Source organism: Pseudorasbora parva, chromosome 9 (genome assembly GCF_024679245.1).
Source record: "Pseudorasbora parva isolate DD20220531a chromosome 9, ASM2467924v1, whole genome shotgun sequence".
In the NCBI taxonomy this organism is placed as follows: domain Eukaryota; kingdom Metazoa; phylum Chordata; class Actinopteri; order Cypriniformes; family Gobionidae; genus Pseudorasbora; species Pseudorasbora parva.
In genome coordinates, this window is record NC_090180.1 from 42,525,188 (window position 1) to 42,576,148 (window position 50,961).

General features: G+C 37.4%; 2 protein-coding genes and 1 pseudogene across 2 annotated transcripts; all 3 read right to left on the minus strand.

Annotated features, from left to right (window-relative positions):
* Positions 1–9,440: 9,440 nt before the first annotated feature.
* LOC137089872 (C-type mannose receptor 2-like) lies at positions 9,441–20,796 on the minus strand. Its single transcript, XM_067453437.1, has 6 exons — positions 20,760–20,796; positions 20,320–20,682; positions 19,894–20,239; positions 13,572–13,711; positions 13,224–13,318; positions 9,441–9,611 (listed from the first exon to the last, which is right to left on the minus strand). The coding sequence occupies exons 1-6, from the start codon at positions 20,794–20,796 to the stop codon at positions 9,441–9,443; spliced, it is 1,152 nt and encodes a 383-aa protein (XP_067309538.1).
* Positions 20,797–26,192: 5,396 nt separating this feature from the next.
* Positions 26,193–35,151, minus strand: LOC137089874 (macrophage mannose receptor 1-like). Its single transcript, XM_067453438.1, has 7 exons — positions 35,115–35,151; positions 34,675–35,037; positions 34,255–34,584; positions 27,174–27,518; positions 26,765–27,088; positions 26,517–26,617; positions 26,193–26,327 (listed from the first exon to the last, which is right to left on the minus strand). The coding sequence occupies exons 1-7, from the start codon at positions 35,149–35,151 to the stop codon at positions 26,193–26,195; spliced, it is 1,635 nt and encodes a 544-aa protein (XP_067309539.1).
* A 3,895-nt stretch (positions 35,152–39,046) lies between these two features.
* LOC137089875 (macrophage mannose receptor 1-like) lies at positions 39,047–49,409 on the minus strand (annotated as a pseudogene).
* Between the last annotated feature and the right edge of the window lie 1,552 nt (positions 49,410–50,961).

Sequence of the window (50,961 nt, forward strand, 5' to 3'; positions counted from 1 at the left end):
GGCTCGAAATTATCCAGTAGGGTTTCTAGATATATAAGCGACTATTTTCTCGCAATTTCTTCAAGACATATAGGCTATAATATATAACATATAGCCTATATTACACATATGCCTCCTGAACTGGTTTATTTCAGTCACTTTTGGCATTTCATAACACGTACATAGGCCAGAATAGACCTACCATAGAGATGATATTGCATAACATCTAAGGTATTCCTTTCCCCCCTTTTTGTGTGTGCTTTGATTAGTCTAATACACATTGCCTATGTCTGATATTTTACAGGCACATTGAGCATCCTTTGCAACAAATCCATTTCCAGGTAGAGACTTTATCCTTGAATGATACAAGGCTATATGTGTTTCAGGAAGCGATCTGGATACTTGAGCCTCTTAGAGCTCACAATAATAAACCAGTATGGGTGGGAAACACTCTCTCTTTCTCTGTTTGGACTCTGTCCATCCATCTCCATCTGTTAGAAGAGTCATCTTGTCATCTTTTTTTGCCAATACTTGTTTTTCTTTTCCTGTATTTATTTGTAGCCTATACTTATTTCAAGGCAATGTTCTGGTCTGATCCGCTGAAACATCCATTTATGTGATGGGTAAACACATTTATTTTTGGCAAATTGTGCTGATTGTGTTTGCAGTGATTATGATTTCCAATCAGTTGTGTTTGCATAGCTTATTATATCAGTTCTATCTCCCAATCCTTTTAAACAATATCACATGAGCAATAGTGCTATTGGACTGCATGTGGCGCTAGGCTTCAGGTTGCTAAAATCAGTGAGGACAATATTGTATAAATGCAGCAACATTTCACATTTGAATACCTTTAGGTGTGGACACACAAAGTATAGTTCTTTATAGATTTCAATTACTTATCTCTTCCAATATGGATCCACAACATTGGACATCAAATCACACCAGACCATTTCTAAGAACTCTCACAGATACAGAACATTTTCTTTCTGTGTCTCGCTCCTCTTTCTGACAATTTTAAGGCAACAACATAATCACAATGAATCCTCTGAAGCTTTTCACCCAGTTATTGCCATGTCCTTTTCACAAGAGCTCTTCTTCTACAATACCTGATGGGTTTGGAGAACACCTGACACGAGATCAGTGACCATTCCTCCATACAGAATCTCTCCAGACCCTTCAGATTCCCAGCTCCATATTGGTGTCTTCTCTTCAGTTCACTCTTACTCATTTTCTATCGGGTTCAGGTCAGGGGACTTGGACGGTCATGGCAGAAGCTTCATTTTGTGCTCAGTGACACATTTTTGTGTTGATTTTGATGTTTGTTTTGAATCATTGTTCTGATGGAAAGTCCAACCACGGCCCATTATAAGATTTCTAGCAGAGGCCATCAGGTTTGGATTTTTTATCTGTCAGTTTTTCTAGAATCCATGATAACATGTATCTGAACAATCTAGGACAAACATTGGGGAGTATCTGGCCACTCAGTCTTTCCTCCTTGCCTTGCATTAGGAAGACATATAGACATATTTCGTTCCCCCCAGTTTTTTTTTATACATTTTTTTTTTTTAATGAAAGGATAAACCATTCATTGCTTTCTTTGCTCATATTTACTGAAGGTGCCAATATTAGTGGAGGGCACTGTATGAATTATTAACTGCTGATCATTGGTGCGTTCACGAATTAACTCAAAAAGTGCAAAGGCCATTGTATTTGATCCAGATTCACCCGCACAGAAAGAATATTATGTAAAATTAAACTCCAGTAAAAATTAAGATATGAAATTAAAACATTTCAAAAATGAAATGTGTTATTCTCAGTGATAAAAAAAAAAATGGCCGCAATTCACTGGAGGGACCCTGGGGACATATATCTTTAAATCCAGATATTCAGAAAATCAAACTAACTATAACAACTATAAGGCCTGATTGTGAGTACACAAATGGATGACATGACAGAATCAGAGACAGATCAAATGGGAAGTCCTCATTCATGGGCTGAATGAGGATGCAAACCAAAATACACTAAACATTCAATCGATTAACAGGGACGTGGGTTTAATGTTTACAGTCCCGGCGGAAGCACTTTATAACTGAAAAAAACGAAAAAACATGAGTCAGTGAACTGAGTGGGACCATCTTTAATAGTTGCTTTTCAGATCAAGGCCGTTTTAGTGGTGTTTGAGTGTGTTTGTCATTGGTTCTCTTGGGTTTTGTGAAATGGTGTGAAAGTGATGCACGTAAAAGACCAAAGGGCCAAAAAATCCTATAACAAGGTTTTTGAATGACGCATTATTTGAGTGGTTTTCAGCATAAAGTGCACTTATTGTTTTATTATGGGGGTGGTGATTTGTTTTTTGGGGATTTGTTTTGCTATGAATAACATGTATGGACAATGAAATGTCATATTTATGCATGTCAAATCTAAAAGATCAACTTTTGGTTGACTTCAAAGATACAATGTATCTTAAATTGAGAAGATGATCACATAATGCATTATAATGTGCTTAGTGGGGAAAAATGGGGGATGCAGCAAAAATATTATAATTAAAATTAATTCAATGTTGAAAAGCACAAAATAAGAAAATTAACCATAAGCATAAAAATACTTCCAGTGGAAGTATTTGTGTGTTTAATATATGCATTAGCTAAACTATCTAAAGCTAAAATATTGACTGAGTTCTGGATGTAAAATACTCCCAAAATATTGACTTCTTTAATGTGTTGCTGTATTTAAAGTCCCCCGTAGTCAATCATTTGATCCTTTAAAACAATTTTTTGATCACCAAACTTACATATTTAAACTTTTTTTCCTTGGGAAAAAAAATAAAAATAATCTTGATTGCAACTTTGCACTCTAGCCTCTATCAGTATATGCGGCTCTCTGAATATGCACATTAGCCAGTTTCCACTCACTCGCACCAGCTCAGGTATCCACTTGGTGACGTACGAAACACCAGCGATTTAAAACCGTATTGTTGATACTTTGGTACGCTGCAGTTTTAAAGAGAAAATACTCCTCAATGGTGTTGACTTATGAATTTGCAGTGCATGGTTTGTCTTAAAGCATATGAAAAACACCACATAGACAGATAAAAAACCTTAAAACCTTGATTTTCTCCATAGGGGGCTTGAATCATGTGAAATGAGGCCTAGATTTCCTAAAGGTTCCAAAGGGGTTCCAAAAGGCGGTTTTGGCTGATCCCATGGAAGTACCATTTTTGTTTCCCAAGAACCTTTCAGTGAACAGAAAGAACCATTTTCATCTTAGATTTTTTATTTTTGTCTCCTGCATTATAAGAAAACACTTTAAAAATCTATAGCATATTCAGCAGCTACTTATACTCAAAAGTGTAAGTAGCTGATACTGACTGCCTGCTTCACCCTGGATTTTCCATTACATCTGTCTGGAATAAGGAAAGGGGAGGCGTCTTTTGGATCCTGTCCTAAGCATTACATCACAAAACACATATATAACCCAGCAGCAGACATGACCGAGACGGAAAAGGTTCTGGCCTGGTGCCCAGAGAAAGCATGCTGTCTCTAAATGACCTCTTCCCTCGAACTTCCTGGAGTGGCCACATTCCCCTGTCTTTTCCCCTTACAGTGGAATTTAGTAAAGCAGACAGCAGTGTCTGCACTGCCATACATGAGCCAATTGTATCACAAGGAAAGAAGTATTTAGTCGTATTTGAGGAGAAATGTCATGGACCTTAGTCACAAATCCTTTTATGTCATCTAAATACTGTTACAAAATAAAGGATATTTTATTCTGCCAGTGCAACAGAAATAATCCAGAAATAAAAATCCTCTTCATTTTCTTCACTTGATTTTAAAGGAAAAAAAACAACAACAAAAAACCATACGCATAAGATTAAGTGATGATATAGGCTTATTGCTTCTGTTGAAGTCATAAGTCAACTAAGCAGTGACTGTCTTCTCCCACAAAGAATTGCAAATAACATAATTGAATCATGATTCTAAATCATTTTTCATGTTTTAAATTTAATCAACGACTTCAGGTGAAAATTTATTTTTCCAAATGATCACATCATTAGACGGATGGACAGACAGATAAATAGACTGACAAACAGAAAGGATTATATAAAACAATATGTCAGTGGATTAGAATATAACATACTATCTTTAATCAGTAATATTTACATTATAATGTCATTCACAATGGTAGAAGGATTTACACACAATTCCTTATTGAAGTTTTTAAATAAATATATAAACTATTTGAAGTCATTGTGAGTTGTATTTGAAGGATGTAAAAGATTTTCAGGGTTATACACTATAACAATACATCAAGGGTCAGACTATGACATCATTCCCATTCAGATATAGACAACTGATTCCATTGACGAAAGTGTTAATGAAGGACACCAGGTAGAGATGCATAAACAAGAATTAAGTGTAAATGCCCACCTCTCTCCATGACGTAAATCCTTAAGGATAGATGCGTGGGTTTGTTCATGGCTTATCAGTAGGAGTGAAGGTTTGTGAAGTGCCTCGGGAAGAGGACATGTAAAAACCATCACACAACAACAGCAATAAAACAACAACCACAGTTTACTCTTTTAGTATTAGGAGGCTTGCATGCAACATGTCAGAAACTCATTTCTAAGGCCTGTCCACTAAATTTGTTTGCTAGTGCTAACAAGCCTCCTGATGCTGTTTTATTGAATCATCACTGAAAAAAAGGTTTAATAGGATTTTGCTACTTGAAGGCTTTGTGGCATTCTTGTTGTCAGGACAACTAGATCTTTAAGTAGCTTAAGATGTTGTCATGTAGCTTGTTTTGAGTGTATGCTACACTCTTGGAAAAGGTTCACATGGGGAGAACCCTAAGATTGTTGACTCAATTATAAAAAAAACCCTTTACACCAGCAAGGTTCTAGCCCTTTTTAAAATAATTGCATAATACATTTATGTTTAACAGGTTATTTAATTTCTTTTCTAGTGATAAAATGATCATGGAAAACCCCTCTAAAAGTTTGGGAGGTCTCTGTCTGTACATGCACATGAAATTTAATGACATCCCATTCTTAATCTGTAGGGTTAATATGGAACTGGCCCACCATTTGCAGCTATAACAGCTTCAACTCTTCTGGGAAGGCTTTCCACAAGGATTAGGAGTGTGTGTATTGGTATTTTTGACCATTCTTCTATAAGCACATTTGTGAGGTCAGGCACTGATGTTGGACGAGAAGGCCTGGCTCGCAGTCTCCGCTTTAATTCATCCCAAAGGTGCTCTATCGGGTTGAGGTCAGGCCTCTGTGCAGGCCAGTCAAGTTACTCTACACCAAACTAGCTCATCCATGACTTTAAGGACCGACGCTTTGTGCACTGGTGCGCAGTCATGTTGGAACAGGAAGGGGCGATCCCCAAACTGTTCCCACAAAATTGGAAGCAAGAAATTGTCCAAAATGTAATGGTATGGTGAAGCAATAATAGCTCCTTTCACTGGAATTAAAGGGCCAAGCTCAACCCCTGAAAAACAATCCACACCATAATCCCCCTCCACCAAACTTTACACTATGCACAATGCAGTCAGCCAACTACGGTTCTCCTGTTAACCACCAAACCCAGACTCGTCCATCAGATTGCCAGACAGAGGAGCGTGATTTGCTATTCCAGAGAACATGTCTCCACTGCTCTAGAGTCCAGTGGCAGGGTGCTTTACACCACTGCATCCGAAAGTTTGCATTGCACTTGGCGATATAAGGCTTGGATGCAACTGCTCGGCCATGGAAACCTATTCCATGAAGCTCTCTACACACTGTTCTTGAGTTGGAGGTTTGGAGGTCTATTGATTCTGCAGAAAGTTGGCGACTTTTGCACACTGTGTGTCTCAGAATGCGTGGACCCTGCTTTGTTATAAATCAACTTATAATACCACTTACAGTTGACCTTGGAATATTTAGTAGTGAGGAAATTTCACAGATTGACTTATTGCACAGAAGGCAACCTATCACTGTACCACACTTGAATTCACTGAGCTCCTGAGAGCAATCCATTCTTTCACAAATGTTTGTAGAAGCGTCTGCATGCTTGATTTTATACACCAGTGGCCATGAAAGTTATTGGAACACCTGGATTCCATGATTTGGAGAGGTGTCCTAATACTTTTTGTCAATATAGTGCATCTTTCTTTTATTTGGATGTTTTCACTTGTCTATAGTGCAGCATGCTGCATTACAAAATGTTCTTGAATCATTTATTGTTGTAGTGCTATGTGCAGCTTCCCACATTCTCACCAAGATCAAAAGCACATGTAGCGCTAGATGAATGATTTTATTCAAAATAAACACATTACTCAGGGCAGAGATATTCTGACCTCAGAGAAGCATCATGTTGTGTTGATTTATTGCAGAATCTCCTGTGAATGTTGCTTAGCAACAGTGAGTCAGTGAACATGGCCCTGCCAATGGGTGATCAGGAGGAAAAAATGGATATCTTTAAATATTTAAAGGGGTGGTTCATTATGATTTCACATTTTTAACTTTAGTTAGTGTGTAATCCTGCTGTTTGAGCATAAACAACATCAGCAATGTTACGATGCTCAAAGTATAAAGTGAAGGGAGATCTTTTCTTTAACCTCAAAATCTACATAAACCCTGCCCCGAGAAAACGCAACAAACGGGATGAAGCCATGTTGAGAAGAGTTGTAGTATATTTGGGAGTCTGCTCAAGCTGTCGCATCATTTTTTTCTCATTTATTGCAATACAGTACATAACAAAAATGCTATAGCATGTTATAAAAATGTGGACTTTTTTTCTAAGAATTGCAAGTTATAAAGATTTGCGTGCTATAAAGTTATTTTTATTCTGTGGCGGAAACAAGCTTCCAAAGCCATTATATCTGTTATGCTAAAATTTGACTTTAACAATCTTAATATATATATTTTTAATTAACTGGCCTTCTGCTCCTCCCATGTGGTTTTCCTTCTCAGTCTGGTATGATGGGTGGTTCCAAAACATACATGACAATAAAAGTGTATGGCCCTGTCCCGTATGGCACCCTAAACCCTCGCAGTCTTCCTCTGAGTCCGCACATTCACTATGTGATGCCGCTTTGACTGCCGGGAAGAAGTCCCCCGTGTAGCTCGCAAACTTGCGGGCTCAACTGAAGTGCATAGCAGCCGCAAAGGGGGTTCTCACGAGCACCCTTCTTAAAGCTTAAATGATGAATGGGACATCCTATGGTCCTATGGACTTAACGGACATGTGCACGCAATGGCCATTGTAAGTCCACAAGACCGAAAGTGCATATGAAGTGCACCATTTAGGACAGGGCCTATGGTTGCAAAGATAAAAGGGGCATGTAAACTTATCCACTGGCTCATCTTACCCCACTGCCCTAGACCAGGGGTGCAATGTTCCTGGAGATCTACCTAACTGCAGAGTTCAGACCCAACCCTGATCCAACACACCTGTCTGTAATTTTAACAATTGATCCTGAGTCCTGAGGATCTGAAGCTGGTTCACTTGAGATTGATCAGAGCTGAACTTTACAATTAGCTAGATCTCCAGGAACAGGATTTATTACACCCCTGGTCTAGGGGAAGAAGATCTCCAGAAACAGGATAGGTTATAGATCTAGCTAAGTGAGAGTTTGAATTAATCCCTTTTCTTTGCAAAACACATTGACATTACAGAATTATACTGTAATACTTTTATAGAATTATACTTATTGTGAACAGTCCATCCATGTGTATGTTTTATTTAATTTTTGTCTCGCAATTGTTATCATTACAATTGGATTTTCGTCTGAAAAAAACTGATTTGTCTCTGTTAAGGTATGCAGGACTTTTCCAATCATTTTGTTTGGTTAAACCCGGATGTGCAAGCTCATGCTCGTCTGCCTCATTTTTTCTTACAAATCGAAATCCAAACAATGCATAAATCCCTGTCCTACATTTTTTTTGTCTTTTTCAGTAATCTGTTTAACTTGGATGTACATCGCAATATGGAGGGGAAGATCTGACACTACTTCTTTTTGCAACTTTAAAACTCACAGAGGCCGAACCAGAGGCCACTTCTGAGAACAAATGCAATCCTTTCCTGTATGAAAGATGTCATTAGGACACATCATGGCTCTGAGCTGATGCAAAAAGAAGAGTTCCCCTTATAAAAATTCATGCTCCTATAAAGTCATTAGCGTCTAAACACAGAAAGGTGATTCTGACTCCCACACCCAATGAGCCGGCGGAAATGCATCACAATTCACCCACTTAAAAAAGCATATCTTCTCACCTCCCCTGCACACAGACACACATGATCGTGCGCCACCACACTCCTACTAACACACACCCACAGCGCTGGCATCCTTCATTTGTCCAGTGAATCATTACACGTTTTGTAGTTTTCATGTCAGTAATAAAGTCAAATTCTCCAGTATAAAGTAGGCTATATAACAAGATCAGGCATTTTTCCCCCCTAATATTGTGTTGGTCCTCCTTTTGCTGCAAAAACAGCCCTGACCCATGAAGGCATGGACTCATGAAGGCATGGAAGGTGTGCTTTGGTATCTGGCACCAATATGTTAGCAGCAGATCCTTTAAAGTCCTGTAAGTTGTGAGATGGGGCCTCCATGGATCTGACTTGTTTGTTCAGTACATCCCACAGATGCTTGATTGGATTGAGATCTGGAGAATTTGGAGGCCAAGTCAACACCTCAAACTCATTGTTGTGCTCCTTAAACCATTCCTGAACCATTTTCCCTGAATGCATTATCCTGCTGAAAGAGGCCACAGCCACCAGGAAATACCGTTTTCATGAATAGGTGTGTGGTCTGCAACAATGCTTGAGTAGGTAATGTGTCAAAGTAACATCCACATGGATAGCGGGACCAATTCCATTGCAGAACATTGCCCAAAGCACCACACTGCCTCGTCCAGCTTGCCTTTTTCCCATTGTGCATTCTGGTGCCATGTGTTCTCCAGTTAAGCGACACACGCACACCCGGCCATCCATATGATGTAAAAGAAAATGTGATTCATCAGACCAGCCACCTTCTTCCATTGCACCACTGATCCTTCCTTGGACATCTTTTGATAGATACTGCTGACCACTGCAGACCGGGAAAACCCCACAAGAGCTGCAGTTTTGGAGATGCTCTGACCCAGTTGTCCAGCCATCATAATTTGGTCCTTGTCAAACTCACTATAATGCTTATGCTTGTATATTTTTTCTACTTCTAACACATCAACTTTGAGGACAAAATTTTAACTTGCTGCCTAATATACGCCAATCTCTAACAGGTACAGTGATGTAGAGACAATTAGTGTTATATATATATATATGATATGCTAGTAATAGGCATACTCCATAATGAAAAATGTTACATTTTAATTTTAAACACATACATACATTTTTATATACATGTATAAGTTGCCACAAGGTTTTTACACACTGTTGCTGGTAGTTTGACCCATTCCTCTGTGTTTATCTCCTCTAGAGCAGTGATGTTTTGGGACGCTGGGCAAAACAGATTTTCAACTCGCTCCAAAGATTTTCTATGGGGTTGAGATCTGGAGACTGACTAGGCCACTCCAGGAACTTGAAATGCTTCTTACGAAGCAACTCCTTCATTGCCCAGGCAGTGTGTTTGGAATCAATATCATGCTGAAAGACACAGCCACGTCTCATCTTTAATGCCCTTGCATTAAAAATACATATATGTATGTATGTATGGAAGGAGGTTTTTACCATAGACTGTAAAAAAAAAAGTGGACGTAGTGTCTGTGATGTCAACCATAGGATTCTGAAGTGCAATTTTGAAGAGTAAAGTAGAGACAAGCTGGCTGAAAAATTCACCGCCCTCACAGTTGTCATGAAGGGCAAAATTAGCCGTACCAGGCTGTAAATATGTATTTTTTTCTGCTGTAAAGTTGGGCGTTTTAACATGGGGCTCAATGAGATTCTGCTTCCTTCTGGAGCCTGTTCCTAGTGGCCAGTCAAGGAATTGCAGTTTAAGTCACTTCCGTTCTGGCTTCAAGAGAAACTGTGGGAGGTTGCCGCTTGGTTTTTACTCAATCTCACAATACATGGCCCCAATCATTCTTTCCTGCAAAGAAAATTTACACGGATCAGTCGTCCTGGTCCCTTTGCCAAAAAAACAGCCCAAAGCATGATGTTTCCATCCCCATGCTTCACAGTAGGTATGGTGCTCTTTGGATACAACTCAGCTTTCTTTCTCCTCTAAACATGACAACTTTAGTGTTTACCAAAAAGTTATATTTTGGTTTTATCTGACATTCTCCCAATCCTCTTCTGGATCATCCAAAGGGTCTCTAGCAAACTTCAGACGGGCCCGGACATGTACTGGCTTAAGCTGGGGGACGTGTCTGGCACTGCAGGATTTGAGTCCCTGGTGGCGTAGTTTGTTGCTGATAGTAACTTTGGTCCCAGCTCTTTGCAGGTAATTCACTAGGTCCCCACGGGGTGAGATCTTGTGTGGAGCCCCAGATCGAAGGAGATTATCAGTGGTCTTGTATGTCTTCGATTTTCTAATAATTGCTCCCACAGTTGATTTCTTCATACCAAGCTGCTTACCTATTGCAGATTCAGTTAGCTCAGCCTGGTGCAGGTCTACAATTTTTTTTCTGGTGTCCTTTGACAGCTTTTTGGTCTTGGCCATAGAGTTTGAAATCTGACTGTTTGAGGTTGTGGACAGGTGTCTTTTATACTGATAACGAGTTTGCAAGTGCCATTAATACAGGTAATGAGTGAAGGACAGGAAAGCCTCTTAATGAAGAAGTTACAGGTCTGTGCAAGCCAGAAATCTTGCTTTTTTGTAGGTGACCAAATACATATTTTCCACCAAAATTTGCAAATAAATTCTTTAAAAATCTGACAATGTGATTCTCATTTTCTCATTTTGTCTCTCATAGTTGAACTGTGTGTCTGTGTGTCTGTATATATATATATATATATATATATATATATATATATATATATATATAAATATATATATATATATACACACACACTGGGAGCATAATGAACACTGTATGTATATAAGTGTTCGTTATGCCCCGCTTTGGTTTTAATGACAGCAAGCCGCCAAGCTGGCATGGACAGAATAATTTGATACTGACGCCATAACCTTAATCTGTTTATCATTTTTGCAAATCCTAAAACTCTGCAGGTTTACCTGAATGAAAAAATGTAAGTAAAGCATCAATCAAATGTCCCCATTGTAGAATTGAATCTACTGCGCTATTATGGAGGAGGAGGTGGAAGCTTCAAAATCCCACATTTGTGAACACTTGGAAACCACACACGGTGTGACTTGACGCAGATGGTGGGCAGGGTTTGTTTTTTTTCTCCTCAGAATGTCGTATTATCTGCGTCACAGACATATATTTTCGATTAGGCCCACAGCTGATATGTTTTAAAATTGCATGAAATAGCTTTTAGATTATACACACGACAAACTAATACAAACATGCAATGATTGTATCTACTCAATAATACAACACCCTAAAGTTATTATTGTTGATATAGAGCACTAATATGATATTGTGACTCTAGCCATTGGCAATTCCAGCTGTAGCTAATTGTTTTCCAGATGATTTGCAGTGCATATGATCCCTTATTAGTGCTCACTTTTAATAGGTAAAAACATGTACCCTAAAGCGTTTAAGTGTTTAACCTACGATTTCAATAAAATCAATAACTGAGCAATCATTTTATTAAAGTTAAAGACCTCATCAAAAGCCTTTTTTTCTCTTGTGTTGACATTTTCTACCAAAGCTGTAAAAAATATATGACACTTTTAAGGGCACTAAAATGAATTGGATAATGTTAAAACATAGGCCTACTTTGACAATGAAATATGTGTGATTGCTTGTAGGAGATTTTTACTGGAGAAAATACACAGATATTTTGGAATAGTTGTCAATGAGAAAGATTGGACTCTGCAGTTTTTTTTAAAGACACGCAGACTTTTAAGATGTATCTTTATTGCGCTTATTTATCTTGTATGCGTCATTGTTTTTCTGACCTGAATATGTTTTTTTTTTTTTCTTTTTTTAATTTATCAACTAAAATGTAATCCATTTAGTTATTTTATAACAATTATGCTTTAACTGTGCAGAACTGCTGGAACATCATGCAGAGCGTGAATTCGGCAGTGAGTATAGACTACTCAAAATCTGTGTTATAGCGCCCTCTGCTGATTGAAACAAGTATCGACCACTAGGCTACTTTTACTAGGCTTTACTGTTCTATGGCATAAATAGTAAGAGAAGCCTATGCGGTTCCGAATTCAGCAACTAATTCTAAATGCAATTATGTAGGACGGATGTGAATTAGGAGGGAGAAAAAGGTAAGTGTAATCATAATTTATTGTATTATTAAAATAGTAAATTATTTGCTTCAGAAAAAGATAAATAGGCATAAAACTAAATGTTCCTTTAATATGTATTATTAATACGGTTTTCTAAAAACAAACAAACAAACAAACAAAAGACAACCCAAAATGTACCGTACATTGAGTAAATAGAGGGCATGCACGTGACACCGTCTGCCGGAGTGACAGCGGTTATGACCACTGAGTGGCAAAAAGACTGAGATTGGTTCGATTCCTCGCTGCATGTCAGTATCCAGGATGGGTCACTGGATCTGTGGTAAGTTGTAAGGAACACCATATTGAGACCAACCTTTAGTTTACTGATAACCGGTTGTTTTACTCTCGTACTGCACACGCGTGCCAAAACACATCCAGCTCTGATGTGAAGAAGAAACTTCAGAGATCTAAACTTGTTTTGTAAAATAATATTCTAATTCGAGCCAAAGCAACTGAGAGAATCCAGTCATGCAGCAGCTCTTCTACCACTGTTCCGGCGGGAAAGTGATGTCAATGCATATGCTACCCTCTGTTATTTAATGAATGGCACATCATCTATTAATGATAAGAAATGATTGCAATTGTATTTTACAAATTCATTCAATAAAATGATAAAATAACTTTTAAGTATCGCAGGTTTCATTTGCTCTGTTTTCCCCCAGTGTTTCTCGCTTTGTGATCCATCGTATTTTGATAGCATCCCCAAACCCAATTTGGTTGAATTTCTTGTTGATCTGAAGAAGAAATACGAAAAGACTAAAATGGAATAACTTTTTGACAAATATATTATTATATTTCATAATGTGATTTTGATTTTGATATTGATGACGTTAAAATATTTGGCTTAAAAGCATTTGAGAGTTCACTGAAAAATTCACTTTTACCTTAGCTAACATGTCCGATCTTATTCCAGGGTCCTCGAGGTCCAGTTGTCCACCAGGATTCACTTTCATTCTCAATACCGCACTTTTGCCTTCACCTAAGCACACAGGTACAAACAAACATGCATACGAGCATCAAAGAAAAGATCTCATTTTTCCATGCTGTTTTGCTAAACATGCAGAGATACTCACTTTGGCTACAGTAAAATGGATAATACCATGTGCAATCCCTTTTGACCAGTTTCCAGAGAAGAGTGTTAATTGCGAGACACTTCTGAGTCGGGGTTTGGTCACTTTCCGTAATGTTTTGTGAGTCAGAATTCATATTAACCCCCCCAAGCCATGATATGCCATAGTTAAAAAGAGGAGTAGAAGCCTTTATTTTGTCTAGATCCTCCTCACTGTACACAAAAGGCAGATCTGTATATTTCAGTCTGCAGTAGCTCTGAGCGTCTGTCCAAGTCATTTCTTTAGATACGGAATAGATCTGTCTAGGAAGAAGAGAGTAACCACCAAAAAGACCTGTAAGAGAGAATAGGAGTCAAAACACGGAATCACAGAGTAAACTCATTTACAAAACTCTAGAGTACATTTAAATCCATTGCACAATCCATGACATATCTATGGTCCACTTATAAAAATACAAAAAACAATTACCTGAGAAGAAAAACAGCAGTGTGGTTATCACATTCATGTCTGTAGCGTGTCGAAGCTCACGTCCTCTTGTGTTTGATGTTTGATGGCATCTGAACCAAGCATGTGTGATGATTGTATGTTGCAGAAAAAGGCTGACACATGTCAGCATCATGTCGTTTTTGAATAAGACACAGTGTCCTTCACAGACATCTGCTAAACAAAAATACCCTATTTGTTTCTTCCATACCTACCATGCAATTGAGACTATGCAGATATATGTTCAGATGTATATTTTTGTTAAAATAAATGTTCTCTTATATGTTAGTTGGTTAGTTGATTTTTTTTTTTTTTATCGCCATAGGGAGAGTATGCTGCATATTCACACAGACATTTCAAATTTCACAATTGGCATACACAAACATAATTTAAAACTAATTTAGAATTTAAGATAAGATGACCAGACCAGCTGGCCATCAGTCAACACTAGAAGAGGAATTTAAAAATCTAATTGCATGGGGAACAAAAGATAGTTTGGACCTGTTTTTCATGCAGACGTTCATAAGCATAATGTTAGGGTTGCCTCTTATCATGCACAATACTGTTGGCTTTATTCAGGAGTCTTTGTATATGCTCTCTATACTTGTCAATGTGATACCCAACAGTTTGCTTGACATTGTCACCACCGCCCGCAATGAGTATGATTATGTACATGATTCAAGTTCAACCTGGTGTGGTTTAAGGTATAATGTTTTTGTAGTTTGAAACAGACAAAGGTTGTACAGTAAATCTGATCTTTTAGACATACTATGGTAGTTAGATAGTTGATCTGTGTTAGATAGCTTTTGTTTAGATATCTGAACTGTGCCCGTTTGCATCTTTATCGGAATTCCATTGAATTTACTATCTATCTATCTATCTATCTATCTATCTATCTATCTATCTGTCTATCTGTCTGTCTGTCTGTCTGTCTATCTATGTATCTATCTATCTATCTATCTATCTATCTATCTATCTATCTATCTATCTATCTATCTATCTATCTATCTATCTATCTATCTATCTATCTATCTATGTCTGTCTGTCTGTCTGTCTGTCTCTGTCTACCTACCAACCAACTAACCAACCAAACAACCAATCTAACTAATTTACTATCTATCTATCTATCTATCTATCTATCTATCTATCTATCTATCTATCTATCTATCTATCTATCTATCTATCTATCTATCTGTCTGTCTGTCTGTCTGTCTGTCTGTCTGTCTGTCTGTCTATCTATCTATCTATCTATCTATCTATCTATCTATCTATCTATCTATCTATCTATCTATCTATCTATGTCTGTCTGTCTGTCTGTCTGTCTGTCTCTGTCTACCTACCAACCAACTAACCAACCAAACAACCAATCTAATTACTTTAGTTTACAGTTTTTCTCAGTCGCTTTGGTACATTTCTCGAATCAAACTCATAATTTGCAAAACAGTAAGTGCATTTCTCAAAACAATTTGTACAAATAGCAAAACCTGCAAAAGCCACTCTCTTACTCAAAATCTGTAGTTCATCTCTCAAAAGTAAATATCTGTGTCAATGAACATGTCATTGCCATCAGAATGTCAAGTCCTTGTGACATTGTGTACGGATAAGACAGTCAAAATGTTTAGTCATGTTGTCAATATAACAGTTTGCTCTGGAGGGATGTTCTGATGGAAATCATGGAAACTATGGCTAAAGTTTTGATGACAATTATTGTCAATTGTAAGTTTTATATATATATATATATATATATATATATATATATATATATATATATATATATATATATATATATATATATATATGCTAGCTGATGTTTCATGAGAAGCACCTTCGTTAGAAAAGGTCAAGATTCACCTGGGAGCAATTGACCAATTCAGGACAGATTTAGAAAAAAGTCTAATGGAAATATAGAAAGTATAGAAATATGCTTGACATATTATGATAACTTGTTCAACCATTTTGCATGTAAAGACTTATGCTATGAGCTTTTGCCTAAATGTTGTGGGGGTGAGACTATTCAACAAAGACATTATAATACATTTTGTATTATAATACATTTTGATCAACATGACATAAGCAACTGATAATGTAGGAAACAACAGAGAATTGTACATAATCATTGGCTTGGATGTACCAAAGCATGGTACCAAATATGTACCAAATGAGAAACTGCTTTTTTAATGTCAACAAGTGACACAATGATGTGAGAATTGAACTGGTAGTTTTGAGAATTTCAATTCTGATCTGAGAAATGTACCAAAGCGACTGAGAAAAACTGTAATATATTCTATAAGAAGGTTTTTGTGTGAGTTCAGTGACTACAGGGAGTGTCAGGATCGTCATGCGCAGGTAGCTTTGAATAGGTCACACAGTTCTTCACAGAGTTTTGTAAACAAAATAGTTTTACAAGTCAAACATGGAAATCAGCACACCTAAAAGAAAGCCTTCACATAGACAGATACATAATTATTGCTCATTTCAGTTTTATTTTCCTCCTTTTATCCTGTTTATTTTGCTGCCACTTTCAGCCTTATGCTCTTCAGCTTTTCACTGATCTAGAAGACCAGCAAACAAGAATCAAATCAAGTTTGGAAGATTATGCATGTCTTAATTTACCTCACATATTTGAACACTTTTCTCAACACACCAATGTATCAGGAGTTACAACACCAGCGACAGCGAAAGTCATATACCACTTAGTCATGCAGATTCATGCTTTACAGAATTGCACTGCAAAAAATGCTCTTTTTAGTAAGTATTTCTTTATTTGTTCCCAGTCCAAATATCTAAATATTCTTAAATCAAGATGCATTTACTAGATAAGTACAATAACATAAGAGATTTTTTAAGGGAAAATATCAAAATGAGTTTTTGCTTAAAACAAGCAAAATTATATGCCAGTGGGGTGAGACAAATAATCTCTGTTTGGGATGGAAACAAGAAACAAGATTTCAGTCAGAAACAAGATTATTTTTCTCACCCCATTGGCAGATCATTATGCCTGTTTTAAGCAAAAACTAAAAAATAAAAAATAAAATTTTATTTTATTTTCAACAAAACAACACTGTAAAAAATTATTTAGAAAAAAAGTTACCCGGTTGCCTTACAATTTTGTGTTCATTGAAGTTAAAATGTTGAGTTAATACAATTAATTTTTTTTGAGATGCGACAACATTTATTAAAATATTATTAAAAGATTTTGTAAGCATATTGGGTAATTGTGTTTTTTTTTTGTGATGACGCAGTGAAATATGCCAAATAGTGCTATTTTCATGATTTATCAATTTTTTTTATGTGGTTCAGATACAATAATATTTTGAGTTTCTATTTAATAAACAAATTTCCTTCATTGTATCAACTCAAATGTTTAATTTCAGTAAACTCAAAATTTTAAGGCAACCAGGTTACTTACTTTTTTAAGTTAAACCAACAAAAAACAATTTTTTTTTTACAGTAAAGAAAAAATATCTTATGTCATTTTACTTATATAGTAAATGCATCTTGATTTAAGAATTGTTACATATTTAGACTAGAAACAAGACAAAAATATTATGTAAGAAGAGCATTTTTTTTCCTGTATGGGACCTGTTTCCTTGTGTTTGCCTTTATTTTTGAGTCACTCTGGATAAAAGCATCTGCAAAATAAACTTAAAAGTTTAATGCATATACAAATTACATTCAGAATGGCAGTTTGTAGTGATATTTACATGAATATTTAAAAGTGAAAACACATAAAATATACCAGCAGCAAGCAGCAATTACAGTGCAGTATTTTATGGCCAGTTGTTGTCATTAAATTCATCTAATATAATGCTTCAAATCATTACAAAGATACAGGATGCATTCAATATCGTATACTTTCTTGAGTAGCGCAGTCTATTGTTAACACGCTGTCCTTAAAGGGACAGTTCACCTCTAAAATGATTTTAATAAACATTTTTTTTTTTAAATACAGTAGCTTTTAATGAATGTTCTATATTGAAGGATATGTAGTTTTAATTTTAGCCTACATTTATTGATTCAAATTCATACTCAAATGCTACTGTACATCAATATATATATTCCTCATTCGTGCCTGTGCGGATTGGTTGAATGAGGCATCTACATTATGTATATCGCGCCGGTTTTTCTTCACATACTTCATCCTGATGCCATGTGTATACCAGGTAAGTGAAACATGTACCCGGCCATTCAAGTGATGTAAAAGAAAATGTGATTCATCAGACCAGGCCACCTTCTTCCATTGCTTCGTGTTCCTGTTTGGTGGTGGACAGGGGTCAGCATGGGCGCCCAGTCACTTAGCCATCACAATTTGGCCCTTGTCAAACTCACTCTAATTCTTACACTTGTAGCTCATACTTTTACTTAAAATACTTTGAGTACATTTTAAATGATTGATGGCAAAAGCACATAAAGCCCCGAGGCTTTTTTCCCCGTAGAAATGGTTCATTACTCTGCACTTTGTTAAAAACGGTGTAATTTGTGGCCAACTATTGTCATTTAGTCACATGGTGTTACGTCTCAGCCGAACAAAGCTTAGGACAATATAGATAACATGCTTTTACAAAGCTGTGCTTCAGTGTGAAGCTTCACAAGATTTGGTATCAGACACTACATTGATTGTATTTTCTTCTTAACGGTACACTGCTCTCCTGATGAAACACCTCTTCATCTTCTTCCTTTTTCCATCTTATTTTGCTGTCACTGTTCAGCCCCATTCTCTTGAGCTTTTCACTGATCTGGAACACCAGGAAAAAAATATTTTTTATTATTATTATGCCAGACCTTAGGCAACAACAAATATATCTGCAAGCAGCCATTAAGGGGCCATGACCAAAGAAGGCACGATAAGTCATGCCACCATGGCTGGGAGCATCAGACCAATTGCAACAATGAGCAAATGAAGACATTAACATTTCAGGCAAAGAAAAAAACAAAACAAAACAATCACTATTATAACAGTATATATATATATATATATATATATATATATATATATATATATATATATATATATATATATATATATATATATATATATATATATATATATATACCAAACTTTGTATGTGATATTATTCTACTGTTATAACAGTAGAATAATATCACATACAAAGTTTGGTGTCACTATGCTAAAGCATTCATTACAATAGGTTATTTAATCAAAAGTTAACACTTTTTGAAATTCCATAACTGACCACTGGCTCCTGACACTGCCCCAAATCTGAAGTACCTTCAGGGCATAGTTCCAAAGACACATACACATTTTCGTAATGATACACCAATGTGTTCATAAAATATAGCATTTTATGACAACATTCAAATTGGTCGATGTGATTGTATTGTTTGACTTAGTTATGCAGAACTTTAAGGCTTAATATAATTTAAACGAATGAGTAATAAAAAATTCACCCCTAACAGTTGTCATGAAGGACAAAATGATTAGTATAGACCAAAACCACAATTTGTACCAGGCTGTGTTTTTTTTGCTGTAAAGTTGGGAATTTTAACATGAGGCTCAATTCGATTCTGCTCCCTTCTGGAGCCTGTCTCTACCGGCCAGTCGATTAATTACAGTTTAAGTCACTTCCGCATTGGCTTCCAGAGAAACTGGGGGAGGTTGCTGCTTGGTGCCTACACACATTCAGTGCTTGGTCCCTAATAATTAAGACCGGATGTAAAGTAATGTATAACACATTTACTTTTCATTCAGTACATACTCAGCAAATTGTGTTGCTGCACCTGAATCTTGAAATTGAACAGATACAACTGGCAGATACAAACCTTATTTAGAATGGCAGACTGTATTGAAGGATCATTCAAAGGGCATTCTCCATTACAGGACAATTTCAGTCTGACAGTTTTCAGTTTTCTAATGCTCTTGTCCTCTAGAGAAATACATAGATAAAGTCACCCTCAACATAGAAGATGTTCCAGTTGTTTGTAAAATCTGTTTCAAGAGTGATCTATAATTCTCTTGTTTGAATCACTTGATTCTGTTAACTGTGGAAACTCACCACCATAGCAGATAAAAGGTTGCTGTAGATCACAGCTGTATTGAGCCCATTTCCCAGAGTCGGTTGTTAACATGCCGACACAGTCACCAGATCCTGGATGATCTGATGGCTGACCTGCTGCCCAGTTTCTAAAGAAGAGACTCCATTTGTCAGACCATTCCCAAGAGTCCAGGAACAGACCAATCCAAACCCACGAAGTTGATGGAATAATACTCTTTATTTTATTCTGTTCCTCAGAGTTGTGGATGGTGGGCAGGTCTGTGTGATACTGTCTGCAGTAGCTCTGAGCATCTGTCCAGTTCTTCCAAATTTGTACCCTGATGTATTCATATTCTATTGAAAAATAGAAATAAAGAATGAGTCTCAACCAAAGATAAACTGAATATTAACAAAGATAACAACTTAAAACTCACCACTGTAGCAAACAAAGTGTAATACTGATGAGCATGGATAACTATACCAAACTCCAAAGGCAAAATAGCCACATGTTTTATTACTGCTCGGTTCTCCTTTTGTCCAGGCACTGTACTGTGTGTGTGTGTTTTCTCCATTAGACCAAGCCCAGCGATTCTCTGTCCCTCTCTTCAGTCCAATCCACACTGATCCACTGTATCCAGCATCCACTATATTCACCAGCCTGTTGACATCAGCCATGGTGTCTACAGTAGCCAGGTCAGTGTACTTCTCTCTGCAGTAACTCTGAGCCTCTGGCCACGACATTCTCACATTTATATAATGGTACTGACGAGAAAGAGCAGAACTGCTCCAGAAGAGCCCTGTTAAAATCAACATGTTAAAACATCTATATGTGTACACATCATCATAAACACAGATTACAAATGACCTCACCAACCTGACAGCAGCAGCAGAACAAACAGACTCCCGTCCATCACTGCTCACACAGATCCTCTCTGCTCTGTGTGTACTGCTGTTCTAGGAAAATAAGAGGAACTGAAAGATGATTAAACAAGTAATTGATAAGGTGGGTGGTGAATGCATACAGAACACTGTACATCTATTGTACACATGCTTTGAAAGGGGATTAAAACATTTCCTTATTTAAACATAGACAGCTGACTTTGCAAGTTTGAAGCTGGTAACTGGAAGGTTGCTGCCTTGATCTCCATAGACAAGTAAAGCCAAGCATGTCATTTTGTAACATGACTTAAAATGCACTTACATTTACATTTACATGCACAAATGTGAAAAGAGAATCTGATGATTTTATAATGTATCTTATATAAATATAATTGCAATTAAAATTTTAAACCAGACGTTAATATTTGTTTATTTTTCTGTGAAATGTTACACAGAAACTACTTCTGCTGTCAGCTCCATTGGATGGTTGTCAAGTAGGGAGTTTAAGTGATTTAAACAGTTCTTAGTTTATTTTGAGTTGGACATAAGTGTCTTTAGTAATCTCGACTAATAATAATTCAGCAATTGCTCTGACTTATGAGGTTTTTCTTTGATTCAGTAGAAAGAACGTCTCGGTTACGTATGTGACCCTCGTTCCCTGAGGAGGAAACGGAGACGTAACATCAGTGACTGACGAATGGGGGTTTTGCTTAGAAGCCAATCATCTTCCAGATCTAGAAAATGCCCAATGGCAGTGCCAATGTTACCGTTTCAATGAGGATTATGATGTCCTACTCATTTGTAGCCTATTATTAAAAATTCATGTTTTAGGCTAAGTTATTTCCCCTGCTGAGGACAAAATCCAAGTTGGGCAAAATCTCACACATTCAATTTATCAAAATAAAAAATAATTAATTAATAAAAAAATATTCCGCTTAATTTAATTTTTCTTTTGTAATGGTGACAAAGGTATGCCTACACTGTAAAATTTTTTGGTTGTTTTTTGTTGGTTTAACTTAAAAAAGTAAGTAACCTGGTTGCCTTAAAATTGTGAGTTTATTGAAATTAAAACTTTGAGTTGATACAATGAAGGAAATTTGTTTAATAAATAGAAACTCAAAATATTATTGTATCTGAACCACATAAGAAATGTGATAAATCATGAAAATAGCACAATTTGGCATGTTTCACTGCGTCATCAGAAATAAAACACACAAAATTACCCAATATGCTTACAAAATCATATTTTAATAAAGGTTGTTGAATCTCAAAAAAATTTCATTGTATTGACTCGAATTTAATTTCAATGAACTCAAAATTTTAAGGCAACCAGGTAACCTTTTTTCTAAATCATTTTTTTTACAGTGTACATATCTGTTGTTGTATATTATTTACATGTATTTTCGAATTCGAATATACAATTTGCTGTAGGCTATTAATAAAAAAAATCATAGGATAGAAACCAACCACACACACACACACACACACACACACACACACACACACACACACACACACACACACACACACACACACACACACACATATATCCTATGTATATCCTATATATCTAACTAGCCGTAACTGACAAAATTAAAAAAAAACTTTGTCATTGTTACAATTCCGGTCAAATCTTGCACTGCAAACATCACTAACAGCTTTAAGTTCTCAATGTTATATTAGTTGTCCAGATGGCTGACCTCATAACCAGTAGCTCTCTTTTTAGGTTCTAAAATGTCATTGGAGCGTGAAATGCTGCTCTTTGTGTATACTCTCAAACAGGTGTTGTTGTTCTGCACGCTAGGGAAAGTAAATGTGGCATACCTCACTGCATCGCTATATCATCGATATCGCGATATGACACTTTTTTATCATGTAAAAGTTTATACTGGTATTATCGTGGACAGTATGATATGGCACACCCCTATGTTCAAGAGAGGAAAACCAACCTAGTGAAGGAGTCACAGAAATCATGGGAAATCAGGTGTGTTCTGATTAGGGAGGTATACAAAATATGCAGAGTTTGGGAGCAACATGATGCTCTAATGATTCATTACTTTGCTCTTCTCAAACTGGTGTAATTTGTGGCCATCTGGTGGTCAAAGAATGAATAACACCTAACAGATTTTGAGTCTTCCACCTACTAATTTTCCAAACATCATTTTCACTTCAGTGGTCCCAAGTTGTTCCCCTTTATTCTTTCTCGTTTTCCATATTGACAACTTTGCTGTTCCCAACAATAATTTAACAAACATGTCATCCTTCTCATTGAATACCTTCACTTAACACGCTATTCTGAAAATATAATATATCAGAAAAATCTTCATTTAAATTCTTTAAACAAATCCTTAAGAAAATTACAAAAACCTTGTAATGTTCCAAATTTAAAAATAAATGTTAAAGTCTAAGTCTAAGTCTTATTGTTCCCCACATAATCTTTATTTGATATTGATTCAAAACAGTCCAGCTGAGGTGAATCAAAAGACAGAATTGAGTCCGTATTTTCTTCCACTCTCTCTTCAGGTACAACTGGAGACACTCTGATATTTGGAAATTTCTCTTCTGTATCTCTTAAGTCAATTGACCAACTTCTTTCAATGTACACTCTGTTCACACTTGGTAAAACATTCCAGATCTCCTCTATCAGATTAGAAACAAGACTTTCAGATTTCAGTCCTGTCATTTCCTTAAGGATTTCAACAGGCTTCCATCCATCCTCATTCAAGAGGTGTCTCATTTTCACAACACACTGACGCTTTAAAACTGAAGATACGCTTATTGCCGACAAAAGCCTTGTTTGGATCATCGGATTAAAAAGTAATGGTTCTTCCATTGTCCATTGTCCTGTATCTTCAATCCACTTTAAAAACTTTTTGCCCTGCCTGAAACATTGACTTATAGAAGGGAGTGATCTCTGACAGGCTCACCTTCCCCAAGTCCATTATAAACAAAAGTTTATCCAACCCGAGCCCACCTGCGTTCTTCCAAATAAGTCTTGCAGTATGGACCCAAGCTAGGTCTTTTTGATATAAAAGTCTTTGTGCTGGTTGTATCCTGTAAGCCATCAACCGACTTCTCACATCGACCAGCCCTTGACCTCCTTTGTGGATAGGTAAATAAAGTGCTGCAGCACGGATTCAGTGTGCCCAGTGAAAACAATTCACGATTGTCCTTTGTATTTTACAAATTAACTCAACTAGAGGCTCCATAACTGTCATTTTATGCCACAATGTCAAAGCCATCAAGTTGTTAATGACCAAGACTCTCCCTCTGTATGACAATTGTGGTAATAGCCATTTCCAATAAGACAATCGGGCTGACACCTTCTCAAGCAATCCCTCCCAGTTTCTCATCTGAAATTGCTCATTACCCAACACACCCAATGCTTTTATCCGCTCTCTACCCCAATGAAGACCACATGGTGGTTTTGGAGGTCCTACTTCTTCCCATTTCCCAATAATATATCCCTCACTTTCCCCCCAATTCACTCTGGCTGAGGATGCTTTTTCATATTTTCCGATAATGTTTGTTAAAACAAAAAATGACCTTTTATAAACACAGGGACATCATCAGCATATGCTGATAAGAATACTTTAAATGTACTCTTTAAGTCAGGAATTAAATTTACAGTGCACGCTTCATAATGAAAAAAGCAGTCGGAGCTTCCTGTGCATTACACGTTTACAGTTATTTTCTTAACTGACACAAAAAAGGTTAAATTACCAGATTATATAACTGTCCAGAAAGTGGACAGCCTTGTCTGATACCCCTGGACAACCGTGCACTCAAACCCCCTCCAGCTTTGATCATTACGAAAGCATTAGAATACAACAACTAAGATTTACAATTTTCACCAAAACCGAAATCTTTTAAAACAGAGAAAAAATACTAATGATCAACTTGATCAAAAGCTTTCTCTTGATCAAGTAAAATAACTCATAAATTAAAACTATTACTTTGATAAAAATCAATCACATGCAATAAAAACAAATGATCCATAATTGATCTATCAGTTATACAATAGGACTGGTCTCTATGCACTAATACATGTAGATATTTCTTAAGCCTGTTTGCCAGCACCTTTTAAAGTATTTTGTAATCCGAGCAAAGCAACGACACTGGTTTTTTAATAGTCCAAATTGTCCTTTTTCAGGAATTAATGGTTGAACTGCTCTGCAACAGTAATTTCTTTCTTTTGATACAATCTATCATCAGTTCATTAAAATCTTATCCAGTAAGCCTGATAAAACTCCACAGGTACACCATCCACCCCTGGGGATTTTCCAGTAGATAATTGTCCCATTGCATCTAAGCTCTTGCAAAGTTATTTGTTCATCCAGTGATTTTCTTTGTTTATCTCTCAACTGAGGCAAGTCCACAATACTTTCAGAGTCAAAACTCTGAGTACAATATAATTTAGAATAAAAATCTATTGTCATTTTTCTTATTTCAAGAGGGTTAGAAGTTAGACTTCCATTAGGACATCTAATATGGCATAACTGTTTTTGTAAAAAAAAAAAAAAAAAATGCACTAGGAGCATCAATATATTTAATTGAACAAATTCTTGATCTTATAAGGCCCCCTTTTACTTTCTCTTGCAAAAAAAAACTCCAAATTTTCTTTTTTCTTATTTAATCTTGGCATCATTCATTTGGCATCTTTTTAACCTGAACCTCTCCTTTTTACACAAGGCTTCATAGCTAACAATTTTCTGCATTGAGACCACTGACCATATGAACTTCTGGACGTCTACGTACATCCAGAAAAAAAATCTGCCACCTCAACACTTTTTACAAACGTCAAATCTAAAAAAATCATTAATCTCTTTCACAAAATAGGTTTCATCCTTATTCTGTGACCCAAACTCAGAAATTAGATTAGATTAAACTTTATTGTCATTACACAAGTACATGGCAACGAAATGCAGTTTAGGTCTAAACAGAAGTGCAATAGCATCAAGTGCAGGATACGATGGGTGGATAAGTGCAGTACATGAATATGTGCTGAATATTTATTGATGGCTTTTACGTGTGTAAAAGTGTGTAAAAGGGTGACACAGATAACAAGATACAGCTGACAGAACTAAACTAACAAGGGGACTGAACAGTGGCGGGAAACTAAGAACAAAGAAACATGTGACTAAACTAAACACAGGAAGTATATAGGAGAAACAAAGACAGACCAAACATGTAACAGGTAAATGGTATATATATATATATATATATATATATATATATATATATATATATATATATATATATATATATATATATATATATATATATATATATATATAATGTTGAACTAGATAATTCTAACTTTTTCCCAATTCCTTAAAATAATCTACTTTAACTTTAAAAAAAACAACAACAACTTTATATTCTTTGAGTCTGTTTTGAATTTTAATATAAAGGCATGACTGAAAGACTACTTCTTATTACATTTATTATTGGAACTTTTAGTACGTTTGATCTCCCGATGAAACACCTCTCCACCTTCCCTCTTTCTCCAGCTTATTTTGCTGTCACTTTTTAGCCCCCTGCTCTTCAGCTTTTCACTTATCTTGAGAAAACCAGTCAAAAGAAAAGAGAAAAAAGAAAAGGGTCAAACCTATTATTAGAAACAATGTGATATGAGAGGTACTTGCTCTCAAGAACATAATGCTCTAGGATGTTGTAGGTGGTTGTCATGGTGCTGATATGCATTCAAAATTTGACACTGAATCTGAACAGCTTTTAGGCAGAGACAAACCTCATTCAGAATGGCAGTCTGTAGTGAAGGTTCGTTCAGTGTGCATTCTCCATTACAGGACAATTTCAGTCTGACGATCTGCTTTTTAATTAGCGTGTCAGCTAGAGAAATGAATAGTTCACCATCAACACAGTAGATATATAAATAAATGAAAACATGCTATGGTAGTTGTTTGTGATGTCTGTTTCAGGAATGATCTAGAAATCTTTTGTTTGAATCACTTGATTCTGTTAACTGTGGAAACTCACCTCCATAGCAGATAAAAGGACGCTTTAGATCACAGCTGTATTGAGCCCATTTCCCAGAGTCGGTTGTTGATATGCCGACACAGTCACCAGATCCTGAACTCTGGGATGGTTGATCTGCTGCCCAGTTTCTGAAGAAGCGGCTCCATTTGTCAGACCATTCCCAAGAGTCCCGGAACAGACCAATCCAGAGCGATTCTTGATTACTGATCAGATTCTGCTGCTCTGCGCTGCTGATACTCACCAAGTCCGTGTGGTGTTGTCTGCAGTAACTCTGAGCATCTCTCCATGTCATAGCAGTCTCAGTGATGATAAAACCAGAGCTATCTGTTCAGAAACACAGACAAAGACCAGCCCTTAGTCCAGGAACAGCTAAAGTGTCGGGGAAAATGAACCAGATTTGAGAACTCACCATTGAAACACACAAATGGGAGAACGGTGCTGCAGCTCTCATCATACCAGCTTCCATTGAAACTCCTCACACACTCCCCATCTCCATTTGGTTCTCCTGGACCCCAGACGCTGTACTGGAACTGTGTGCCAATAGACCAGACCCAGCGATACTCTGTCCCACTGTGGAGACCTATCCATACTGAACCACTGTATCCAGCATCCACTGTATTTACCAGCAAACTCGCGTCACTCATGGTGTCAGCAGTGGCCAGATCAGTGAATCTCGCTCTGCAGTAACTCTGAGCATCTTGCCATGTCATGCTTTCATTCATAAACTGGTACTGGTATGTAGAAGACGAGGGCCCTTTAGAAGGGAAATTAAAGGATTGTAAATATAAGAGATAAAATATACAATCATGATTTTACATTTAAATTTAATCATTTAGCAGTCGCTTTTATCCAAAGCGATTTACAAAAAGAGGAGAGCAATAGAAGCAACGAAACAAACAACGGCAACAACCTGCAAAGGCTGTAAGAAGTCTCAGTTAATCGAACACAGTACACAATTAACGCCCCCACCCCAAACAATCAAGTAGTACATTTTAATTGGATAGTTAAGTGCTAGTCTTTATTAAAAATGCTATTCTTGATTAAAAGCAAATTGACCTTAATCACAGAACATATTTATAAGCTGAAACTGAGCCAATTCAGTTTCTAGTAGACTGAATATTACTAGTCTAATAAAAAAGCTGTCCTTAGAAATACCTGGAACTGAACTTACATGTTAGGGAGATGTATTTATCCAATATGGGAGGGAGACATTCAAGATATTATTTTTATCCAACCTGATCTCACAGGGAAACATACCTATGTTCTGAGGTGGGGTTTTGTATGAATTTGTACAATGATCATCATCAGTCGATCATCAATTGAACAAAATCGTATTATTAGAAAAAAAACTTAGAATGAAGATCCGACCCTAAACAATGCTAATGCTAATGCAGTGGAGTTGGAGGTGGTAGTGGGATATGAAGTGCTCCTCAAAAGGCTTGCATCTCAAATAGCCTCTGACAACCAAGTCCAGCTCCTGGCCTTCATGTGTGGTTTAGCATCTAAACCTTGCAGAACCGTTTGCACTGACAGGAGAAGGGGCAAAGGCGAGTCACAGGTGCTTTAAAACTTTTGCTTCAGGCAGATGGGGTTTGTCAATCTGGGAAGATAGCCCGTCTAAGAGAAAAACAAAACCTCAGCTGACTTGCTGCTATACCCATCCATGGGTAAGGCTTTGAGGGTCAAACCTGAGGTTAAATCTGGAGTTGGAGCCCCGAAGTGAGGTCAGGGCTGCTTACAGCCCTGATGGATTACATCATCACTGATGATCTTCAGCAAGTGTGTGACACTTGAAAGACAGCAGTTATAAACAAGAAGCTACAGAGGTAGCAGCTAGACATTGGAGACACCCAAGGTCAAAGCATTGTCATCAGTTAAATTTTATTCTGACCTGACACCCAGCCAGATTGGGCGGGTTCCTGCCCAATTGGGCGGTTTTGAAATTGATTGTGCGGGTAAAAATGGGTTTGGGCGGGTGGACAAAATTTGGGCTTGTTTGGGGTCAGTTTGGCGGTTTTCAAACATCTAAATTTTATAGTTTAATGGGTTAATAACAAACTCAAATGTGCATGTACTCCATAAAATCAGTCATCATGACACACACAGGCCCAGCGTAGATCAGCTGGCAGGTGTTGACGTCGCCAACAAGCACGTACTATCAGCCAATCAGCGATTAGCAGGGAGACGCGCTCATTCACGACAGGTTTTTAGCACGAAATTTTAGCTGGATATTCAAGATATCGCTATGCAAAAGTGACCTGTGACTTGAAGATTCTTATGATGAATGACTCAAATATACTGTATGACTCCTGTCCATCAGGTGCACACTGGCCTGACATGCAACTTAAACCTGACTGCGTTCTACTCGTCCTGACCAAGCCTGCAGTCTCCCTCTCAGATACTGAAGCTTTCGCGCCTCGATCGCCCCCCGGTGACCGGTCCCAGTATAGCCGCCCCTCTGTGTTTTCTAATGTACGCGAGGCAAACTAAATGATAAAATTACACTTCAAATATTTTTTCCCCAAAGTTAGTTTATGTCTCTGAAGGCAGTTATCATCACGATGATTTCATTTCAAGTGTTTGTTTTTAAAATAAGTTTAGTTTTAGTTAGTTATCTGATGCTTTAAAAACAGGGGTTGTGACGTCATGATTGACAGCTGAGATTGACGTCTTCTCTGAGTGAAGTTGTCACTGAGGAACTAACAGACTTTTTTCTGAATTTTTGGGTGCAGATTGGAGCTTTAGCTTTAATTTCTACATTTCCATAACTGTTTATTTCACACCAACATAATTAATTGTTCTGCATCTGCGAGAGTGTGGGCGGGCTTTTGATATCGCAGCTGTACATCCTGCTCTACTTCCTGCGCTCTACTGCGCAACTCCGGTCCCGAAATCGCTACTGCGCAGACTCGGTCCCAAGATGTCAGCGCCGTGTAGGCCGCCTGAAAGCTTCAAATCTGGCAAGCGGAAACGGATGATGTCGAGTGGTCCATATTTTTTACGGTCTATGGTCCCGACAGCTGCTGAAAGAGGTTTGAATCAACGATTAATCAATTTGTTCTGCATTATGTTCTATAAATATGTACTTCAGGAAATACATATACTGTAGTTCTGTCTAAAGAAGCACAACACAAAGATAAATGTGTTCTTGTTAATTTTTGGTTGTAGGATTATCATACAGTATGTATCAGTGAATGACACATTTTGGCTGTGGTGTGTGTGCATTAATGTGTGTGTAATGCCTGCTAATTACGTTATTTATTTCAATAAATTATATTGGGCACTTTTTGCGCTTAAATTAATTTAATCTTACTGTTGACATTTGAAAATGATATTCTATGTGTCATCATCGGTTAATTTCAAGATTTTGACTTGTTTTTTTTGCTTGGAAGATTTTCCACTTGGAAATTTCAGTCATACATGACTGTATTTTAATGTATTTGCTGCCGTTTTGATCCGTTTTCCTGAGGAAATGATTATTTATTTAATTATTTATTGTTGTCATTATTATTTAGTTTTAAGGAAATAAATTGGTGCTAATCAATCTTGACTGACATGGCAATACAATTATATCACATTATTTTATTAGTAAAAATGTTGGGCCTTTTTTTTTTCTTGGATTTGGTGGGTTTTAGTGAGCTTTTGGGCTGGAAATCATCAACCCAATCTGGCAACACTGCACCCAACGCTGTATAGTGTCAAGTGTACACACAGCTATAGATCACATGTGGTCTGTATTCACTGCTCCTAATGTGTGTGCACTAACATCGATGGGTTAAATGCAGAGGACGAATCCTGAGTATGGGTTTCAAGCACACCCAGAACAGTGGGCTGACTGATTGGGGGTGAGGTGGCCACATTTTCCTGCCGGTATTGAGAATTCAACCTGCAATCTTTGGGTTACAAGTCAAATTCTCTACCATTACAACGTTTTGTGACTAAGGACATTTCTGTGGGGGCAGGGCTCTTATAGGGAGCCTCTGCGATTGCGATTTATAAGCTTGTGACATATTACAGTTTTTCCTCAATTGTGTACACACAAATTCTGGTACTTAAGACAAAATGACCACAGCATGTAACTCATTCACCAACCCCCTGAACTAATTCTGCTAAACTACAAGCACAGTTCCTGCTTTACACTCAAATTGCAGGTCTAAAACACACTTTTTTCAAAACACTACACAAAATTCTTTGCTTTTGGCACAATTTTCATGTAGAAAATATCTTGTTTTCACAAGGAACACTGCCATTCAAATATGCACACTGACTCATCCCAAGGGCAAACACCCGTCACGTAACAATTAGCAATCAGAGCTTTAGCATTAAAGGGCAACAGGTGAGCTCTTCTGTTTTGGAGCAATGGATGCCAACATTGGAAACAGAGCAGAGCCAGAGGAGTGAGAGTAAAAGGAGGAGGACGGGGAGGATAAGGACGAGGACGAGGAAGACCAAGGACCGTAATCTCTGATGAGATCCGAGCCACTTTGGTTGATCATGTGGTCAACCATGGTCTAACAATGAGGGAGGTTGGGCAAAGAGTACAGCCACATTTGAGCGGGTACACTGTAGCATCCATCATCCGGACTTTCCGAAATGAGAATAGGTAAGAAATCTACTCTCACTAGAAAATTGCAGTACTGCATATCAATACAGTACTCAATGAGTACAGTAGTACAGTATTGCCTGTGGACTGTTCTGTAGGACTGTAAAAATACTGTAAAGTATGTTTCAAGTATTTAGGAAATGTATACCTACTTTGTATTTGTATTTTACTATTTGTTTGGCAGAACTGAAAGATTACCAACACAAGGTGGTCGGGAACGTGTTCTGTCTCCTGAACAGGAAACTGAAATCATGAACATGGTCCTCCTAGTAAAGAACGCCATAATATTATGGCGAATACAAAGAAAAATAATAGAAAACAATGACATGTTTCAAAATATTGATAGGGTAAGCTTATCAACACTGGACCGTGTCTTGCGCAGAAATCATCTCCGGATGAAGCCATTTGTCTACAGGGTGCCATTTGAACGCAATTCAGAAAGAGTCAAAGAATTGCGATATAACTGTGCAAGTGAGTCCCACAATTGATGCATATCTCAACACTGTAAATTATACATATTTCAATATTGTAATAATCATAATGATTTTGCTTCACAATAGTGACCACTACATGTCTATTTCTGATATTGTCATGTATGTTTCAGAGAGTCCTTGAACTAGAGGTGGCTGCAGTGGAGCACCAGTTCATCTTCATTGATGAGGTTGGGTTCAACCTCACAAAAAGACTAAAGAGGGGAAGGAATATCATCGGCCAGCGTGCCATTGTTGAAGTCCCTGGCCAGCGCGGAGGGAACATCACAATGTGTGCAGCGATTACCCACCACGGCGTCTACAATCACCATGCTACCCTTGGCCCCTACAACACCACCCTTCTGATCACATTCCTTGACACCCTACACAACACACTCATCAGGTAGATGGCCCAGAGCCGCTCAGGTACGTTGTCATTTGGGACAACGTAAGTTTCCACAGGGCTGCTCTGGTTCGTAACTGGTTCACTGCCCACCCATGCTTTTTAGTTGTTCATCTCAGAGTCCTGCATGGGTTCAACCGACAGCAAATTTTGCTGAAACGGGTGAAAAACATCCAACTGTGTCGGATGCGGGTCGGGTTGGGCAAGGGGGAAACACGGGTCTAACACGGGTTTAAAACAGTCACGTGCGAACGTAAAAATGTATGCATATTTTTAGGAACACATCTATAAAAATATGTCTTGCCTGTATTTCAAGTTAATCAAATAATTTTTAAATAACATCAGGTTATTTGTGCTCGCGCCATAGCGCACCCTCCCAGGATTCTCTGACTTTCAAAAAAATCACACAAGGCTTCAAGGGGGGTCGCACACCGGACTCAAAGCTCACCGCCGGACACGCACATTATATATGCCACGCGTGAGCTCAGTTAATCCACTTCTGACAGAAGAGCTGCACGATGTGTGCATCTTGTAGCACAGGGTGAAATCAGTACATTGGCGCTCTGAGGCGCTGCAGGATTTTGAACAACTTCCTGAGTCGCCGCGGACAGGCGCTGAATGCCGCCGCCGGTGTGTGTACACTCATTGAAAATAATGTGTTCAAATTTTAAAGACGTGGCGCGGTGCTGTATTTACTTTTGTATGACCTGCCAATAAATGTGTAGGCCTATATAATGTTATGTGCTAAACTGATTTTATTTCGGGTGCGGGTCAGGTGCGGATTTTAATTAGTGCTCCGTGTCGGAAAACGGGTCGGACAAAAAATCGGACCCGTGCAGGACTCGTTTATCTCCCTCCATATTCTCCATTACTCAATCCTATTGAGGAATTTTTTTCTGCCTGGAGATGGAAAGTGTATGACCGAAATCCACAAATGCGTGTACCTCTTCTCCAAGCTATGGAGGACGCATGTGGAGATATAGCAGCTGATCCTTTTCGTGGCTAGAATCGCCATGCTAGGCGATATTTCCCCCGCTGCTTAGCCACAAAACATTGCTTGTGATGTGGATGAGTTGCTGTGGCCAGACCGCAACAGAAGAGAGGATGCAGCATAGTTTTTTTTATATTTATTTTTTACTGTAACTGTATACAGTAAATTCTTCTGTTTTGTATGTAGTGTATGTGCAACTTTGTGCTGTTTTGGAATGGGATGCACACTGTGTACATTGTTTTTGCAGGAAAAATACAATGTTACCGTGTATTTGTGTGTTCTGAGTATAAAAACAATATTATCAAATATTTTACAACACACTTATGTTTGTACTGTCTGTAGAAAGTGTAACACTGAACCAAAAAAAAGGCCTAAGTCATTATGATGAATGGAGAAGTGTTTTACATTCATCATAGTGTTATACATTGAGCACATCAGTGTTCAGCTGGTTCTTATAAATGTCTATACATATGATGGTTTGTATGTGTCATTTGAAAACAAAATCCCATTTTGAAAAGAAATAACATTGTTTTGAATATAAAGTTTCATTTTGCAGGAGAATTGAGGGGTTTTGCCCATTGTGTGTTTTATTTTTGGATTTGTGTGTAGAGTTCTGACAATATGAAGCATGCTTTCAGAAAATGTGTGTAAACAATTGAGAAAAACTGTAAATACTGGAGAACAGGTGAAATAAAAATGCAATAAATGCTATATAATATAATGCATACATCAAAGCTCCTCTCTAAAGAATAGCTACATTTTCTCATGAGATTAGGTTGTTTGGGAATAGTCACAGCTTCATCGCACACTTTCTGTATATATTAGCCTATAATATATCTGCAATTTGAAATGGAAAAAAGAGTTTTGAGTATTAGGTTTTTTGAATGAATACATTTTGAAAAGTATAAGCATACTGTTGTGCTTAAACACGCTCATTTTTAAATACAGTAATGCACATTACTTCTATACCAAATATGAAATATGTCATTCTGTTTAACGTGATCTAAATTGTTAGATGCTCACATCCATGGCAGATAAAAGGATACTTCAGATCACAGCTTTCAGGAGCCCATTTCCCAGAATTAGTTCCTGACATGCCGACACAGTCACCAGATCCCAGGGATGGTGGACCTGCTGCCCAGTTTCTAAATAAGAGGCTCCATTTGTCAGACCATTCCCAAGAGTCCAGGAACAGACCAAACCACATGTAATATCCAGGTAAAAGAATCTTAGTTAACTGATTATTTTCATCAGCGTTGTGGATGGTGGGCAGATCTGTGTAATACTGTCTGCAATAGCTCTGAGCGTCACTCCAGTTTTTAGCGATCTTTACCAAGATGTATCCTATATTTTCTATTTAGAGATGCAAAAAAATAATCAGTTCATAGCTCTTCTTTCCTAGATAAATCGCTTATTATTAAATTGAAAAGAACAGGAACTCACCCTTGTAGCACGTAAAATATCGGCCATAGCTACATCCCATATCATACCAGTACCCGTAAAAATAAGCAACACAATATGTATTCTCATTTGGCTCTCCTGAAGCCCAGTTAGAGTATGGAGAAGATATGTTTTCTCCATTAGACCAAGCCAAGCGTTTCTGTGTCCCTCTCTTCAGTCCAATCCACACTGATCCACTGTATCCAGCATCCACTATATTCACCAGCCTGTTGACATCAGCCATGGTGTCTACAGTAGCCAGGTCAGTGTACTTCTCTCTGCAGTAACTCTGAGCCTCTGGCCACGACATTCTCACATTTATATAATGGTACTGACGAGAGAGAGCAGAACTGCTCCAGAAGAGCCCTGTTAAAATCAACATGTTAAAACATCTATATGTGTACACATCATCATAAACACAGATTACAAATGACCACACCAACCTGACAGCAGCAGCAGAACAAACAGACTCCCGTCCATCACTGCTCACACAGATCCTATCTGGATCACTGTCACAGTTCTGTAAGCAGGGAATTGAGATGGTATAATGCAAATTTATTGTGACTTCACATACTTCATGTTAAGAAACGCAATGGGTTTGCACAAATATTAGAAATTACCAACCCATTTGGTTTAGATTCATTCTGTTTTAACTATCTCTGCATTTTATTTTTCAACTTTTAATTATTTAACCAATTACATCAAGTTTTGTAAAGTTACTATTTTAAATTTTTTCTAAGTCTTAAACTGGTCCATATAGTTTTTGAAAGACCATGTAGAGCCTTTGATGGAACTGGTACTTTCTCAGTCTAGTAAATCTAATCTGATGGAACATATACAGGATTAAATGCAGATTTTATCCGGCTACTTTCAGTATTGTAATTGATCATTTTCTGGGAATCTAGCTCATGACTGCTGTTGTAAGTGACATGCTCTTTCGACTTTTTGAAAACTTTTTGAGTTGCTGTACTTGAATGTTGTTGGTTCTTTTGACAAATTTCTGGTGATGTTTCTAATTCGTAAGTCATTTTGGATAAAAGTATCTGCCTAATGAATAATGAATAATAGATGCCTGAGACAAATGTGTGCCACATTTTACTTCATTTAAAAAAAAACCCTCCAGAGTCTGACCCACCTGAATACACCAAATTACAATTTACACTTTTGGCCTCATGCAGCTCTAACACAAAAAATATATGGAAATTTTTGTGATGACAAGATGCAAGTAATTTTCATATTCAAATAGCTAATTTACATTGAAGATGTTTCTGCACATAGCATCTTAGCGATGGACAAAACATTTCATCATGCAAAAAACATTATCTTGAAGTTATCTATATATTTTAACACAAAATGGTAACATAAAAAAATATTTGAACTATTAATGCCATTACATTTATTATTATTATTATTATTATTATTATTATTATTACTATTATTTAGAATCGTTTTTTTTAGATCTTGGCCATGAATGTACTCTGGAAAACAAATGTAATTGGCTATATTAAAAAATATTTTAAACATTTTAAACATTCTTCATCACCAACTCCTACTCTTATTTAATTTTAACATTTTAATTGGTAAACATGTAAAATTTGTAAAACAAAAACAAAAACCAACAACATTGAAAACATTGCTAAAAACTGGTGACATGCAAATGCACAAAACATACAGTAGGCTAACAACTCTATAAACTTAACAGATAGTGTATTTAACATTTTTACAGTTGAAGTGTTAAACAATCGTTCATTCAATTTTAAGTCAAATTGAAATGTGAAGTTGTATTAAGTGACACTGGGATATTAAGTTAAATCCAGGAAAGTATAATGCTATTTCATAGCTAATTCCAACAATATTTCTTTACAGCATTAACATGACCGTAAATTACTGTCAAATATAGAATGATCATTTCTTACCTCAATTTCCTTGTTTGTCGTTGTTGTAAATCCTTTATATTTCTACACAGAGACAAACAACTGCTAATGTCACCTCAGGAGGGTTATAGACTGCGATGCGATGTCACAGTGCTGGTTATTTCGGAGAACCCTGCCCTTACAAGACAGGTAAAACAAAACACTCCATCTTTGGTTGCTTTACATGTTTTTTTGTTTTTGTTTGCAGAACAGAATAAACTGCAGTGTGAACCAGACCTTTTGTCATTTAGTGTAACAAACCATTGACCTTTGACCTATGACCTATGTTTATTAGATGTTTTGGTACATATGCTTCCAGATACCAATGAGAGTGCAGTACTCCCTACACTATTTAACTTTCCTTAAAATTTCCTATTTAGCTTTCCTTCATATTAGCCTGGAACAGAAAGTGAACCATTATAGAAACTTCTGACATGGAGTCTGACCCACCAGAACACAACAAATTACACTTCTATTAACATTTTAGCATGCTTTTTTACCTGGTGAACATTGTTGCATAAAATGCACATGTAACAGTATATAGGATGTTGATTTTTGGGACAAGACATGAGTAATTTTCATATTCAAATAGCTTATTTTAATTTCTGGACCATGTGTGCATCACACTGCTTGTTGAAGCTGATACTAGTCCTATACATTCTTAAATATAAGGTGCCAAAAGGAGGTTTTCACAGCCATACAAGATCTATTTTGAGTTCTCCAAATAAATTTTAAGTAAACAGATCTAAATATAATTTTTTTTTGTCTTAGTGTGAAGAACATTTTAATAATCTAAATTCTAAAGAACCTTTTGCGCAATGGAAATGTTTCATGACATGTTAAAGTTTCTACATGGAACATTCAATGCCACTAAAGAACCTTTATTTTAAAGGTGTGTACTAGTCTAATATATGCTGAAAACTTCTAGTTCCATTTCAGTCGTTCACGTTCAACGTATATCGGACGTCACCGACAAATTGCATTCCTGTATTCTGCCGCGTCTTCCCTGTGTGCTTCAGCACTAAAAGAGAGGTTTCCTCACAAAACAGCAACACGGGTGACGCTGGGTCTTTTTTAAGATGTCACTTCACCCATGCGTTTCTGGATGCGGTCATTCCCTGTCGCACACTGACGATCACAAACACTGCATCACGTGCCTGGGCTTAGAGCATGAGTGTTTGTGGATAGTTAATGTGCCCACTGCGGGAACATGACTATCTCAGCGCTTAGGTCGAGACTCACCTTCCTTTGGGAGGGTGGAGTCCCCCTAGCCATACCTCGATCTAGTGCTATTCCTGCCCTGCAGATTATACCTACTTCGACGCAACTGGCAGTGCTCCGGCTGACGAGTAGATGTTGATCGCTACATCGAAGGTAGAGGTCCAGTCCTCGGAGGATGAAGACTCGGCTGTACTGCCTCCCTCTGGGAGAGTGGGAATGGTAAAGTCGGACCCCGAGTTCATGGCTATGCTTTTCCGGGCTACCGAAAAGGTCGGGCTTGAGTGGAACCCTCCAACACATCACAAACCTTCTAGGTTGGATGATTTATATCTTTGGGTGGGTCATGCTGGTTCTCAGTGTCCCACCGCGGTAATAATAAAAGCTTACTTGGTTGTGGAAGACACCTTTTAGTGCCAGAAAAAGACCTGGTGGCTTCTCACTCCTCACTACCCTTGACGGTGGGCAAGCCAGGGGGTATGAGGGTGCTCCCGTGCTCCCGGCTCCTGTCCAAGGCCTGTAAGTTCTCTTCCAGTCTGACTGCGAAGGCTTACAGGTCTTGTGGCCAGGCTGTGTCCACCTTGCATGCCATGGCGATGCTTCAGGTGCACCAGGCCCAGGCACTCATGGACATGCACGGCCAAGAGCTCCTCCGGGAGCTCCGGATGGCTCCGGAAGAAAGTCATCGCCCGTTCTTGTGGTCCGCTCAACCTCGGTTCCTGGACTCCCTCGTTTCAATGGCTGGGTTGTTCAGCGACGCGGTCAAGAGCTTTGCCCTCGAATTCTCGGCTGCCCAGAAGCAGACGGAGGCCCCCCGACACAACCTGCCCCGGGGGTCCACTGCTGCCTTCACCCCACCACCAGTGGCAGTGCCTTCGCCTGCTCGTTGCCTAAGATATCTGCCCGCCGCCGCCTCCGCTCCCATCCCAGCCCAGCAGCAGCCTCCACCCGGGCATAGGCATGGAGCCAGCCATGGGCAGAACGTCCACCCGCTCAGGCTGCTGCCAAGCCAGGTGGCAAGCACCGTCATGAGACCCTAAGACGGGCCACCCAGAGATGAAGGAGACAGCTCTTCAGGAGATGACTGCAGCACCTCCTTCCCCCGGAGGAGGTCCGAGGGAGAAGTTTGTGTTCCAATTTGATTTCTATTCCGCCACTGGCCCCAGTGCCAGTGGTACCCAAAACTTCACAAAAAGTGCAGTTTCCAAAAATCTCTGGGTGCCAAGAGAGCGTGCTTGGCAGTGTTAGACACTCTCATGCCCAGCCAGGTCAGTGTACTTCTCCCTGCAGTAACTTTGAGCCTCTGGCCATGACATTCTCACATTTATAAATTGGTAGTGATGAGTGAGAGCAGAACTGCTCCAGAAGAGCCCTGTTAAAATCAACATGTTAAAACATCTATATGTGTACACATCATCATAAACACATATTACAAATGACCACACCAACCTGACAGCAGCAGCATCACAAACAGACTCCCGTCCATCACTGCTCACACAGATCCTCTCTGCTCTGTGTGTACTGCTGTTATAGGAATATAAGAGGAACTGAAAGATGATAAAAAAATTATTGATAAGAGGGGTGGTGAATGAATGTTGTACACATGCTTTGAGAGGGGATTTTCTTATTTAAACAGAGACAGCGTTGACTTTGCAAAGTTTGGAGCTGGTAACTGGAAGGTTGCTGCCTTGATCTCCATAGACATGCCTAAAAAGAAGCACATTTTAGCATACTTTTAAACTTCAAGGGGTCATATAATGCCATTTTTGTACAAATGGCATCATATGATTATTGTTAATATGATTATTTAGTGTCTAAATTAAAACTTTATAAAAAAATTGAATGACTAATTCTATTTTCTAATACTATTTAGTATGGATAGCATGCGAATCTGGACATATCTGTGGACGGTATGATCAGCAGTCAGTATGATATATATATATATATATATATATATATATATATATATATATAAAATGTATAGGCCTATTATAAGAGGTATTATTACTAATATTGACAAGTGCATGCAAGAATGACTCTCCATTCATTTAGTGTGGCGGTCAATTGTGAATAATAATATATAATGTAGTGATAATATCAATCAATCAATCAACTTTATTTATATAGAGCTTTTACAATCACGATTGTGTCAAAGCAGCTTCACAGTGTCAAACAGGATAATATTGCAACAAAATTAAATTTGGCTGTACAGTTGTACTGGAGAAAACAGTGATGTTATCAGCTTATTTTAATTTATCATAGAGCGACAATGTTGGCAGATCAGTATTATAGTTTATAGAATTAAATAAAACCTAATTCATAAATTTTATTAGTATAATTAGTTGAATCACTTTAATCATAATTTTAGTGTCCCCAACTGAGCAAGCCAAGCCAAAGGCGACAGTGGCAAGGAACCAAAACTCCATCAGGGCACGATGGAGAAAAATAAACCTTGAGAGAAACCAGACTCAGTCGGGGTGCCAGTTCTCCTCTGGCCTATTAACACACCGTGTATGATTATTATTCTGGCAACCTTACAGGTCGGAAATCATATAAGATTGGAATATTCAAAATTTCAGGGTATCACGGAAGAGACGGATTTATTTAGGATGGGGCGTCGATTACACAAGAGTATGAATACATGAAAGATCAGAATTATTGCGCCGGAGACAGGTTTTTTTAGCATGACGTTCCGGTGAGGCAAATTCGGAGGAGACACCAATTGACACGGCTCAGCAGACACTCCAGGATGCGTTGGTCATGTCCAGGCAGGTCCACCATCCGATCCGGACAGGGCCCAGATCCGGGATAAACCTCGGGATAAACAGAGAGACTAACATTAGCGTAGATGCCACTCTTTTTATGATGTAACGAGTACATCAGGTGTTATGGGAAGTGTTCCCGGTTCCGGCTGACCTAGTTAATGCAGCCTAACAATCAGGCAATTGATTTGAATAATGAAAGTTAAAAATGTTCTATGTGTATGCCATAGTAAAGAGATGTGTTTTTAGTCTAGATTTAAACTGACAGAGTGTGTCTGCTTCCCGAACAATGCTAGAAAGACTATTCCAGAGTTTAGGAGCTAAATAGGAAAAGGATCGACCGCCTGCAGTTGATTTAGATATTCTAGGTATTATCAACTGGCCAGAGTTTTGAGACTGCAATAGACGTGATGGAGTATAATGTGTTAAAAGCTCGCTTAAGTACCGGGGAGCTAAACCATTTAGTGCTTTGTAAGTAATAAGCAAGAATTTAAAATGTATGCAATGTTTAATAGGGAGCCAGTGCAGTGTTGACAGAACTGGACTAATATGATCATACTTCCTGGTTCTAGTAAGAACTCGAGCTGCTGCATTTTGGATTAGCTGGAGTTTGTTTATTAAGCGAGCAGGGCAACCACCCAGTAGAGCATTACAATAATCTAGCCTTGAGCTCATGAACGCATGTACTAACTGTTCAGCATTTTGCATTGAAAGCATTTGCCGTAATTTAGATATATTTTTAAGATGATAGAATGCGGTTTTACAGATGCTAGAAACGTGGCTTTCAAATGAAAGATTGGTATCAAAGAGCACACCCAGGTTCCTTACTGACGACGAGGGCTTGACAAAGCAGTCATCAAGTGTTAGACAGTATTCTCGGTTACTACTTGTGGAGCTTTTCTGTCCAATAATTAAAAATTCAGTTTTATCTGAATTAAGTTGCAGGAAATTACCATTCATCCAATTTTTTATATCAGCTATGCATTCCGTTAATCTTGTGAATTGGTACGTTTCGTCAGGGCGTGAGGATATATAGAGCTGAGTATCGTCAGCATAACAATGAAAACTAACGCCATGCTTCCTAATGATATCTCCCAGTGGTAGCATATACAGGGTGAAGAGCAGCGGTCCTAACACTGAGCCTTGCGGTACCCCATGAACTTGTGATCGGTGTGACATCTCTTCATTTACTGCTACAAACTGATAACGGTTAGATAAGTACGATTTAAACCATGCCAAAGCAGTTCCACTAATGCCAACATAATTTTCGATTCTATTCAGAAGAATATTGTGGTCGATAGTATCGAATGCAGCGCTAAGATCGAGTAACACTAATAGAGAGATACAGCCACGATCAGATGATAAGAGTAAATCATTTGTAACTCTAATTAGAGCAGTCTCAGTACTATGATACGGTCTAAATCCTGACTGGAAATCCTCACATATACCATTTCTTTCTAAAAAAGAACATAATTGTGAAGACAGTCTTTTCTAGTATTTTTGGTAGAAACGGTAGATTCGAGATTGGCCTGTAATTGACTAATTCTTTAGGATCAAGTTGCGGTTTTTTAATAAGTGGTTTAATTATAGCCAACTTAAAAGTTTTCGGTACATATCCTAATGTCAAAGATGAATTAATGATATTAAGCAGAGGATCTATGACCTCTGGAAGCATCTCTTTTAGTAGCCTAGTCGGTATAGGGTCAAGCATACATGTTGTTGATTTTGTGATTTTACAAGTTTAGCCAATTCTTCTCCTCCTATAGTAGTGAATGAGTGTAATTTTTCCTCAGTGACACTACAATGCTCTGTCTGAAGTGATACAGTAATAGACGGCTGCATAGTTATAATTTTATTCCTAATATTATCAATCTTACTAGTAAAGAAGTTCATAAAGTCATTACTGCTGTTTTGTTTACAAACATCAGAAGTTGAAGCTTTATTTTTTGATAATTTAGCCACTGTATCGAATAAATACTTAGGGTTGTGTTTGTTTTCTTCTAAAAGAGTTGAGAAATAAGCAGATCTAGCAGTTTTTATGGCCTTTTTTATATGCCATCATGCTCTCTTTCCACAAATTGCGAAAAACCTCCAGTTTTGTTTTCTTCCAGCTGCGCTCCATTTTTCTGGCTGCTGTTTTAAGGGCCCGTGTGTGCTAATAATGTATAATAATAACAATGTTGCAATGTTGTAAATTTGGATCTCACAGTACCACAACTTAATTTGCTGACATATTTTTGTATTTGCAGTAAATTTGTTCAATTTCTGTATAGGCGACAAAACTTTTGTCTTGGCAAAATTTGACCTTTCTGTCTTGATTAAATGATAAATATTTTTTCTATGAAAATTATTTATTTCAGTGCATTAAACATCATTTGGGAGGGTTTTAACTTTTCATATGAGCTATTTCTAACACCATTTAATTAATTAAAAGTCAGGTTAATATTAGGTATTTCTAGAAAATAGATAAGCGACAAGACTTTTGTCAGGGACTGTAGAATAAATCGGTTGAATCAAAGATTCAATGACCTGTTCATAAACAATTGCCTCATTCTCTGCCGCATTCATCAGCCATTTCAACGAATTGACTCAATGACTCATTAAGACCTGGTGGTTTAGTTTAATGTTTAAACGTTCTTTCCAACATTTCTTATTTGTATATTCAAAAATATTTAAAACAATCTCATAACATTTTTTAATGCAATTGTTATGTAGTATTTTTTGTAGTGTAAATTATACAGCCCAATAGCATCTTATTCTATTTTAATTTATAGATCAAATTTAAGAATATAAACTGAAAGCTGAAGCATAACCTATATTTAATAAGATTATGGAAAAATGCCCTTTATAAAAGGTGAAAATATCAAACATATGCAGATTTAAATCCGTCAAAGCTGATTGAGCATTGTTGAGAATATTATATTATAATAATAATTACATATTATAATATATATTATAATTTCAGACTTTATATAAAGTGTAATAATTGCAACATGATGCTTTTTTCTCTTCTTAAACCAATGTAATTTGTAGCCATCTAGTGGTCAAAGGACGAATAACACCTAACTAGAGTGACTTAGAATAAAGATGACTGAATATATATATATTATAGATGGCCTAAGAATAATATCAATAATAGTAAAACTGACAACGGCAGCAACAACAAAAAACATAGCACACAGTGTATGAGCATATATGGGAATAAATCTTTATTGACTTATTATCTATTATTTATGTTATTATTTTTTAAGAATGCAGAGAGAGAGAGAGAGAGAGAGAGAGAGAGAGAGAGAATGTTTACTCCTCCAAAGCTGATGTATGAATGATAGTTGAATTCCTAATCTTTAGTTTTACTAAGTGAATTTATTTTAATACATATTAAAGCTAATAGCATTAAATAGCATATTAAAGGTACTTGAATTTTTCAAGTTTAAATTATGTATTTCCGCTATCTCCTCACCTGAAAATAGAAATTATATGTAGAGATTTCTGCTAAACAAATTTCCTTCAGATTCGTTACAAAAAACATATATCATCATACTTTCACCCCTTATTTCTGCAAAATAGAACCAAAATTCTGTATAATTTTAATGAAAAAATATCAGCTTTCAAAACCATGGTAGAATCTACTTTTACGAAAAAAAACAACAATTTTATATTCTTTAAGTCTGTTTTGAATTTTGAAATAAAGGCATGAATAAAAGACTACTTCTTATTACATTTATTATTGGAACTTTTAGTACGTTTGATCTCCCGATGAAACACCTCTCCACCTTCCCTCTTTCTCCAGCTTATTTTGCTGTCACTTTTTAGCCCCCTGCTCTTCAGCTTTTCACTTATCTTGAGAAAACCAGTCAAAAGAAAAGAGAAAAAAGAAAAGGGTCAAACCTATTATTAGAAACAATGTGATATGAGAGGTACTTGCTCTCAAGAACATAATGCTCTAGGATGTTGTAGGTGGTTGTCATGGTGCTGATATGCATTCAAAATTTGACACTGAATCTGAACAGCTTTTAGGCAGAGACAAACCTCATTCAGAATGGCAGTCTGTAGTGAAGGATCATTCAGTGTGCATTCTCCATTACAGGACAATTTCAGTCTGACGCTCTGCTTTTTAATTAACGTGTCAGCTAGAGAAATGAATAGTTTATCATCAACACAGTAGATATATAAATAAATGAAAACATGCTATGGTAGTTGTTTGTGATGTCTGTTTCAGGAATGATCTAGAAATCTTTTGTTTGAATCACTTGATTCTGTTAACTGTGGAAACTCACCTCCATAGCAGATAAAAGGACGCTTTAGATCACAGCTGTATTGAGCCCATTTCCCAGAGTCGGTTGTTGATATGCCGACACAGTCACCCGATCCTGAACTCTGGGATGGTTGATCTGCTGCCCAGTTTCTGAAGAAGCGGCTCCATTTGTCAGACCATTCCCAAGAGTCCTGGAACAGACCAATCCAGAGCGATTCTTGATCACTGATCAGATTCTGCTGCTCTGCGCTGCTGATACTCACCAAGTCCGTGTGGTGTTGTCTGCAGTAACTCTGAGCATCTCTCCATGTCATAGCAGTCTGAGTGATGATAAAACCAGAGCTATCTGTTCAGAAACACAGACAAAGACCAGCCCTTAGTCCAGGAACAGCTAAAGTGTCGAGGGAAAATAAACCAGATTTGAGGACTCACCATTGAAACACACAAATGGGAGAACGGTGCTGCAGCTCTCATCGTACCAGCTTCCATTAAAACTCCTCACACACTCCCCGTCTCAATTTGGTTCTCCTGGACCCCAGACGCTGTACTGGAACTGTGTGCCCATAGACCAGACCCAGCGATACTCTGTCCCACTGTGGAGACCTATCCATACTGAACCACTGTGTCCAGCATCCACTGTATTTACCAGCAAACTCGCGTCACTCATGGTGTCAGCAGTGGCCAGATCAGTGAATCTCGCTCTGCAGTAACTCTGAGCATCTTGCCATGTCATGCTTTCATTCATAAAGTGGTACTGGTTCTTGGAAAGCTTTTGCACTTTAGGAGGAAATGACAGGATTGTAAATATAATAGACAGACCTTAAACATTCCGTTTATCCCGCCCCTCAGATTGAGCCCTGTCTATGGTGAGTTTCCAGACCAAACATCTTGATGTGGGTCTGACTTGTCAGGCTTAGGTTATGAGGGTTGGCCTACAAAACTATATCATTACTGTAGCACTCTATTGCTAATATATAGAGTGCTAATATATTGCTAATATATTTTAAGATGTACAATAAATGTAAAAATATATTGAGCTTGTGGTAACCATAGACCATTATTACCACTATTTCAGGCATTAAACCAAAATCCCAGAGCAGTGGGCAGCCCGATTGGAGGTGAGGTGCCTACATTTGTCAGCTAGTATTGAGATTTGAACCTGCAACCTTTGAGTTACTTACAAGTCCAATTCTCATAGGCACAACTGTCCCGTTTGTGAGTGAGGACATTTCTGCGAGGGTGGTGCACTTATAGGGAGTCTCTGAACTCCTGTGTTCCTTTTAAAACAGACTGTTTAAGATAGGTCACTGTGATGTAGGGCTGGGCATTGTCACATGCTACTTCGATTCATAAGCTTGTAATATGTTAAATACTGGAGAACATGTTAAGTAAAATTGTAATGAATGTTATATAATACAGTGCATACATTTATGAAAAAGCTCTGTAAAGCTTTAGATTACGGCCCGGAAAGTACTGCATAATTAAAGCGAATTTACAGCATAATTTTTGGTAATTATGAAAACAATTTGTAATATTTGGGTAATAAAGGGGTAACTATCAGGAAAATTAACAAATGATTTATACTGTAAGTATTTTTTAAATTAAGGGGTAGCCTAATTATCCGCGTAGTTACAGGTTAAGTATGAATCTGCGGGCTGTAAATCAAAGTGGCTCTTGTTCCCCTCTTGTTTCATGTACTAGTTACAGGGTAAGTACAATAAAAACACAAATATAATCTGGTATCACTCGGAATCCTTTATTTAAAAAATTATCCATACAATCCCAATGGATGAATCAATGTCTTCTGAAGTTAAACGATGAGTATTTGTGAGAAAATGTTTTTAATTTTTTTTTTAAACTGTAGACTATCGCTTTCGACCAGCTGTCATCTGCTTGTGTATGCGAGGGTTGAGTTTACGCTTGACGTAACTTGAAGCGTGACATGCGCGCGCCGAAAGACTCTGGTCATGCGGATGTCGGATGCTGTCATTTTTCATTTTTTTTAATGCCCACAACAGTATACAAATAATAACATATGATAATAGCAATTAGAAACAAAAAACACTAAAAGACAAGAGACTTCTTCCATTCTTCCATGTGTTTCAGATGAAACGTGCATGAGAAAGTCATGAAAGCTTGAAGCGTCTCATGCACGTGCTGGTAACAGCTGATCGGATACGAAAAGATGATTAAATTATGGCAGCATTTCTTGGTGTACAAATTTTTTCTTTTAATAAATAATAATAAAAAATTCAAAAGACGTGGGATTCCTCTTATGTTGGGTGCTGCCCCTCTAAGGATGTTGTTTCGGTTGGCTCATGTGATTGCCTAGGAAGAGGCGCAGCAAAACAAACTGAACTGAATGAGAGCTGAGCTGAGCTAGAAAGCCATGTTGATCTCAAAATGCAGATTTGACCTCTTAATTGCAGAAAAAACTATCTAGCAATACATTCCCAGCGTGGTGAGTATGTTTAGTTGTTTAAGTTTATGATGGTTTGTTTATCACTATGTAGATCGCTTTTAGCGCCTAAAGTTATACAATAAAAGTCAAAAACAATATCCAGATTAATGTTATCATTTCATGGGTAACTGTCATGCCCTCACAATCATCAGTCACTGCCACGCCCACTCGTTCCCCATCACCGGCATTCTGATCACCTGTGCACCATCACCAGCTACACTACATAAGCACTCCTCACCTTCACACTCACTGTCTGGTCTTTCACCGATCCACCCGTGACTACCTGTCCTTCATCAAAGCCCTCACCTGTACCATCTTCGTCTTCATCGTCATGATCATCTTCGTCTTCACCACCATCATTGTCTCTTCACCTTCTTCATCCGTCGTCCGAGTGTCACCCACCTTCTAAGTATTCACCTGTGTTTGAAACCTCTGTTAATAAACCTTGCACTAATCCCTCTGTGTCTGACAGTAACATCTTAAGATCCATCAATGGAAATAACACAAAAGAATCAGAGGGATAGAGGAAAAAAAGAAAAAAAAGAGAAAGGGACAAAACGTGCCTCTTTCTGTCAGGATGTTATCATTTGAAAAGTTTATTAAGTGTCAAATCTATTTTGAATTAAGTTGTTTTTCAAATAAATATTTCTGAGTGATATATTTGTATGTGTTTTTATTGTATTTACCCTATAAATACATGAAACAAGAGGAGAACAAGAACCACTTTAATTTACAGCCCACAGAATCATACTTACCCCGTAACTACACAGATAATTAATCCTTAATTAAAAAATACTTACAGTATAAATAATTTGTTAATTTTCCTGATACTTACCCCTTTATTCCCCAAATATTACATATTGTTCCCTTACACCTACAAATGCTTACTTATAGGTACACCATAATTACCAAAAGTTATGTTTAAGGTCTGTCTATAAAAGTTATAATTAAATTTACTTTAATTATGCAGTACTTTCCGAGCCGTGATCTAAAGCGTTGCCAAAAGCTCCACTCAGTTATTTTTTCTGACTGACTAACAAGTTTATGAACATTTAATGGCTTTTCTGAAGTAAATCTAATGTTTACAATGGTAATAGTATAATGAGAGCACAAATAAGCCGGTAAGCTCATGGTGAACAATGAAGAACTTGAATAAACAATGTCACATAACACAAGATTTATTGTGCATTGTACTTTTTTATAGCAGTTTTCACAAGAGTAAACCAAATGGAAATGTGGAAACTTACATTTATGGCAGATAAAAAGTTGCTTTAGATCACAGCTTTCAGGAGCCCATTTTCCAGAATTGGTTCTTGATATGCCGACACAGTCACCAGATTCTGAAATCAGGTATGGTTGACCTGCTGCCCAGTTTCTAAAGAAGAGGCTCCATTTGTCAGACCATTCCCAAGAGTCCAGGAACAGACCAATCCAGATGTAATATCCAGGTAAAAGAATCTTAGTTCATTTTTTATTTTCCTCAGAGTTGTGGATGGTGGGCAGATCTGTGTAATACTGTCTGCAGTAGCTCTGAGCATCTGTCCAGTTCATGGTGCTCTTTACCAAGATGTATGTATCAGTTTCTATCGAGAGGCAAAAGAAAAATCAGTTTCTCAGTTAAACTGCATTTTTTTTTTAAACGGGGAACTCACCATTGTAGCATGTAAAATATCGGACATCTCTACATCCCATATTATACCAGAACCCGTCATTAGAAGATACACAATATGTATTCCTATTCGGCTTTCCTGGAGCCCAGTTAGAGTATGGAGAAGATATGTTTTCTCCATTAGACCAAGCCAACCATTTCTCTGTCCCTCTCTTCAGTCCAATCCACACCGATCCACTGTATCCAGCATCCACTATATTCACCAGCCTGTTGACATCAGCCATGGTGTCTACAGTAGCCAGGTCAGTGTACTTCTCTCTGCAGTAACTCTGAGCCTCTGGCCACGACATTCTCACATTTATATAATGGTACTGACGAGAAAGAGCAGAACTGCTCCAGAAGAGCCCTGTTAAGATCAACATGTTAAAACATCTATATGTGTACACATCATCATAAACACAGATTACAAATGACCACACCAACCTGACAGCAGCAGCAGAACAAACAGACTCCCGTCCATCACTGCTCACACAGATCCTCTCTGGATCACTGTCACAGTTCTGTAAGCAGGGAATTCCGATCGTACAATGCAAATGTATTGTGACTTCACATGCTTCACGTCAAGATATACCTCTTAAATAAGGTTAATTAAACATTACAACTAAAACATTTGATTTGTATTCATTACTTTTTCTTCTAACTCTTAAACTATTAATTATTGTACTAATAACATTAAGTCTAGTAAAGGCTCTATTAAAAAAAAAAACTAAAACAAGCATAGTCTAAAACTGGTCCATACAGTTTTTGAAGACAGTGTAGAGCAGTACAGGTTACCAGTAAGTTGTCCAGAGCTGCGTTTCCTAAAAGCATCATAAGCCTAAGTTGATCGTAGAGACCGTTGGGCAATTGTTCTACGATCAACTTAAGCTTAAGATGTTTTTGGCAAACGCAGCCCAATTTTGTGACAGCGAATCTTTAAAAAGTACACAGATGCCTGAAGTCTGACCCACCTGAACGCACCAAATTACAATTTTACACTTTTTGAAGATGTTTCTGCACATAGCATCTTATCGATGGACAAAATATTTGCATATGCGCAAAAAAACATAATATTGAAGACACTACAGTTAAACCACATATTCTAAACATAAACAACTATTTTAACTATTTATGCCATTATATTTATATTTTCATCATTATTATTACTATTACCATTATTAATATAATTTACATCTGTTGTTTAGGGGAAACCAAGAAGTGTATTTTTTTTTTTTTTTTTTAACACCGCTCGTTTAAAATGTGTGTAACAAAGAGAAAAAGAAGAGAACATTTTTAGATCTTGGGCATGAATGCACTCTGGAAATCAAATGTAATTGTTTATAATGTTTAACAATTTTTTTTAAAGCCATTCTCCATCACCAACCCCTACTCCTATCCCCCCCCACACACATTTTTATTCAGATTGGTAATTACTGTAGATTTGTGAACATTGCAAAAACAGGAAACATGCAACTACACAAGGTTAACCACTCTATAAACTTAACAGATAGTGTATTTAACAATTTAAACAATTGTTCATAAAATTTTAAGTCAACTTGAAATGTGAAGTTGTATTAAGTGACACTGGGATATTAAGTTAAATCCAGGAAAGTAACATGTTATTTTATGGCTGATTCCAAAAATATTTCTTTGCATCATTAACATGATTGTAAATTACCATCAAATGTAGAATTGTCATTTCTTACCTCAATTTCCTTGTTTATTGTTGTTGTAAATTCTTTATATTTCTACACAGAGACAAACAACTGCTAATGTCACCTCAGGAGGGTTATAGACTGCGATGTGATGTCGCAGGGCTGGTTATTTCGGATAACCCTGCCCTTACATGACAAATAAACCAAATAAAACAAAATCTATCTTTGGTTGCTTTACATGTTTGTTGATGTATTTTTGGCAGAACAGAATAAACTGCAGTGTGAACCAGACCTTTTGTCATTTAGTCAAATCAAACCCCTGACCGTTGCATGTTTATTAGATGTTCTGGTAGATTTGCTTTCAGATACCAATGAGAG

What these genes read in the sequence shown, in the direction of transcription:
- LOC137089872 (XM_067453437.1), bottom strand. Translation starts at nt 20,796, where the DNA reads ATGGACGGGAGTCTGTTTGTTCTGCTGCTGCTGTCAG. An exon ending in ACACTTTGTTTGCTACAGTG is followed by an intron (nt 20,240 to 20,319) that starts GTGAGTTTTAAG and finishes ATTTTTCAATAG; the next exon opens with AATATGAATACATCAGGGTA. An exon ending in GATCGGACATGTTAGCTAAG is followed by an intron (nt 9,612 to 13,223) that starts GTAAAAGTGAAT and finishes TGTGTCTTTCAG; the next exon opens with CATGATATTGATTCCAAACA.
- LOC137089874 (XM_067453438.1), bottom strand. Translation starts at nt 35,151, where the DNA reads ATGGACGGGAGTCTGTTTGTTCTGCTGCTGCTGTCAG. An exon ending in TCCTTTTATCTGCCATGGAT is followed by an intron (nt 27,519 to 34,254) that starts GTGAGCATCTAA and finishes TCCCTTCTAAAG; the next exon opens with GGCCCTCGTCTTCTACATAC. An exon ending in TCCTTTTATCTGCTATGGAG is followed by an intron (nt 26,618 to 26,764) that starts GTGAGTTTCCAC and finishes TCATTTCTCTAG; the next exon opens with CTGACACGCTAATTAAAAAG.